The sequence below is a fragment of the Lolium perenne genome, chromosome 2 (assembly GCF_019359855.2).
Source record: "Lolium perenne isolate Kyuss_39 chromosome 2, Kyuss_2.0, whole genome shotgun sequence".
NCBI lineage: Eukaryota > Viridiplantae > Streptophyta > Magnoliopsida > Poales > Poaceae > Lolium > Lolium perenne.
The window spans coordinates 29,777,615-29,837,744 of NC_067245.2; the positions used below are offsets into that span (position 1 = coordinate 29,777,615).

Sequence of the window (60,130 nt, forward strand, 5' to 3'; positions counted from 1 at the left end):
CATAGGCGGAAACATCCAGCTCTGCGGTTTTAGTCGGAAAACATACACGATCTAAAAATGAACAGGTAAAGGAGGTAAAAGACTCAAAGAGTGAACCATAAGCTTTATTTCATTGATCATGTATAACTATTACAGAGTTTGTAACTCGGAAAAAATATGCTAAGTGTAGAAAGGACGTAGCTGTGCGATATTCCAAGGGCGATCTGTTTCATCGTAGATGTCATCCGGATCCTCACGCTTGCGTTTCCGGTGCCAGTTAGCAGGTCTATCCCTTAGCTCGCGGAAATCAACAAGGTAATACGACCCGTTATGAAGCACTTTGCTAACGACGAAGGGTCCTTCCCATGGAGATTGCAGCTTATGGTCTTTCACCTGTCGAAGGCGGAGGACCAGGTCTCCTGCCATGAAGGAGCGCTTCCGAACTCGACGACTGTGATAACGTCGGAGCTTCTGCTGGTAGATGGCGGAGCGCTGGTCAGCTAAATTCCGAGCTTCCTCGATCAGGTCCACAGATAGCTGTCTGGCCTCATCAGCTGTTTCTTCATTGTAGGCGGAAACTCGCGGTGAATCGTGGATGATGTCGGAGGGAAGCATGGCTTCGGATCCGAATACCAGGAAAAATGGGGTAAACCCTGTTGATCTGTTAGGGGTGGTTCGTAAACTCCATAAAACAGCTTCCAACTCATCAGCCCAAGCTCCGGCTGCTCGTCGCAGCGGTTCTTCAAGGCGCGGTTTAATTCCTGATAATATTAGGCCGTTAGCCCTTTCGACCTGACCATTGGATTGTGGGTGAGCCACAGATGCAAGGTCCAGCCGTATCCCCATTGTTTCACAATAATCCCTCAACTCTCCTTGAGCGAAGTTTGTGCCATTATCTGTGATTATGCTGTGTGGGATGCCGAATCTCATCACGAGGTTGCAGACGAATTTTAGTGCTGTAGCACCATCGGCTTTTCTCACTGGCTTAGCCTCGATCCATTTGCTGAACTTGTCAACAGCGACCAGGAGGTATTCAAAACCGCCAGGAGATGATCTTTTTAACCTACCAACCATATCGAGCCCCCAGACCGCAAATGGCCAGGTGATAGGTATGGTCTTCAGCTCTTGGGCTGGAGCGTTTGGTTGAGTAGCGTAGTACTGACAACCTCGGCAGGTCTTGACTATTTTATCAGCATCTTCTTTAGCTGTGAGCCAATAGAACCCTAACCGAAAAGCTTTTGCAACGAGTGACCTGGGAGCGGCATGATGCCCGCAATCCCCTGCGTGGATCTCTCTGAGGATCTCAATGCCATCTTGATTGGAGACGCATTTGAGAAATACCCCTGCTGCACTTCGTTTGTAGAGCTGTCCATCAACTATTGTGTAGGTTCTTGCTCGTCTGACGATCTGTCTTGCGAGGAACTCGTCCTCAGGCAACTTCTGATTGATGAGGTAGTCCAGGAAAGGCTGTGTCCAAGCCGGAATGATAGCCATCACTTCCCTAGCCGGAGACACTGCCACCTCTGGGTTTTCCGGGTTAGCGCCCTTAACTGAGGGTATCCGGAGATGCTCCAGGAAAATGCCAGGCGGAATTTGCCTCCTGCCGGATCCGAGCTTGGATAGCATGTCTGCCGCTGTGTTGTCGTCTCTCCTGACGTACTTGACTTCGTATCCGAGGAAGCACTTGGCGATCTCATCAACTTCATCTCTGTAGGCCGCCATGACGGAGTTTCTGGCGTTCTAGGTTCCGGCTACTTGTTGTGCCACCAGGTCAGAATCTCCACAGCATATGATGTGCTTGATTCCAATTTCCTTAGCGATGCGCAGACCGTGTAGTAGAGCCTCGTATTCCGCCATGTTGTTTGTAGCTTCGAAGTGGATCTGCAGAACGTACTGCAGTTCTTCTCCGGTAGGGGACTTCAGGGTTACTCCGGCTCCTGAGCCTTGATGCTGCTTGGATCCATCGAAGTGCATGACCCATGTCTCTGGTTCCGGCTCCAGACTTGCATCCAGAGCTTCTGTCCAATCTGCAACGAAATCTGCCAAGACTTGGGATTTTACCACAGTCCTAGGCTTGTAAGCGATGTCGAAGGCGGATAGTTCGATGCCCCATTTGGCCGTACGTCCTGTTGCGTCAGCGTTGTTGAGAATTGTTGACAGCGGAGCCTTGCTCACAACTGTTACTGGATGCTCTTGGAAGTAGTGTCTCAGCTTCCGGCTGCCTAGGAACACTCCGTAGGCAAGCTTCTGAAAGTGAGGGTATCTTTGCTTTGACTCCGTCAGCACCTCGCTAATGTAGTAGACAGGTCTTTGGACGTCATATTCATGACCTTCTTCCTTTCGCTCCACCACGATGACGAGGCTGATGACTTTGTTGGTAGCTGCCAGATAAAGGAGCATTGGCTCTGACTCTGCTGGAGCTGCCAAGATAGGTGGGGAGGTGAGTATTTCCTTCAACCCTCGAAGAGCTGCGTCAGCTGCGTCGTCCCAGACAAATTTGTCTGTTTTCTTCAGCAGCTTGTACAGAGGTAGCGCCTTCTCGCCAAGACGGCTAACAAACCTACTGATTGCTGCGACACAACCAGTTAGCCGTTGCACATCTTTGAGACAAGTTGGCCGTTTGATACACAGGATTGCCTTGATTTTTTCCGGGTTAACCTCAATGCCTCTGTGAGAGACTATGAAGCCAAGGAGTTTTCCGGCTGGCACGCCAAAGACGCACTTCAGCAGATTCAACATCATCTTGTACCTGCGGAGGTTGTCGAAGGTTTCTGTGAGGTCGCTGATCAAGTCGGATCCTTTCCGGGTCATGACCGCGATGTCGTCGACGTATGCGTGCACGTTCCGGCCAATTTGGTCCTTCAGGCACCGCTGCATCATACGTTGGTAGGTGGCACCTGCGTTTTTCAAACCAAAAGGCATAGTAACATAGCAGTAGGTACCAAACGGGGTAATGAATGAAGTCGCCTTTTGGTCGGATTCCTTCATCCGGATCTGATGGTACCCGGAATACGCATCAAGAAAACACAGAAGTTCCGCCCCCGCCGTCGAATCAATGACTTGGTCAATGCGCGGCAAGGGGAACGGATCCTTCGGGCAATGCTTGTTCAAGCCAGAGTAATCGATGCACATTCTTAGTATTTCAGTGTTCTTTTTGGGTACAAGGACGGGATTCGCGACCCAATCGGTGTGGATAACTTCTATTACAAAACCTGCTTCTAGTAACTTTGCTAGTTCCATTCCTATGGCGCGGCGCTTCTTATCTCCAAAGCGTCGCATAGCTTGCTTCACCGGTTTAGCCCCCGGATTTATGTTGAGGTAGTGCTCGGCGAGTTCCCTAGGTACTCCGGACATGTCAGAAGGTTGCCATGCGAAGATATCCATGTTAGCGCGGAGGAACTCGACGAGCGCGCTTTCCTATTTGGGGTCCATGTTGGCTCCGACTGAAACCTGTTTGGAAGAGTCGCCTGGGATGATGTCGGGCTTCTTGGTTTCTATCGCGGCCTTGAAGGAGGTTTTCTGCTCGGAGATCTGCTTCTTGGTTGTCTGCATCTCAGTCGGATCCACCGCGGCTCTGTAGCCTTTCAGCTCTTCTCCAGATATCACAGACTCCGCGAAGGCGGCTTCGCCTAACTCGCACTCATGAGCCTTTTTGTAATCTCCGGTCACGGTAATCATACCCTTAGGACCCGGAATCTTGAGCTTGTTGTAGATGTAGCACGCTCTTGCGTGGAACTTGTGGTAGGTGGGCCTGCCGAAGATGACGTGGTAGGAGCTCTTGAAGGGCACAACTTCAAACGTGATCTTCTCTTCGCGGAAATTATGAACATCGCCAAAAGCCACGGGAAGTGTGATGCTGCCGAGGGAATTCGCCTTCTTACCTGGAACCACGCCATGAAACTCAGTGTTGTTGTGTTTGAGCTGTTCCTTGGTGAGGTTCATCCGCTCTAGAGTCTCCAGGTACATGATGTTCAGGCTGGCTCCGCCATCCATGAGGCACTTGGAGAAGTCATACCCGTCTATGCGGGGACTTACAACCAAGGCGTAGCATTCTTTTGGCACAATTGCGGGGTGATCCTTCCTATCAAATGTGCACGGGATTTCCGACCACCTGACGTACTGCGGCACAGCCGGAACTATGGCGTTCAGGATCCGGGTAGCTGACTTCGAGGCGCGTACTGTTGGGGTTCCGAGGAAAGTGTGGTAAGCCCCCACGCTCTTTTTGTCGAATGGGTTGGATTTACCTGCGGATCCTGCCTTGGGATCCGGCGAGTTATCATCCTCATCCATCGCCTCGGAACTATCTTCCTCTTTGTCTTTGTTCTTGCCCTTGCCACCTTTGCCGCGTGGGCGGTGCTTCCGGGCGCGCTTGTATCCTGCCTCCGGGTCGTTCTTTAGATCATTGACCCACTTGCAGTTGCGGTTGGTATGAGTGGACTTCCCTGTAACCGGATCCAGATGGGCCAGGCAGGGCATGTCTCTGTACTCCTCGTAGGTTTGCGGGGCGCGGGATCCGCCAGCCGTGACCTCAGAGGTATGCTGCTGACCCCTGCCGGCTCCGCCTCCACGTCCGCGTCCTCTTCCGCCTCCTGAACCTCCGCGTTGAAACGCCATGGCGACCATCTCGGATCCGCCACTCTTCTGGTCATCAGGGTTCTTGCGCTTGTGGCTGTTGCTGCTACCGTTATCACGGTTCTTCTTTTGTTGATGCAGGGGGATTGCTGTAGCTGCAAGGTCACCGCCTGCGTCATCATCGGCGGCAGTATGATCACTGGCAATGGAGATCATCTCATCCAAAGTCAGCTTGCTTGAGTTAGCCAAACGAGTAAGCGTATGCCTCAGCAATCCTCCCCTCTGCAGTCCACCAATGAAAGCGTACATGGCGGTGGTGTGGTCGACATTTTCGCACTCGTTCCTGCATGCCAACCATCGTGTGAGGTAGTTTCTTGAGGTTTCTCCCTTCTTCTGGATGCAGGCTTGCAGGTCGCTGGCCGTGGCAGGTCTTTTGTAGGTGCCTCTGAAGTGTTTCTCGAAAGCGGTCTTCAGGTCGAACCAGCAAAAGATAGAGTTCTTCTCGAGGTCACTGAGCCAGATCCGGGCTGGACCTACAAGGTACAACTGGGAGCATGCGGCAGGCGATGTTAGGGGTTCCTCCGGCAAAGGTTACTGCATTATAGTAATCCTCAATCCAGGTATCCGGCCTTTCGGTGCCATCATAATGCTTCAGATTTCCGGGTAGCTTGAGGTTCATCCTTGGCTTTGGTTCCTCTCGAATCATCCTGCCAAAGCACTTCGGACCAATGTAGTCGGTTCTGTATTCGTTAAGGCGATCCCGTGCGTCGCGCGGGCCGTGGCGAGGGGATTGTGAGCGAGAGCGAGATCTCCGGCCGTCGCCTCCGCCTCCACCTCCGCCGCCACCGCTGGGTGGTGGTGAGGGAGACCTGCGAGGTGGGTGGTCCGATTTCTTGCTTCCGCCAACTGATTCTCCTCGGCCTTCCTAGTGCTGGCTCCGGCTCCTGTGGCTGCCTTCGCCCTGGCGCTGGCTGCCCTGGTCGTTCCGGCGGGGTTCCGGGTCACGGCTCCGGCGAGGCTCTGGATCGCGGCTCCGGCGAGGCTCTGGGCCGCGCTCCTCATTCCGACTCCTCCTGGGCTCGGGCTCACGAACATTGTTCTGGTTCCGGCGTGGTTCCGGCGAGCGCTCCCTGTTTCTGTTTCTTGGCAGCACGTTGTCGCGGATAACAATTCCACCATGCCCTGGGGGCCTGGTGTTTCCGGCTGGACTACGGCGGCGAGGGGGTCGCGGGTAGCCATTAGGCGGAGGAGAGGGGTTGCGGTGCTTGTCCCGTCCAGAGTACATTGCATCCTTTCCCTTTCTTGGATCTGACGGTGGCGTCTTTGATGGTACGGGGATCGGATTTGGGTGTTCCCTGGCTTTCCTTCTGCGCTCCGAAGATCCGGTGTGTGATTCATCATCGGGTCGCCGATCAGCGCGGGCGTCCTTTTGCGCGGTAGATACACAGTTATCCGGATTGGATTCCAACCTGCGCGAAGTATCTGCCTTGCTCTGCTGCTGCATTGCTGAAGCGATAAGTGTGCGGAGGTAGTTGATATCAACTTCTTCGTCCTTCTTCTTCAACAGTTCCGCAGCTTTTTGCATGTTGTCCTTTGGGGTTTCCAGCGGCTGGTGCTCTGCGGGCGTGTTGAAGGGTATCCTGCGAGGCGGAATTGCTTCTCTAACAATTCGATCGGCCTCCGCCTGCGCATAGATCATCTTTACTTCCCACTCAGCCCTCATGCTCTTGACCTGCTCGAGTGTGGCAGCAATCTCGCGATCCTGTCTGTCGAAATTTTCCGCCAATCCTGCAGCTTCTGCCCTCTCTTCCCTTAACGCAGCTTCAGTATCGGCGAGCTTCTTGGCTGTGGCCAGCATTTCCTTTCTAGTGGCCTCTAGAGCCTCCAGATCTGCGGCGTCGCCCGGGGTTATAGGTGTGTTAAGAACTGCTCGCGCGGCCATCTCTTCAGCTGACAGGAGCTCCTCCGAGGAAGAATCTCTGCGGGGTCGCTCCTGAGACCTTGGAGATCCTTGGTGGGATGGCTGAGGGTCAGATTGGTTGGTTGCCTCTTCTGATCCAGTTTGTCCCTGCGCTGCTACCGTTGCAAGAACCTGCTTAGGCTGGGCGGAGTCGACTTCAGGCTGATCACCGAAACCGTACTCCCCTAGCTTGCTGTTAAACTCGTCAGTGTCCATGGAAGGGGTGTCTCCGGAAATTGGGCTCAGATTGCCCAAAATCGACTCTTCAACCGGAGTTCCACTTTCTCCGACAAGCTCAGCCTGATCCGGATCCGCGTCGTTTTCCGGTGCCTCTACCTGCTCAGGACCAGCTCCGTCTTCTGGAGGGGCGGTTCCGGCGGTATGGGCCAAGAAGTGTACGAAGTGGCACCTCTGCTTTTCTAACACCTGGGAGACCCAGGCGGATCTGCATTGGTCTTCCACCGTTGTTTCCTGCTCGGGCGGATTGGGTGGGCTTTGAAATTTCCAGATCCGAGGCGGATTCTTCCTGGGGAAGCTCCTGCATCTCAGATCGGATCCTCGCGACAGCGTCCAGCTCTGCGGCGGTCGCGTCTGCGTTACTTACCAGTGGGTTTTCGTCGGAATCGACGGTTTCCCCGATGAAGATGTGTATGCCGCCTATTGGGACGATGGAGAGCTTGACGGGGTTTGTCCTAGCCGGAATCCAGCACTCATCCGGAGGGACGATCGGCAGGTTTCCGGCGTAGAGGACGCGTCCCACAGCGATGGTGTCATCGCAGCTTCCCATGGCGGAACCCTCCCGGTTCCGGCCTCCAGACGCCACAGGCCCCACGGTGGGCGCCAACTGTCGTTGCCTAATCGACGGTACCTCGGAGGAGGGATCCTCACGAGGGGGAGAAGAAGTAGGGGCCATAGGGCGGAGTGCACACGGGACGGTGGTACGCGAGTTACCCAGCTTCGGAACACCTGCACGATGACAGGGCCTGCTGCTGCTTGTCTGGAATTATCTGGGTGCTTTCGCGTTGTTACAATGAGTTGTGGTTGTGCCTCTAGGGCTCCCGGGATCCGGCTTATAAAGGCGCACGGATCTAGGGTTTACATGGAGAGTCCTAGCCGGATTACAGACAGCCTAGCTACGGTACAATATCTTGCCGTGCACGTCACGGATCCGCCTTCCATATACATCGTACCGGATCCGGGTTCCTCATGGGCCTCCGTGGATCCGGGATACTCCTACCGTCAGTATGGATCCGGCTTACTGATCCTGGGCCAGACTTCTTCCTTCATGATCAACAGCAACTGGGCCGCCCGATGGGCCACATGCCTCATCACCGTCTGTGGGCCACCCGGGCTTGCCGGATCTAGGCACTGTCGATGGTACACCCATGAAGTATACCCACAACACTAAGTGTTATTTAAAAGGTAGCACAATGCTAGATTTAGAAGAGTTCTAAATATTGTGACGGATTCTACAAGCGAAGGCACAGTATATCATTGTTTTGACAATGACTGAGGATGTTAAGTCGAGGAGTTCTTTGAGAACTTGGTGTAGTTCCGGTAGTGTCAGAACTTTGAAGCTATATTGTGTGTGACAATAATAGTGACATATTTCAGACCGCGGAATTAAGGTTCCACCAGAAGACTAAACATATATGATTAATGCCGACTCATTTGGAAAATGAGTGATGCGTTGAGACGCAAATGAATTGCAAAATAGATACGTTTCTGAGCATGTCAGATCCGTTGACTAAAACCTCTCCCGTGAGCAAAACATGATAAAACATCAGAAGGCCAAGGTGTTATATCTTTACAAATGTAAACTAGATTATTGACTCTAGTGCAAGTGGGAGACTGTTGGAGATATGTCCAAGAGGAAATAATAAAAGGATTATTATAATATATCTTTGTGTTTATGATAAATGTTTGCATACCATGCTATAATTGTATTAACCGAAACATTGATACATGTGTGTTATGTAAACAACAAGGAGCCCCTAGTAAGCCTTTTGTATAACTAGCTTGTTGATTAATAGATGATCATGGTTTCGTGATCATGAACATTGGATGTTATTAATAACAAGGTTATGTCATTAGGTGAATGATATAATGGACACACACCCAAATAAGCGTAGCATAAGATCACGTCATTAAGTTCAGTTTGCTATAAGCTTTCGATACATAGTTACCTAGTCCTTCGACCATGAGATCATGTAAATCACTTATACCGGAAGGCTACTTTGATTACATCAAACGCCACTGCGTAAATGGGTGGTTATAAAGGTGGGATTAAGTATTCAGAAAGTATGAGTTGAGGCATATGGATCAAGAGTGGGATTTGTCCATCCCGATGACGGATAGATATACTCTGGGCCCTCTCGGTGGACTGTCGTCTGATTAGCTTGCAAGCATGTGAATGGTTCACAAGAGATGATATGCCACGGTACGAGTAAAGAGTACTTGTCGGAGACGAGGTTGAACGAGGTATAGAGATACCGATGATGAAACCTCGGACAAGTAAAATATCGCGAGACAAAGGGAATCGGTATCATATGTAAATGGTTCAATCGATCACTAAGTTATCGTTGAATATGTGGGAGCCATTATGGATCTCCAGATCCCGCTATTGGTTATTGGTCGGAGAAGAGTCTCAACCATGTCTGCATAGTTCACGAACCGTAGGGTGACACACTTAAGGTTTGATGTCGTTTTAAGTAGATATGGAATATGGAATGGAGTTCGAAGTTTTGTTCGGAGTCTCGGATGGGATCCAGGACATCACGAGGAGGTCCAGAATGGTCCGGAGAATAAGATTCATATATAGGAAGTCACTTTCCAAGTTTGGAAATGATCCGGTGTATTTATGGAAGGCGCTAGAATGTTCTAGAACCTTCCGGAAGAAATCACTATGGAAGGTGGAGTCCCGGTTGGACTCCACCAACCCTAACCAGCCAACCAAGTGGGAGGGTAGAGTCCATGGTGGACTCCACCTCCTTGGCCGGCCAACAAGGGGGGAAGGGGAGAGTCCCTGTCCCTCTAGGTTTCGTCCATATGGCTGTTTTTGAATTGGGGTCTTATTCGAAAACTTTGGGCAAACCCTAGGGATTCCACCTATATAATGAGGATGAGAGGGAGGGGGTCAGCCACTCTAACCACAAGTTGGCCGCACCACCCAAGGGGCATTGGGGCCGGCGCCCTAGAGCCCCCCCTCTCCCAAACCCTAGCTTCTCCCTCCTCCTTCTTCTCCCGCAGCGCTTACGGCGAAGCTCTGCCGGAGATCTCCACCACCACCGTCACCACGCCGTCGTGCTGGCGGGATTCCGAGGAGGATCTACTACATCCGCTGCCCGCTGGAACGGGGAGAAGGACGTCATCATCAACACCGAACGTGTGACCGAGTACGGAGGTGCTGCCCGACTGTGGCACCGTCAAGATCTTCTACGCGCTTTCGAAAGCGGCAAGTGATCGACTACAGCAACAATGAGATCTAATCTCGTAGGCTTTGGAAATCTTCGAGGGTTAGTCTCACGATCTTCTCGTTGCTACCATCTTCTAGATTGGATCTTGGCTTGTTATTCGTTCTTGCGGTAGGAAATTTTTTATTTTCTATGCTACGAATCCCATCACTTATCTGAATCTTTAGACAAATTTACATCCCCACACACACCTCACATTCTTAGTAATTGTTCTTTTCTTTGTCCTACCATAGCCCTTCTGAATCTGAGATTTTTAACCCCGGTAGAAAATGTTTTACTAGCAGTGATATCTTGGTTTAGAGAATCTGAGTAAAGTCTAGAAAAGTCACAGAGAGAGGGCAATCTTGGATCCAATGATACTCCCATAACCATATATTTTTTCCATTGCGAATCACAATTCTACACCAAGGCCATTGTTTTTTTGACTTCCATCAAACCTTGCCAAAAAGGGGAATCGCCGGGTTTAACTTCCACTTGGCCAAGAGTTTTTGAAGAAAGATATTTTTCCTTCAAATCTGTTGTCATATCCCATCCTGGTTGAAAAGTTTCCACAACCATTTAGCCAACAGAGATATATTCATTAAATCCAAACTTACAATGCATAGCACACCTTGGTCTTTTGGAAGACAAGCAATGTCCCAATTTACAAGGTGATACATTTTCTTATTTTTTAACCTCCTCTCACAAAAACCGTGATATGTGCATATCCATTCTTACTTTCGGGTCTTTGGTTACTCTGTATAAAGATAGCATATATAGCCGTATGCTTGAGAGTGATGAATTAATCAAAGAAACTATCCCACACATAGAGCTGTTTTCCTTGCCAATATCCTAATTTACTTTCCATTTTGTTTTGAGCAGGTTTCCAATCACTATTTCTTATTCTTTTTTTTCATCAATGGGTACTCTCAGACACTGTTCAAAAACTAGGCCGATTCAACGATTACTAGGCCGATTAATCGCTACTAGGGGCTTGACCGTGTCGATTACCATTAATCTCTTCTGTTAATCCTTTAGCCCGATTAATTAGTCCGTAAGTCCGATTACTAGGTATTTTCCCGATTAACTACCACACTTGGTCAAAAAAGTTACAATATTTTCAATGCATATCGCTAATACAGGCGCTACCCCTCCCCAATAAAGTAGATTTTGTGAAGCTCCCGCTTGATTGCAGCCTCCAGTAGCTTCATTTCCACTGTTGCCAAATAGTTTCTTGCCCTCCCAGACCAGTTACTCATAGTTTCCCAGACCTCAGATTACAGGAGCTCGATCACCATGAGGAGCTCGTCCAGGAACTGGAGGACGCCTTCAATAGGTTAGGTGGTTGAGGTGTAAGAGGGGTCATACCCTAGGTAGGTGGTGGGAGAATATAAACTTCAGAGGTGAGAGGAGAAGAAGTGGAAGGAAGGAACGCGGCTTCGGCTAGTGGATCCTGATTCGCTCCTGACCTTAAAGATTAGGTCATGCAGGAGAAGCGTACAAGTTTTTCTAGGATTTTAGGCTTTAGAGAAGTAGGGAGAAACATATAGAGGCTCATATACTATTATTTTTCTTATATAAATTGTTTTAAGTGCTAATTTGTGTAGGTTGCACCGATTAATAGCTGACCGATTAAATCAGTTAATCGTCCGAATTCCGATTAATCGCTACTCCCAAACTGGCCGAGCAGTTAACGATTACCGATTTCCTTAACATTGCTCTCAGATATTTCATGGGGAGTGAACCACTTTTGCAAGTAAATATTTCCTCAAAAAATTGTTTCTATCCACAGTCTCCCCAACAAAAATATTTCGTTTTTGTGAAATAAATTTTTACTCCAGTCATTTGTTCAAATAAAAAAATAAAAAATTCAAGTTTCTAACTTGATGTAAATCATCTTGCAATAGTAATATAGTATCATTCGTATATTGTAGGATTTCTATACCATTATTAGCAAAGTTTTGTGCATAAGCCAATCAATAAACCTTCATTATGTGCCCTCTGAATAAGGATAGATAAAACATCTACTATTGTGTCAAAGAGTAAAGGCGATAGCGGATCCCCTTGTCTCAGTCCTTGATGGAAACTGAAATAGGGTCCAACATCATCATTCACTACTCGAATTCCTAGTTTTCCTGTGGTAAACGGTTTTCATGACCCAATGATTGAACAAATGTGGAAAACCTTTCACTTCTAATACTTTAAGGAGGAAGGACCATTTGACTTCATCAAAAGTCTTCTCAAAATCTATTTGGAAAAGAATTCCAGAATATTTAATTTTGTGAACCTTGTTAAAAACCTCATGAAGCAATGCAACCCCTTCCATTATATGTCTCCCTTTAATAAAAAAAAAAGTTTGAGAAATACTCACGGACAACCCCACTACTTAAATAAATCTATTGACCAGAATTTTCGTGAAAGTTTGAACAACACATTTAATAGACATATGGGCCTATACGTTTAAGTTCTGCCCGCGTCCTTCCCTTTCAGGAGGAGCATAATCTCTCCATAGTATTCTCGAAACATCTAGCTTGTTCTCATGCAAATCTTCTACCATTTGGAATAAATCTTTTTTGAATAAATCCCAATTTTTTGGACCTGCGGATTTGTTTTTTTTTTGCCATCCCATCAATTGCTTCTTCAGTTCCTCCATGGTAAAACGTTTGGTCAGAAAAATTTGATGTTCCTCAGTTAGCTTCACTAATCCCTTTGGATTCATACTCACATCATAGTGACGGGATTTCCAAAAAAGGTTTTTTCGGAAAACTGAGTTATGTAATTTGTAAAACCCTCTGGATTTTAGTCCCGCCCTGCGAGCACAACTATTTGCATTGCCCTTTTTCCTTACTGCCTGGATGCCAAGAAACTTTCCCGAAGTTCACTACACCTCATCCATTTGCAGACCGGCTCTCGGATTTCGAAGGCCCCCGAGCGAGCTCTATCATTTGGCCCAACGTAGATTTTTTTTATTCCATACATTAACTGATAAAATTATTGTAAGCACAAAAACATGAATAATATTTCAGCAGAATTAAACATCTTATAAATTTTCTAGCCCTTGTTTCAAGCCAAGCAGTGTCATAGAATCTACAAACACATAAAGAAGAAGAAATAGCATACGAACAAAGAAGAGAGCAGTTTTTCAGAGCACGTGCGCAGTGCGCACCTCATGCACAGTAGAGAAATTTTGGAGAGAGAAGAGTGTCTTTTTCTAAGAGAATTTTGTCTTTTCTGGGAGAGATTACTCAAAGTTTTGAACTATGTGCATGTAGGGGAGATAGTGCCAAACAAGAAAAGTCAAACATCTAGATTTGGATGAAAATGAATGGTGAGGATAGCCATGCGCGCTGCGCACCTGCACCATTGAAGATTTCCCTACGAACAAATCTCCAAACCTGCAGTAATCATGAGGATTTCATGCATTTTTTTGGTAGCACTAGAAAATTAGCAAAACTCAAAATTAACAAATTTGGTCGCTGTAGCAAACCATGCAATCTGAATGGATGAGTGACTGTCTCCTCGGCAAACAAACTTAAAGCCTGGAACTGATAGGGAACGAACAGAAATCTAAACGCACTGTACAAACTGCCACAGGGAACGGAAGAACTGCAACTGCAAGTTATGTAAAACGAAAGAAACATCAGAGTAAGCCAGAAGGTCTCGTGCTCTCCCCTCTCGTCGAGTTTTTATCTAAAAAATACCTGTTTGATCTTGATCTCTCCCAAATTCTTTTGTTCGAACTTGCCTAGCCTAGCTATGCGATCAGTAGAGTTTTTTGTTTTGAGAGAAAGCTATGCCATCAGTAGATGGGCCATTCTTTTTTTCCTTCTGTTCTGCCCTATACGTACAAGGTACCTGATATGGGCCCCTATTAAGGCCGGCCCCGGGCCGTCGGCCCTTTTGCCATGCGCCCCTGTGTGCAGTGATGCCTTCTTCGCTTGATCGGTTTGACTTTTTGTCTTTTGTTTTGAGTTAAATTCGTGACATCTCCTGGAGTAGAGGATGTCTGAGTTTTTTTTTTGAACGTCGTGCAAGTTTGTATTCTTTTCCAACCGGTTAAGCATGCTCAACGCTTGACGTCGCATCCGTCGCGAGCAACCGAGCGTTTTTTTTTTACATGAGCGTTCGTTTTTTCTAAAAAACAAATAACCGATCGATCGTTAATTCCACGTGTATCGCAGGAGGAATTAGGGCTAAACCCATTAGCTAGGGTTAAAAACATCGCTCGCCGTCGCTCCTCATCGGATCATCGATGTCGTGCGACGCGTGCGGCTACGCGTGCAGCGCCGGCGCCAGTGGTGAGACACCCAGAGAGGAGATGGAGTCACCGCTGCTATTGGACGTCGAGACTGGTCCTGGCCACATCACGGCGGCGCCGGAGGCCAACGAAGGGAGGATGGCCACCTTCATCTTCCGGGTACGTGCTAATTAATCAACCGCAACCACTGTAGACATACATATTCAATTGGTACGAGGACGGCAAGCTTGAAAGAGCCGAAGGCAAACGAATCAATGAACCCTAGACCAGAAGATCGTTTACTTTCTTCGTTGGAGAGATGATCTTCTTATGCCAAGTACGTCTTGGTATATATGGAGAATCAGATGTCAATTTCTTATCTAGTCCCTTAAACCCGATTTACCTTTTTTTCTACTATTCTTATGTCATGTACTTATTCCGAGTGAAATTAAAGTTCCCTTCGACTGTATAAATATGTTAATCAAGTACTCTAAATAAGTATTCCGGAAGGTCATCCATATATGATGTTAAGACAGACAAGAAATAATGCCATTATCAAGAATGTCAATTGTACATAAATTTAGTTATTTATTTATGCAGTGCAGTGCATATATCGAGTTCCTCAAGACAATACTTTCAGAAGGCTTTTTCATTTATTTTTGTCTTCAAAGAAACTGAGGAAACGACTAAAGTGAAATTTGATACCACTTTCCTCGAAAGAAAAATATATACTCCTGCCAAGCAAATTTTGTTCTATTGTTTTGAAAAAATTTCATATTTGGTGGTGGTTCTAATTTATCATGGATTGGCACTAGTACGAGATGCTCTATTTTGTAACATACAACTTTATATACTCCCTCCGATCCATATTACTTGATGATCGGAGGGAGTAATAAAAAGGAGGAAGATACAAACATATGCCTTAACGTGTGCACTTGTGCTTTACTCTCACTACCTGGTTTGAATCAAGCATGTAGAGATGTACTTCAGAGTTCGGACGACTTCAGTTATTATAGAATGTTTCCTAGAAGGAATTTTTTAGACCAAAAGAAGAACATAAACTCCCTAGTTTTCTTTAAAAAGAACGACCTGTTTTTATCCCTGATTTTGCGAGAGAAGAAAGTGTTGGATATAGTACCAATTATCTATATGATTTAATCCTGAAATACGGGAGGTAGAACATGATAGTCATAACATCCATGATAGATGGATTGAACAAAATACTCATGAGACTATGGGTGTGATCCGGTAAATAGGTGGAAAACAACATCTCCAGATTGATCTGTATAGAGGATGGGGAAGTCGTGGGATGGACGCAAATCTCTGTAACCGGTATACAGTCTCATATGTGTTTGTCAGGTTAGGACTTAGGAGCGGCCTCTTACCCAAGACAAGTGAAAATTGGTCCACTAGGAATATGAAAAGGCAGTTCATAACCGTTTGGATTCATCTTTTGCTAGTACTGGAAAACTTTCAGCTTTCCACATGGACAATAAAATAAATGCAATATGTGGCATAGATCCTAGCCCGGCTCAGACCATTCAAGAAACACAAGCAACAGCATATGCAGAAACATTTTATGAGGGGGAAGGGGGGGGGGACCAAACAAGATGACTCTGGTGCTAAAAATTTGCATCAATTTTGAAAAGGTGGTGGTACCAAAAATAGTTTTTACCTATGTTTCTGTCAAAAATTGGCATCTGCTGGTCCCCCTACCTCCACCAGTGAACAGAAGTGCGCGCTAACCCTGAGGCCGAAGCAGGAGCACACATGAACCACTCTACTTTTCATGCTCTTACTAGGGATAAAAGAACCAACCTTATATATTGGTCTGTCTCTCAAAACTAGTAATGTTAGACTAAAGTTCAACCCGTCTCTCTGAATTATTGGTAGATGAATAATGGGATCGAACAGAAAGTAGACCACCATCTTGTTGTTCTTGTAATTCTGTGCCACTTACCATAAACCGTTCTTCCTTTTTTTCTACTGAACTATCCAACTGATAGGTTTGAACAATTCTTGTATATATATTCTAAAACTGACTATACTCGTGTGTTTCGCTACAAATCTGTTCCTTCTTGTTTATCGGTTTCATAGTAGTAGTTTACCTGTTCTTTTGCGCTGTAGTCATTTCCTGTAGTCATATATTAACGTACACCTTGATTACTTGCAGGGAATATTGGTCTTACTCTGGGTGTATTTATTCTACTCCATGAGAAAATATGCGATCAAATACACGGAGGGAGATACATGGTTTAGCCTGTTTGCTGCGATTGTTATGGCCTTGCCAATGACTGAACTTTTTTTAATTATTGGCAGCTGATTTACTTGCCAAGATAGGTTTGCAAATGACAGACTTCGCTCTTTGTAAATTTTTGCACCTGAGTTAATCTCAGTGATAATTCTGTAGTGGGACATCTCTTCTATTCTCTATTTTACCTTGCATTAAAAAGCGGTGACTTGCCCCTGTGGACTACAAAAGTACGTGCCCATCTGTTTCAATAAACTATTGAGGTTTCTATGATCATAATTTCTTATGTGTGGTAGTAAATTTATTTTCTTCTACTGTGCTAGAATTCAAATGGCACGATAATGTTGGATTCAATCAGAGATAGGCCAAATGAACCCTCTACAACTCCTCGAGTTGAAATTGATCGAATCAACTCCCACGCACGAGAATAAACCCAAACTAACAAAGTAAAACATGACTCGGCTAAAATACAATTAGGACCCAAAGCTAAACCCTTTGGGGCCAAACCGAAGTAGCATTGAAGGTATTATGAAATTAGGCTTCGCCTAATAATCTTTAGGAGGCACTTCAACGCAAAATGATTCAAACTTCAGAATATATGGAAGTGGTGCAATAACAGGAGTATTAGATATCCTCCCCTCATCACTACTTCTCTCAGCACCAAATGCCACGAGAATATTTGATCTGATCGTCTGGTCTCTTCCAAGCAAACAACAGGGCACCATTTTGATCCTCCTATGGAATTGGTGACCACTCGTAATATAATATGAATGTGGAAGGAAAGGATAGCATGACGGAGGAAGTTTGCCACATTGTCCAGCGACGGACTTTCAGCAGTTTGTGTCTCACCTTTGCAAGTTGTTCCCACGAATGCAAGGACTCTGGCTCGTTCTGACTTCTGACACAAGATATTTTTTTCAATAGCTCACTCGCACCGATGTCACTTGTAGTGGCAATGATCTGGTGAAAGTGAACTTGGACGCAGCGTTCCTGAAGGAGTCTGGCTGTGGTGCGCACGGGGATTCATTGCTCGTTCTGACACAAGATATTTTGTGGCGGCTGCATTGGGCAGACTGCAGAACTTACGCCATGGCCTCCAAGCGGAGGCGGAAGCGTGTGTAGCGCCCGTCAGAAGGAGAAGCTGTGCTTGGTTTGAACGAACTGGGTTACTTTTTAGTCTGATTCTTAGACTTCGGTAATAGCTTTGAAGACATGCTAGGAGGAACTATGATCCATTGGTGTAATCCTGAAGGAAATCCGAAGCAACTGTATCGCTTCCTTTCAATCCTATGATTTCTGCTTTGCTCCTCGAACGATGCAATATGGTTAATGGAATTTCATTTCAACGTTAAAAAAAGGCTAGCCAACCTGTGTGGGAAAAATATTTCCTTGTTCAAAATCTTGTATCTATTTGAAGAGCCATTTTTGCTATTAAATCTTGTAAAGTTCATAGAAATTTCATCTTAAGTAAAAATATGTATATATCAAAATGTCCATAAAAGACCCTGTACATTTCCGGTATTTAAGAATTAACAGAGTGTAGCTTTAAGAATTAGACCTAATGTTTGGATCTTAAATATATTACCTTGATTTAACAAGACCACCTAAAATGTCAGTAGATGAAACTATAGCACATGTATCCACTTAATTCCTAGTGAGGCAACAAAAGAAAAGTAAAAATCTGAAGTAGATCTTGAATTTTGTGTCACTATTCAATCACTACCCCATGTTACTCCATCTAACACACATGTTCCACACAAATCTTCTTTCATACAAGTTGGATCAAGTTGGATACAAGTCTGATCCTTCAGATTGCCGCTTAATTTCTCCTTACTATGTGGTAATTGGTGGTTCACTTATTGCTTGGAAGACAAACAAATAGATAGCAGTTTCCCCGTTCGAGTTCGAGTTTGGGTCAAATGTCCCACAAATATTGCTAGTGGCCCCGTCGTCCATGTGAAAGGCCTTTACCTACCTCTGAGTTCCACGTGTTGACTTTCTCTTCTCTTCTCTTCCCACGTCACACGTGAGGAGGGGTGGTGTTAATATGTATAAGTGGATGCCAATCCCTTTCCATCAATTCAGACTTTTGGTTGTAGTGCATGAAGCTTGGCAAGTATTTCCAGAACTTACATTTGTTTTCAACGGTTAAAATGTATTTAATTCAACTAATATTTTTTTGGTAGTTAGCTTTAAGCTATCCTTCGCATCGCCTGGCTTGTAATGCCACCGATCCTGGCATGACTAGGAGTTGCATGCTCGCTCCATCGCTTAGTCGACTCTATCTTATGATACTCCCTGCCTCATGAAACGTATTTAAAATTTGACAAAATTTTGATGTATCTACATGCTAGATTTTTTTCGAAATGGGGTATACCCCGGCTTCTGCATCATGGAGATGCACACAGCCTTTTATTATAAATAAAGGTTCAACATAAAGTAATGTTTACAAAGCACTCATCACCGATGATCGATCCAACAATCAATCATCATCTGAAACTAGGACACGCATACTATGAGTACCGCTCAACAAAGCCTCCTAGTATGCCGCCAACCAGCCTGGCACAAGATATCCTGAGCGACCATCAGGAGCCGTGTGCAGCCAGTAGCCATAGCATCCCGCTGCCCCTCCGGAGAGAGGAGTCCCCAAAGCTGCACCCAGTGGGAGACCATATGAATAACCTGCAAAAAATGAAAAGAAACTTTTTTGTTAAAAATAATATCATTTCTGACCCTCCAAATAGACCAACATAAGGCAGAAACCCCAATCCGGATGAAAGCCTTGGATTGTCTATCTACTCCATTTAACCAATTACCAAACATATTAGTAATACTGGTTGGAGGTGGAAGATCATATGCGAAATTAACAGTACGCCATAATAACTTAGCTAAGGGGCAATCAATAAAAAGGTGTTGAATAGTCTCCTGTTCCCCACAGAAAACACATTTTGTGCACCCATTCCAATTCCGCTTAGCTAGATTATCTTTAGTTAATAAAACTTTGTTACTCAAAAACCACATGAAAATCTTGATTTTAAGTGGAACTTTAACTTTCCAGAGATATTTCCTCAAAAAAGGAGTATGATCACACATAATATCTTCATACATTGACTTCACTGTAAACAAACCGTTTGGAGTCAATTTCCAAACAAAACGATCGTCTTCTTCACTCAAATTTATCATCATAAGTTTTCGACATAATTTTAACCATAAAGTCCATTTGTTACCAGATAAAACCCTCCTAAATGTAATATTCAACGGTGTTTGGTTTAACACCTGCGCAACTGTAACATTTTTGTGATGTACAATATTATACAAAGACGGAAACTGCTGAGCCAACGAAGTATTTCCTAACCAGGTATCTTCCCAAAAGCGAGTACACGTTCCATTACCCACTTCGAAAAAACCCCTAGCAAAAAACTCCTGTTTAACCTCCATCAATCCTTTCCAAAAAGGAGAATCAGTAGGCCTAGCTTGCACTTCCGACAATGTCTTATGTCTTAAATACTTATTAAGAAGTAATTCTTGCCACACCCCTTTCTCATTAAGCAGTTTGAAAAGCCATTTACTTAATAAACATCTATTTTTGATTTCGAGAACCTCAATACCTAAGCCCCCTTGATCTTTGGGTCTACACACCATGTTCCATTTTGTAAGCCGGTATTTTCTCTTGTTTTCGTCTGACTGCCAAAAGAACCTCGATCTATAGAAGTCAAGACGTTTCCTTACCCCAACAGGTATCTCCAGGAAATATAACATAAACATCGGTAAACTGGTTAAAACTGAATTGATAAGAACTAACCTATCTCCATAGGATAACAACTTACTTTTCCAGCTACCCAATTTACCTTCAAAACGTGTTTCTACCGGATACCAATCTGAATTCTTGAGTTTTTTGTAATGGATCGGGATACCTAAATATCTAAAGGGAAGTTGACCAGCATCACATCCAAAGATCTTCTTATACTGGTCCTCCTCCTCTTTCGCCTTTCCGAAACAAAAAATCTCACTTTTGTGGAAATTAATCTTGAGTCCCGATAACTCCTCAAAGAGACACAAAATTAATTTCATATTAACAGCTTTATTGAGGTCATTTTCCAAAAAAAGGATAGTATCATCAGCGTACTGTAGAATAGAGAGACCTCCCTCCACTAAATGTGGGATTAACCCTCCTACTTGACCATCCTCCTTTGCTCGTTCAATTAAGATGGCAAGCATGTCCGCTACGATATTAAAAAGCAAAGGAGATAAAGGATCTCCTTGCCTTAGACCTTTTTTTGTCTGGAAATAATGACCAATATCATCATTCACCTTGACCCCAACACTCCCCCTTTGAATAAACTGTTGTACTATGTTCCCCCATTCAGGAGCAAAGCCCTTCATTCTCAATGTTTGTTGCAAGAAAGGCCATTTCACCTTATCGTAAGCTTTCTCAAAATCAATTTTAAATAACACCCCATCCAGTTTCTTAGAATGTAATTCATGAATAGTTTCGTGAAGTATGACTACCCCTTCCAAAATATTTCTTCCTGGCATAAAGGCAGATTGAGTTGGCTTTATAACTCTTGGGGCAATCCCCGATATGCGATTTGTACCAACTTTAGTGAAAATCTTAAAACATACATTTAGCAAACAAATAGGTCTATATTGCTGAATTTGGACCGCATCCTCTTTCTTAGGTAACAGCGTGATAATACCAAAATTTAGTTTATAAAGAGGCAAATCCCCTCTAGTAAACTGTGTAAACAAAGCCATCAGATCATCTTTAATTACTTCCCAAAATTTTTGATAAAACTCAGCCGGAAAGCCATCTGGTCCAGGAGCTTTATTTAGCTCCATCTGAGAAATCGCCTCAAACACCTCCTCCTCCGTAAAAGGGGCAGTTAAGATGTCATTCTCAATTGGTGAAATTTGCGTAATATCGTGGATCTCCTCTTCAACTAAAGAAATATTGGTTGGAGCCGGCTCCCCAAACAATTTCTTGTAGAATTCAGTAATATAAACCCTCAAGTTTTCTTCGCCTACAATAGTCCCTTCTTGTTGTTCTAATTGAAAAATTTTCTTTTTTCGGTGTTTACCATTTGCTATTAAGTGGAAATATCTCGTATTATTACCTCCCTCCTGAATATGCTTAACTTTCGCTCTTTGGGCCCATTTGGATTCCTCTTCTCTTCTTAGTAAGTTCAAACTACTATTAGCCTTTTTAAGTTCCTCCCTTTCATTAGACGTCAAAATATTAGTCTCCGCTTTCGTATCAAGATGATCAATGATATTTAACAATCTCTCCTTTTCCTTCTTATATTTTCCACTTTGATTTTTTGCCCATCCCTTAAGGAATCTTCTAATATGTCTTAATTTATTCAACCAAACATCCATTGGGTTAGCTCCAGCTACAACTGATTTCCACTCCTTTAATATCATATCAAAAAATCCTTCTTGGCGCAGCCAAAGCAGCTCAAAGGAGAATTTTGCTTGATTACCTACATGTGCTTTCACACCTGAATCAATTAGTATGGGAGTGTGATCCGAATCAGCTCTAGTTAAAGCTCTTACAGTTACCAACGGAAATTTTTGTTCCCACGAAATGGATGCTAGAACTCTATCTAGCTTCTCATATGTAGGTTCCTCTCTCCTACTTGCCCATGTAAATTGTCTCCCAGTTAGAGCAATTTCTCTCAAATTCAGATGCTCAATTATTGCATTAAAAACAAAGGGCCAACGCGCTTTGAAATTATCATTATTTTTCTCCTCTCTATTGCGAATAATATTGAAATCACCTCCTACCAACATAGGTAATGATTCTGATTCGCAAGTTCTCACTAATTCAGCTAAAAATTCTGCTTTGTGCACATCTTGGGCAGCCCCATAGACCGGCACCAGAATCCACTCAAAACCATCTCTTTTACATTTGATATGAAGCTTAACACAAAAATCTCCCGTGTTTACCTTTAACACTTGTAGCGTATCGGAATTTATTCCCACTAGAATACCCCCTGAGCGACCATGTGGCGGTAAACAAAACCAAGAGAAGTTAAAACCCGCAGCTAATTGGTTCAAAAAAGGAATCGAGAAATTAGATCTCCCAGTCTCCAATAAGGCTATGAAGTCTAATTTATGTTCCCGAATTGCCTCTTTAACAAACAAATGCTTAGCGGTATCACCAAAACCCCCTGGATTCCAATTAATTCCTCTTATATTTTGCATTAAGAATATTGTTTTTTAACTCTTTTCCTTGTGCTTTTGCGAATATTAGAGGTATCGTAAACTTTTCTCTGCCTATTTTTTTTAACCTTGACCACTGGTTTAAGATGTTCCAATTGATCATCGAAATCCAATGTTATGTCATCATCATCAATTAGATCCTCACAAAGAGTGGATACTTTTGATAAAACAAGAGTCTCCAGTCCTTCCTCCTTATTTTCAATTTCTGATTCATTTTTCTTTAAAATCGTTAAAATTCTTTCCTCCTCTAGCATTTTAATTCCCTTAACAGATTTGCCTATCTCTCTCTCAGACTGACCTAGAGATATCCCTAATCGATCCGCTCTTCTAACTATCTCCGAATCTGAAATATTAACAATAGAATGTTTTGGTAGCGAAAACTGACCTGAACCAAAAGGATCATGACGCATCTGCGCATTCTGCATGGCCCTCTCCAACTGAGGCACGTCGGCATTAGGTTGGCCACCCAACCGAGTGCTCGACCTAACCTGCTGTGTGGGTTTTGGAATCCCGCCAAACGCAATAACCTCCTCTGTTGTTGGACAGAAACCTTTATCATTCGATGACAACTCACATAACGACAAAGAGCATGAAGGCAGATCGTTAAGCAGCATACCTTTGTTTGACAAGGATAAATCAAACTCCATCGTCCCATTACATCCAGAATTCGTTTGAGCTACTTTTGACTTGTCCGAAAAAAAACCTTTAGATTGCTCCAACGAGCCAGTAACCAAAGGCTTCAGCGTATTACCTACAAAAGATGTGCTCTCCTCAGTAACACAGCAATAGTGATTAAGACCAGATTCGGAATTCGCCTCAGAAAATAATTTAGAACGAAGAGAATTACCAGAATTATGGGCCACACCCGGTACTGCAGTACCAGCATGCACAAAAAATCCAGAGTCAACCTCTGATGATTGCTTCCCATCTACTTTTGTCACAGCCATGGCAGAAACGTGTTGACGACACGGATTGGTGCTCTCCACACCAGGCGACAGGATTTTCTGTGGCAGATCTTGGACATTGTGAGAAGTCTGCCCACCTCTGAGCACAGAAGATCCGGCCACCTGAGCACCTAGGCCGACATGCGTGCAGGCGCCAGCATCCTGGCAGCGAGCTGCAACATCGGCATGCACCACTTCCCGCCTCTCTGACTGGTTGCTGCTGCCCTGCTCCCCCATTCGCAAGCCTCCACCTGTCCCCTGTTCTGCTGCTCCAGAGTGCTGCCCAATAGCAGCCAGCTGACCCGCAGCAGTATTACCGACAGAATAAGATCCCAAAGCTGATTCGCTGAGCAGAGAATCTGCTCCGAAATTAGATGAAAATTTGTCATTTTGTGTACTATTTTCAGCATGCAATAGAGGCTTGAAAAAAGAACATTTTTTACTCAAATTTGATTCAGAATTTGGTGTACCTGTAGGAGATAGTGATACCTCTAAAGACCCGATTTTGATTGCAGCAAAATGTTCTAGTTGCTCTTGCATAATATCCCCACCATTAATCCCATTTGACTCCCCAAAGCCATTATTATTTGATGCGTCATCATCACCACCTGTCATATGATCCATGTCCCTGGCTTGACTATTCCCATTGTTTCCTCCACCGTTCTGAGCATCCCCATTACCATCGTTGCCCTTGTGTGCATCAACCATATTCACTTCTGTAGGCCCCTCCATTCCTTCCACCTCAAACCTCAATTTATAAAAACCTCTTCTAATAAACATATCACTATCGGCAGGGATGAGCCTATGATCCAGACACCCAATTTTGATTCGAAGCACTTTGTTCTTACGGGTATATGCCATATCCACCTCCAAAGTTTTCCCAAACAGAGTTCCCACCCCCCATAGGGATAGATAATCTGCTCTCATATCAGAAGGCAGCCCTGATACCCGAACCCAAACCTCTGGCAACATATATAAAGGTTCCTCCACCGAAGACCAAAGATCAAAAGAGAGAACAGCTTCCCTATCATTACAAAGATAAGTACGAAAATTCTTCAACCTCTGAACCTCTTGTTTACTAGGTAACTTAACTCTGTAGATGTTATCCTTAAAATGAAAAACCTCCCAATTAAATTTCTCATGTGGCACTATTTTCTTCATTTGTTCAATGATTTCAGGGATGGTCAGAGCAGACCCTTCAACAGTGACTTTGGCTAGTTTAGGATTTTCTACTTTAGCCTTAAATGCTCCACAAGTGAGTTCAAAAAACATAAGAGCTTCATTGGCATAACCGTGTAAAATTGCATTAGGCTTAGGAGCATGCAAAAGGTGACAAGCAGAAGAAATATGATTGACAGACTCACACAAGTCGCAGAAAGGCGTGGGACAATCATCTATATGATGTCCTGGCTTTTTGCACCTGAAGCAACCCATCTTATCATCTTTTTTCTTCTTGGATGGACCCGGTGCTTCATCTTCTTTCCCAACAGCGGCTGCCACCAAAGTAGTATCCTCTTGTTGTTGGACAACAGTGGACTTCGCAACCGACGCCCCTGCTTCACGGTTTGGAACAGCAACATCTGCCACTGTTTCAGCTGTAACTTGTGCCGATCCAGCAAGAACAGGCACCTTCTGAGCCGCTGTAACAGCCGCCACCACTGCTTGTACGGTTTGCTGTAGTAACTCCGAGTCTATGCCACCTCGTGTCACCCCTCCATTTGGATTAGCCCTAGCCCGGTATTGGATACCTCCCCTGCTGCCATAGTTCCCATCAGACCACCTCTGCTGATTTGTGCCATAACCAAAACGATTCCCATTGTGAGGGACTCCCCTTTGATAGTTTGAGTGACCACCACCCCAACTATCATCGCGAAAACCCTGATTGTTGTTTCCACCAGAGGCACTACTTTCACCTTGAACAAAGTTTCGGCCATAAGAATTGCCGATGTTTCCTTGACCACCTCTTCCTCCCCCGAAGTTCTGCCCGCCACCGAAACCTTGCCCAACGCGGCCTCCTCTCTGACCTTGGCGGCCACGCCCAGCAAAAGCTCCGCTGCCGTACCCTCCGCGCGGCTGGAATCCGCCTCTCCCATGATTGAAGCCTCCGCGACCTGGGTTGAAGCCCTGACCGCCATCACCATTCATCTTGGGGGAGTTTTGCCGCGGGTGCAGAAGCGGCGCCCCAGCCTCGATACGGCGCCACGTGAACCCTAGCAGCTTTCGGAACGCACGCCCAGCGACGGCGCCCCCCACCTTAACTTGCTGAATTTTAGCAATACCGTTCGATCGGGGCTGATCCATGATCACAGCATTACGATGAAAAACAGTTGGGCCCATTGGATCGGAAGCTCCGTGCTCAACAGCCCGTGAGCTTCTCAGGCCCAGTCCAATAGAATTTGAAACGTGCGGATTTACCGGATCGGTGGTGATCGTGCCGAGCGCCGGCGACCAACGTCGCCGGTGAACGACCGTCCACCCATGCAACGTCTCGTCGAGAAAAACAGACGGCTCCAACACCGGCCTTTTCAAGCTCTTACTCACAGAGCGCCTCGAAAGCCTCAGAGATGACGGCAACGTACCTTCGTCGTCGAGTTCGATCGCCGCCATTGCCGCCCTTTTCTGCGCCTGCTGCCGCCTCATCCTCTTCAGAGCACGCCGAGCCAGGTCCGGTGATGATTCCGCCAGATCTTTCCCACTCACCGACTCGGGAGTTTGACAGATGTAGCGGAAGAGATCACCATCGCTGACTTGCGTCCCCTCTTCTTCATCATCAGACTCCTGGAGAATCCAGAACCGCCCTCCGGAAGGACGTCCCGGAGACCAGGCATCTTCAAACCTCGACCTGTCAGCCGCCGGCGAAGGGCAAGAGAGATCGCCTCTTGTGTCGCCAGGCTCCTCCGTAACGGTCATCTCCTCCGTTTTTGACGATAACATCTGTCCACATTCTACATGCTAGATAGTGTCTAGATACATCTAAGTTTTGAGAAATCAAAGACAATTCTCGTGGAACGGTGGGAGTATTATGCTTGGCTATGCCCATGCTCATAGGTAATAGATAATCAAAGTTGGTGTTTGAACACGAAACTTGAATGATGTAAGATTACTATGAGATTCAAATTAAACATGATATAAAGGCATAGATGAGAGGCCATCTTTGACAACATTTTCGAACAAGGTTGAGCGAAATTTATATGGTTCTTGGTGTAAATTTCAGTTTGCTGGAGGAAGATGAAAGAATTGTTCAACTTGAAATTCTTCCAGCAGCGACTACTTCAGACGGGGGGCGGATGTTGACGCAGATCTGACAGAAGAACATACCCAGGAATGCCGCCGAAACACCAAGAAAAAATACAGTAATCATATGGTAGTCGCCATCGTCGGTGGGGAGGTTTCTTCTCATCAAATCGACCAGATACAGCCAGAGTAAGGCCAGCAACCCCTGCAAACCGCACAACAGACAAAGAATTTTAAGGAGCAATTATGTGTATATTGAACAGGCCGGGATGTATGGCACGCTCACTATATCCAATCTCGATGAAGTACAAACACCAAAAGGCATGGCGTGCTTCCTTCCTGTAAGTTCACCGGCCGGCCCTACGTATAACTTACTGCATGATGAATACGCACCCGGACAATGCAGCAGAAGATCATGTCAGACTTAGCTAGTTGTTCGAAGGACGATCGATCGGCTGCGGGCTTTGATGACTAGACGTACGCGCAGGAAATACGTACTCCCTCCGTACCGTAAAAAGGGCAAGCTGCGCGCTGGCGTTTTTGCGAAAACTCCCTCGCGCTTTTTCACCTGAGAACTTGTGTCCGCGACCAGCCACCGTTCCCCAATCCCCATTCCGCCCCGTCGCTGGTGCCGGCTGATTCCGCCGCGCTCCCGACCAGCGCTCCGGAAACCCCTCTTCCTCCTCTGTAGATCCCATAGCGTGGAAGCTTTATCCGGCAGCCCGACCACAAACGCTAGCACATGCTCTGGCAAGGACCGATTTTTGGATCCAAAATCGATTCTTGTGGTCAGCGGCGAGGTGATGAGAACCCGTCTTCCTTCCGCTGCTGCCCGGCCGCCGCGACGGTCTGCCCACGCTGCGCCGCCGCCGCGAATCACATGATCTCGCAGATCGCAACTCTTCCCGCAGCCTGACACCGTTCAGGGTGGCGCAGCTGCTTCGATTGGCTAGAGCGCGGCAGGCCGGACCTGGAGATGGCGGATCTGGGGTGGCGCAGCCGCGTCCGTCGGCTCGAGCGTGGCTGCACCAAAAGCCAGATTCTTCTCGTCTCCCTCAAAAGCCACGGTTTTTACTCGACCTGTTGATGCCATCGAACGTCGAAAGGCATGTCGAGAAGAGGGCGCTCCCGCCTTTCCGGCTGACGGGTCGCTTGAGTCGCCGGAAGTTGGTGTTGGGGCCAGTGCCCACGGCGGTGTGCCGCACGCCCTTGTTCAATTCCCGGATCGGTCTCGCTTCCCAGGTTCGTACGCCCGGTTCCTGACTGGGAGTAGTATGTTTGCCGTTTTTCTGCTTCTTCTGGGCATTTCATCAAACTGTTAGATAATACCCTAAAGTAGAACTGGAAATTCGTTTATTGCATTTGTACTGTTAGTTCGTCGTGGCTTAGGTGAATTGATTATGCATTTGATTTATCAAATTGTTCCTTGCAGAACTGTCACAAAAGGGACTTGTCCTAACTCTTGGTTGGTCCGGTGCTGGGCGACACCGACCAGAGATCGAAGCTAGTGCCGAATAAGTACCCTGTGCGCTATGATGTGTCATCGAAGACCTGCAGGTGCCGGAGAAAAGTTGCTGCCATGCTTGGCTGTATGCTGGCATTGCTGAACCAGGGCAGGACAGGGGTGCACGATTGATAGGATATCGCAACTTCCCTTCTTCCACGTATATATGAAGCAGTGCTGTGAGATCAAATGAAGTCCCGGCTACTTTGTACCAAATGAAGTCTGGGGGTTGGATATATGGAGGCGGCTAAAGAGGTTGAAGAATGCCTGTTATGATGCGGGTTTCCTGACACTGTTTGCAAATTGGTTTCGTGTGTACTTTTCAACTGTGCCAGATGATTCCGTGACGGATGAATTGGAGGTTGCATTTTAGAGTGGGGGACAAGCCAGTGAGGAGGGTCTGGCATGGTTATTGGCTACTGGATTCAGAACTGATCACAGAAAGATGTTCAAGATGATTTGTAACTTTCAGCAGTTAGGCTAGAGGTGGTGTATATGCTGGTCGGGATCAGGACTACACCCTCCGCTGAACAGATTTAGCAGTTCACAGCGCTAGTGTCAGATGGTGCAAAGAAGACCATTATCTTCATAGCAAGGGAGGGATTAGCAGGACCCAGGCGATGTTCTCCAGATGGAAGCAGTATGCCACTCCTGCTGAGAGACTGGCTACCGCTGAGAATCAATCATTAAATGTGAATGGTACGGCCCTAAAGAATGGCCGGACAGAAGAACACACAAGCTGATAATCGGCTCAATTTCATACTCAAATGGTAGTAATATGATACCCTATTGGGATCTGAGAATCTTGAATGCTGGGGAAATATGTGACATTGGCATAGAAACAACATGTGATAGTCTGGAAGTGAGCAGAATGGCACCAGGACGGAATGCCTGCCAGACTCTAAACTGGAGAGTAACCCCCTTAAAGCACAGTTTTCTTCTTGCAATGTTTTTTTTAGAAAGGATATGACAAAATTGTTCAGAAGTGAAAGATTTTATACAAAATATGCTCTGAACTCTTGGAAACGATCGACTAGCTTGCTGGTATTGAGGAGAAAACAAAATCTTGGAGCTGAACAAATGAAGCCATTGGCTATGAAGTCACATACGGCATGGGTCTGAAAAGTTCAAGAGGCACATTGTTTGACAAGGATTATCTTCTATCAATTTCTTTTGGCATCACTAACTGGAAACCATCGGACAAGGGGACCTCCACTTTTGTTGATGAACCGGAAAGATCAAGTTCAGTGCTAACCGTTGATCCTGGTATAGAGAATTCCAGCAATTCAAATGATAAGCGGACAAAACAACACACAAGCTGATAAGCAGCTCAATTAGAGAATCAGCTGAAAGAATGGTGCCCCTTATCTTGAGAGATGCTCATCAAATCCTGTTGATGGAAATATGTGTGCCTCTGCAACAGATGCTTGTGTGGGATTCATCTCCGAAGGCTTTACTGTTGAAAAGGCTAGGCGATGAGCTCCTAGAAGAGGCTAAAAAGGTGCATATTGAATTCCCTATTTTGTGTATATATTGCTTTTCATTCATTTTTCAGCATCTCATGTATTTGTTTCTTGTATCTGGTGGCAAAGATGCACTTCAGTTAGTCATCTTAAAAAAGACTATTTCCTGCTTGTGCATGCATTATTTGTCATTCATCTGCTAACATTTGCCCCTTTTGTTTCTTGTATCTGGTACCAAAAATGTACTTCAGTCATTGTAAGGAAGACTATTTCTTGCATGTGGAAGGGAATATTTTGTCATTTGATGATGGAATAGACCAAACTGCTGTTACAAACTAACCATAGCATATTAGTGTTCATACAGTTGAGTGAATATGCCTGCTAAGCGTGATCTCACTCCTGGACATACTAATATTATCGCGTGCTAGTACTCCCTCCGTCCAAAAATAAATGTCTTAACTTTTTCTAGATACGATGTATCTATAACTAAAATATGTCTACATACATCCATATCTAGACAAAATTAAGACACTTATTTTTGGACGGAGGTAGTATTTGTTTTAAATTCAAGATTATTATTAAGGCTCTTTATCCACTACCTCTTCATTTGATCTGGGAAGTATATCTAGGTCCAAGGAGATGGAGTAATAGTAGCAGCACCAACTGGTGCACGGCATACTCTACTGCAGATGGGGGTTCAGTGGTGGGTTAATTCTTACAAGTTATATATATATATATATATATATATCTGGATGAAATGAGCTTTATCGCAAGCTATCGTAAAGAAGACTAGTTCCTGCTTGTGCATATGTTGCTTGTCATTCATCTGTTAACATGTGCTATATTCATTTATTAAGTCATCTTATTAAAGAATACTATTTCCTGCTTACGCATATATTGCTTGTCATTCATCTGTCAACATGTGCTGTATTCATTTCTTACTTTAGTCATCTTATTAAAGAGTACTATTTCCTGCTTGTGCATATATTGCTCAGGCCTGGGCATTCAGTTTAACCGAACCAATTGGTTCAGTTTCTCAGCTTTCTAATACTTTCGGTCTCCTATGATTGATGACCGATCGGTGCTCTAAATAAATAGGAACCCAGACATTGGAATTTCGGTTCGGCTTCGGTTTTGACCGAACATACCGAGCAGAATTGAAAAAGCGCAAGAAAAATGTTAAACACAAGCACATCGGACAAACAGATCGATGAACAATATCATCAGAAAAGGGATTAGTCAACACAAGAAAAGGGGAGAGATGAGATGTGGATGGATGATGGAGACGATTAGGCGCGGAAGAGATGTCGCTGGCTTTGGGCTGCTGCTGCTGCTTGCCGCACGAGAGAGAGAGAGAGAGAGAGAGAGAATCAGAGAGGAGGGGTCAGCGGAGGTGCACGGGTAGAGTGCGAAGGTGGGTTCGAGATTTGAGGAGCCAAGCGAGAGAAAGAAGATGCGGTCGCTAACTGCGGAAGAGATGAGATCGTGGATTTTGTTTAGGAACTGGGGACTCTTATGGGAGGGCCAGGAGCTTCATGGGCCTTACGGAGTGAGCTTTTAGTCTGGGCCAATTAATAACGTATGTGTTTATTCGCTGTATTCGGTCAGTTCGGTCAACCGAGGCATGAAACCGAACACACAGATAATTTCGGTTTTTAAAAACTGAGAACTGCATTACCAACCGTATTTCTCGGTTTCGGTTAATTCGGCTTCGGTGCTGGTTAATTTGGCTCCGGTTTTCGGTCCTCGGTTTATATGCCCATTGCTTGTCATTCATCTGTTAACATGTGCTGTATCTTTTTCTTGTATCTGGTAGCACAAGTGTATTCAGTCATTGTAAAGAAGACTGTTTCCTGCATGTGAATGATGTATCATTCAACACATTATGAGTATAGTGCTAGAGAATCTTTTATTTGCAACCATATGTTCCTTACTGATTCTATGGCTGATGTAGATCCAATCTTAACTTTCCAACCAACACAATCTTATAGGGGTAGCCCCCGAAACCAAGCAACCATCATTTCTCAGCAACGCATCTAAGCCGCCAAAACATCCACAAATGATGAAAAGGTAACAGGAAACATGTAGGAGGGTACGTTTTCGTGAAGCACAACACGCACAACACATTGTTGAGATAGAGGGAGTAACATGGGAGGCCTAGACCATAAGTAACAGCAATCAGCTTGTCATCCTTTTTATCACCCAAAATCATCATACACCAGTCATGGAGTCCATGACACCCACCCTCTTTGCGCTTGGTAAACATCAGCCGCGGGCTCGTGGCCCTTCCCAGTAGCTTTGTGCCCAATTACAGCTCCAGTTTTGTGGATTCCCTCGCCTGCAGCTCACGCCCAAAGCTCATCCAATACACAGCTCTGTTAAGCACCTGAACAGGTTCACTAGGCCATCTATGTTCAAACAAGCAAATTTCTGACCTTCCAGATGGCCCAAAGCACAGCAGCTACACCAACAGTTAAAAATTTCATATTCTGAGACCCAAAACCCTTCAGCCAGACATTGAAACAAGCATTGGCATCAAGAAATTGCACTACAATCTTGTAGCACAGCTCACTATAAATGTGAAATATACCTTTGTACCTTGATATGCAGGCGAACTAAAGATAAAGCTTATCTCTAAGCTGATTCTGTGGACCCTTACAGGGCCTACATGTAATGCTGGACTCATATGACACAACAGTGGAGGTTAATTATGATACCGAGAAAATTATATATTTTTATGTAACAAGTGCTAACCATTTCGTACTAGAAAGATCGTCAGCTTCATGTATCAAGCTTTCAAGTTTTTAACATAGTTCCTTCCAATCTGTGCAGATTGTTGAACTTGCTGATATTGCACAATGTATTGCAAATACTCCTCTGGATGAAGAAAGGGCATTATCCCAATTGGTTACGTGCATAGAAGATCTACAAGAAATTGTCAATCGTAGGAAGCATGAAGCCCTCACAGTGCAGACATTTGGCACTCTTATAGAAAAACTCCATCGGTGAGTGCTTTTAAGCTTTTTACAATCCACATTATCGCTGAATAGCACCATTTGAGTATAATTAGTTCAGCCACATCACTGTTGCTTTTTTAAACAGTATTGTTATTTTCCTTTTTTCACTCTTTATTTGATTTCCCTTCCTATTTTTATAAATCCTTCAGGGAAAAGTACCGCATTGTGACTCAGTTGATATGGACAAGGTTGACTCATCGAGTACCATAATGGACAAAGATGATGTTGTCTGTAGCTTAAGAGCAAGTTCTGTTCATCCAATCAAGGACTGTACTTCAGTCTACGACTTTGAAATCATAAAACCTATCAGCAGTGGAGCATTTGGACGTGTTTTCTTGGCCAAGAAAAGAACTACAGGATACGTCTTTGCTATAAAGGTATTTTTTTGTAGATACTCATGTCATGGGCCAGTATAATTTTTTAATGAATATGCCAAAATGGTATAGTCACTAACTGGATTGAAAAACATTAGCGAGCCTACAAGAATGTCCTAAAAGAACGAAGTTCTTGGGGGGACAGTTTTAAGGAAGGGAAATCAGAGAGTAGGGACTACTCATTTGTCGTTATTTGCTCTAAGTCAAGAAAAAGAAAAGGTGGAGTATAGCTAGTGTTACTTCTCGCTTGCCAGTCTATTTTTAGTTCTTACGTTTCAAGCTGGACTACCATCTTTCTATCTGTTCATGTTTGGCATCTTCGATTTGTTAGCAGGTAAAGTAGGTTTCTAAAGGGATTATATTAATTATGTTACATGATCACATTCCATAAGACTGCGTCTATTGTGATTTTTGATAGGGCATGGTTGCACGACACAGCATAAACGGCAGTACCATGGGGTTGATTTTACCACTAAACGTTTACCTAGCACTAGCAGGCATATGGAACTAGAAAAGGTCATAATCACTGTTTAGATATAAGAAGATTTGGGTGGACTTCTGTTTCCAATTCTCCCCAAAGTGAATTTTCCTGCATTATAATTTATAGAAAAAGTAGGAAGACCAAATAAATCTGATATAACTTTTAATTGATCTAATGATACTAGTTTGGTGTTGCATATGTTAGTCCTTTCCTCTATAAATTCTCTCAAAGCTGAGAGAGTTTACCTTAGGACAGAGCCAAATGAAGTAAACATTGTGACAGAGGGTCATTTGATATGGAATAGACCAAACGGTTGTTACAAACCAACCACAACATATTGGTGTTCATACACTTGAGTAAATATGTCTGCTCAGCTCGAGCTTACTCCTGGATAGAATACTACTGTCTTGTTGTACTCCCTCCATCCCATAATATAAGATGTTATTACAACCATTTATGAAATGGTTGTAATAACATCTTACATTATGGGATGTTAACATTTATTTAGAAGTTCGGGACTGTTGTAGACTCTCTATCAACTCTAGCACAAACCTCTGCTTTTGATCTGGGAAGTATAACTAGGTTCAAGAAGACGGAGTAATAGTAGCAACACCAACTGGCAGCACAGCATACTGTACTGCAGCTGGTGGTTCAACGGTGGGTTTCTTACAAATTATATATATCTGGACGAAATGAGCTTTTATTGCAAGTTATGATAGAAAAGATTAACTTGAATTATATGCATGACATACATACCAAAGCATTCCCCAGTGTTACATAGTAGTTTCTTGTGCACATTTCACTTGTGCATGAATACTTTCTATCGATGAATCATATAGATATCAGTTTTAGTGAAAGACAATATCTTGCTATATAAAATTGAACTTCTATCTTGGCATGCATCCTGTACATGTTGCAATGAAGCAAAGACTGGAGAACATTTGGAAGGCTCGCTATCATTGCTTTCCTGTCCTACTTGTTAGGTGTCCCTTGAACCTTTTGAACAACCTTTTTAAACAAACTTCAGTAGAACTATTGATCTCCATTCAGTTGAACAGTCAGTCTACATTCAGCTATTCGCTGACCTTTTTCAAAGCTTCAGTGGTCCAATCAGTTCGTACAGATGGCATTTACATTAAAAATATGCAAACTGTCAGTCTGCATTGACTATGAGAGCAATTAAAAAAAATCTGGTTGCTGCTGTTAAGTGATAATTTTACTACTGCGCATTGGTGTGATATTTTGGGGTAGTATGCACTGGTGATTTCAGTGTACAATTTCAATGCTGAATGATGTTAGGCCTTGTTTGTTCTTGGTTTTGCGGTGTAGTGTATATTCTTAGCACTGCGCAATCGCATTATTTTTGGTTGGTAACCTTTCATTTATGAGTCAACTACATGTATCAACCAAACATAACAAACTATTTGCTGTGGTCACTGATCACCGTTGTTTCTTGTTGTCCAGGTTCATTTAATCGTCACATGTATGTTATTTACCCCAATCTGCCCACATTTTCTGTCATCTAGACCTGTCATCCTTGCTAATTCCACATGGCTTGAACTAAAGGTATGGGACAACTGGTCTCCTGTAGTTTTCACGTATTCCTTTCAATTCGATCTGAGATGAATGATTTGGTATACTGATGTATCGTGAACTTCTGTAGTTCTGTAGCTTTATCTAGTCAGTTTATAACCCACGACAGTCATTATTCTGTTCACTAATTAATTATTGCACCTGTTTTAATTGTCATGGTACCAGATTACTTAAGATGCAAGAAGTAATGTGTATCATTCGATGGCAAAAGGCGGCATCAACTGTATTGAGGAGATTCTTTTCATATATACATGAGGGAGAGCCCACTCCCAACTGTTAATAAATCTGGTCAAACTGGCGACTGGTTCCGGAGCTTGATCAGGTGCGTAAACTGGAAAGAGATATTGAACCAGAATGTGCTGTAGGACAGTAGAAAACCTAGTTTGTACCTGCACATACATAAGTGTATACATAAAATGATCCTTTTGTGTTAAATTTCAACATCTGCAACACCACAGCATTATCAATTTATTCACTTGACAGAAGATGATGATATGATTGTCAACAGCCTCTTGTATTTAGTTGCCACCCTGTAAACCAACAGCACATATAATCTGATGCTCACAGTTGTACATGCAATCAGAATATATCCTTTTTTTGGGGGAAAATCATAGAATATATCTTGTAGTCTAGTTTGAGACATTCTTCACAGTACCAGAAAACACCATGCCCTGCTACTTCTCTGATGGACATCCAGTACACAGTAGGCAACTTATTACAGAACAAACGGGCTGACTTCGCTGTGGACACCCAACAGCGCATATTACAATACCAGGAAATTTTTTGGAACTGGCAAAAACTATCAGTTAACTCGCCAAGTGTTGCTTTTGAATCTATCTGAAGACTATCACAGCCAGTATTCTGTTAGTTTGCCTGTGTAGGTGATTCTTAGGGTCGTTTCACATCTGGAGGCAGTAACTTTGGTTAGTTTAGCTGTAGAGACAACGAGCCTTGGTTCACATAAGAAGGCTGAGTTTGCTAACGTTGGTTAGTTTTGCTCTAGATCAAAGGAGCCGCTGTTTCTTTCAGTAGGCAGACTGTTGTCAGTTCTTTGTAGCCAACAGGACCTGTGCACTGCTATTTGTTTCGTCCAAGCAGTGCCGCTGATAGAGGGTCTTCTTTCTTTCCCTTCCACTTCCACCTGCCAAAGGAATCTACCATCTTCTTGATTAGGGTGTGCCTCCTTTCTCCATCCCCTTAGTGCACGTCCAGCAAATCAAAGCCCAGAGAGCAGTATTCAACCTTGCCAACAGGTGAATAACCTGCATGAGTTACAAGCTAGCATTAGCATTCCATTTATGCAGACTAATAACGTTAAAAAGCTAGGTTGTTCTACGAACCCATGGGTCTTGAACTGCATAGGCCCAATATATAGTAAAAGTTGCTGATATCAATGCCATTGAGATCCAGCAACCACGAGCAGAAGAAAAGTAGGCTAGGAGATCCAGATGATATGAGGCAAACATGGTGATAATGGCCATTAGAGCTCCCATGCCAGCCATAAAACATGGGAAGGGTGCTGTTTCGGGGAACATAGCAGCGACAGTCCCCATTGTCATCAGTAGCAAACAGATGGTAAAAGTCACAATATTGTAGTGAAGATTTGGATCCTGTCTGTCCTTCATTTCTTTGAACACAAGCGTGGTTCCCTTCCAGAACAGGTTCGCTATACCTAGCTGGCACAAGTTGCTGCACCTGTCCATCCTCTTCTCCAAAATTGTGTCTCGATCTGCCTTCCCTTCCAGGTCTTCACCATACTTTGTCTTGAACAGAGAGGGCCAGAAGGCATGCAAGTTTATCTGCCAAGTAGCATTTGAAAAGCAAACAACAACATCAGTCAATACTAGTGCAATCGCCGGTACAAACATACTTGTGTCGATGCTACTATTACAACTATACAGAAAAGAACTCACTCCTATGAACAGGAAAAAATACTTCTGGGTGTTCTCTTAGAAGATAACTATGGGTGTTCTCTTAGACGATAACTAGAATGAACATATAGATGTACTTTGTTTGCGCATTGCATGAAAGACTAATAAAGCAACAATGTTCTAACATAGCTATAAATTTTTGTGAGTATGAAAAGAATGAAGCTCATTTGTTACCATCATCTTGATCAAGGTTTCTCCCTTCCTCCCCGACTTAATCCACATCCAGCAAATCAAAGACCACAGCGCATTAGTCATCCTTGCCAGCAGGTGAATAATCTGCACATGAGTTACAAACTAGCATCAGCATTCATTCATTTATGCAGACTAATAATGGTAAAAAAGCTAGGTTGACCTACGAACCCATGGTTCTTGAACTGCATAGGCCCAGTATAGAGTAAAAGTAGCTGATGTTAAAGCCATTGATATGCAGCAGTCGTGAGCAGAAGGAAAGTATGCCAGTAGGTCAAGATGATAGGCGCCAAACATGCTGATAATTGCCATCAGAGCTCCCATTCCAGTCATGAAGCATGGGAATGGCGCTGTTTGAGGAAACATGGACGCCACGGTCCCCATAGTCATCCATAGCAAGCAGAAGGTAAAAAACGCAATGTTGTAGGGAAGCTTAGGATCCTGTTTGTCTTTCATGTCTTTGAAGACTAGAGTAGTTCCTTTCCAGAACAGGTTCGCTATCCCCAGCTCGCACAGGTTGCCACACTTGTCCAACCTCCTCTCTAAAATGGTGTCTTGATCTGGCTTCCCTTCCAGTTCTTCCTCATACCCTGTCTTGACCAAAAATTGGCAGAAGGCTTTCAACCTCATCTGCTAAGTAGCATTTGAAAGCAAGCAACAACATCAGTTAATGCTAGTACAATCATTGGTACAACCATAGTTGTGTCGATGTTACTAATACGACTATATAGAAAAAATGATCACACCTAAGAACAGAAAAAAATACTTCATAGGAGTAACTGATAGACATCGACTCTAAGAACAGAACAAAATAACAAGGGTTGCCCTAGAAGGAGCCCTACAAACTTTCCAGGGATATTCTGAAAGAAGATGATACAACACTATGCAAGGTGGTGCAATTTTTCCTCTTCCTGAGTTGTTCTAAGATCCCTTTCCTTTTTATTTTATATTTTTCTCCTCGCAGTTTCGAGATTCCAGTTGCACCACAATAGCTTGGGAGGATTGGACATTATGATGCAATTTTGTGACCATCGAAGTTAGTTTGGTCAGGATGTAAAAGAGGTTAGTCAACTCTTGAGTGCCATTATAGATTCATGAGGTCAATTTCAATGGTAAAATGCAGGAAAAAGCACTTGCAGTAATTGGATTGTAAATCCAGTTAATGAAGTATTTACTGATTGGACCTGTAAAACAATTAGTCTAGTGATACATATAAAAACATAGAGATAATATCCTTTGTTTTATCATCGCTCAAAATGGTGTGCCATAATACTAACCGATTTCTTAAGATGGCATGAAAACCTTTGCAGAGCCATAGGAAGTGGCACTCCCAGGAAACTCTTACAGGACAAGCCAAAAATCCTCAACTGGTCCTACTGATTCACTAGAGAAAACCAATCATCTGATGTGGTTGCCACCACACGACTGAAATGCAAGAAGGCAAGAAGTCTTTGGCAGTAGCTCATTTTGCTATCTACACATTGTGCATCAATGGAGCGCTTGGTCTTATTGATACAGCCAGTACAGTGTATCTACTCCTTTACAGCAGAAAGGCTAAGTAAAGCATTTGTGACAGTAGAGATGATTCTTAACTTATGCTCATGTATCCCGTGCATGTACCGTGTGTTTTTTGACAGTGCATATACCTTGTGTTTTTCGACAGTGTATCTATGTCCAGCATAAGTGAGTGTGTGTTCACGTACGATTCTATAGTGGCATGGTACCGATCTCAAATGCAAACCCAGACAAATGACATTAGTTGCGCAATTTCAAGTCAAATTTACACAGGTGAGATTTAGTTGACCGAATGGCAACAAACGCTAGCAAATCTCCTCGATCTGTGGTAACGAAGGCAATTTCAAGGCAAATTTACACAGGCGAAATTCAGTTGACAGAATGGCAACAAACGCTGGCAAATCTCCTCAATCTGTGGTAACAAACGCAATTCCAAGGAAAAATTACACTGGCGAAATTCAATTGACCGAATGGCAACAAACGCAGGCGAAATTTAGTTGACCGAATGGCAACAAAAGCTAGCAAAAATCTCCTGAAATCGCCGGCTCCACATCCCATGCGCGCGCCCTCCGCTTCCGCACGTTCGTTCCGAGCACTAGGCACAAACCGCTTGGGCCAGCCACAACGGTGGAGCGAGCGAGCGAGGCGAGCACCACCGGCCGCAACCGCCGCCTCCCTCCCTCGTCGTCGTTCTCCGGCCAGTTGGGCGGAATCCCCCCCATCCCTCGACTAGGCCGCGATTCCTGCACGCGCTCTCTCCCCACCCCTGCCTGGTCTCTCGTCGGAACCCGCGACCAGGCCGCAATCCCTGCGCGCTCGCTCGCTCTCCGCCTCGCCGGTCTATCGTCGGAAACCCCCGACTAGCCCGCAACCCCGTCCAGCCCTCTCGGACTCGTCGGAAACCCTTGAGTAGGCCGCCATTCCCCCCTAACTGCTGCTCGCGCTCGGTGCGGGTGGTAGCAGCGGAGGAGCGTACCTTGGGGCGGATGGGGACGGGGACGCGCGCGAGGCTGGGGGCGGCGCGAGCTGGGGGCGGCCCGATTCCGGCTCCCGGAGCCGGAGGCGATCGGAGACGAACTGGGGAGAGAGGAGATGAACTGGCGCGCGCCTTGCCGCTGCAGCATTTGGATTTCGTTTTATGGGCGGGCGGCCAGGTAAGCAAGCACCCTCCCCGGCGCGGCGCCGGACGCGATCGAGCGATGGAGCTTCTCGCGCTGACAAGTGGGCCCGGACACATCGCCCGCAATGGGGTTTTACTTTCTGTTTGGGTTTTTGGCGTCGATGGATGCCTGGAGAATTACATCTGCAATTCCATGTTCATGTGTTCTTCCAAGCTGTTGTGTATTTGGAGTGACAGATAAGTTTGATTCAGGTAATGGTATACCAACTACTGATCGAGTTGCATCAGGTTTGAATTGAATCAGTGGGGTTTATGCTTTTTGATTACGCGTCATGGTACCTGCATTGCTCAACGCTGTTCTAATCAAGTGTGTCTCTGTTATTTATCTTCAGAGACTGCCAAGCAAGCGTATAAACTCTATGTTGATCTTGAATGGCAGAATGTGAGTTGCAGTACTCAGCTGCCTGAATCGCTTTGCGACATGGATTAATGGATATCAGACAGGGCTTGGGATATGGATATTACCATGCCTGAACAAGGTGGAAATGTTCCTCTGGAGAGTTGCCCAGAACTCTCTCGCCTTATGCACAACCTGGTTCAATCTTGATGACACCGGCTGCTGCTTATCTGTCATCAGCTAGATGGGGATGGAGGGCCATGGGGGCAAACGACATCGCCCATAGGACCGGACCTCTGTTCTGGAGTTCTTGCAGGTCTTGAAGAAGCATGGGAAACCCAAGGCAAGCACCGACGGCAAATGGAGGTCACCGGTGCCGGGAACCCTGAAATTTGACGTAGATGCGGCATTTCTTCCCACAACAGAATCATGCCAGCTGGGGTGTCTGTCTTCTGCGACTCGACGGGAGAAGATGTCGCTGTGCGGGTTGGACGTGTGGAGTGCATTCGCAATGCATTTGCGGTCGAGCTAGGTACGGTGGAGGAGGAAGCTGCTATCACATGTCTGCCAATCATGAGTTAGCTGAACTAGGAATTATCAGCTGAGGACCATGTTCCTTGTGTGTGGGAGTCTGATGTACCAGGGCATGTCTCTCAAGTGTGTTTGGGAGAGATGCATTGCCACATCTTTCTACTCCTTGTACCTTCCATTTTGCATCACCCAGATGCTGCTAAATATTTGAAGAAAGGCGCTAATTTCAAGCCAATTTGTGTTCTGATGTCAGGTGCAAATTCGTTAGCAGTACACCAGCTAGGCCCTGCTTAGGAGTACGGAGTTGCACGAACCGTTTTGCAACATGGAGATCACTGTCGAACTTCAGTACAATAACAAACTCAGAATCGAATGCAAAGAAAGAAAAGCAGCAGAATCCACATTGGAGCATTTTCTCACACGCTACACCCATAATGAAGAAAGGAAGAAGAGAGGAGTAAAGAGAATTTACCGTAGCTGATCTGTGACGGTGCAGTGGGTGAAATCTACAATGCGAGCTCGACGGAAGAACATGACGACAAAAAATATGCAGACTCTCCTACCCGGAAGTTCTGAACTGAAGAAACAACACCTGAGATCATTTGAAATAACTAACGGCCAGATTTCTAGATACCGCTTCACGATTAAGATGATGGGACAGCTCAGGCTGAAGTGAAAAAGCCTGTCAACATCTCTGTTTGCTTTTTTTTCTTTTACATTTCTGTCTAATTTCCATTTGCTTGAGCCACATATAAGGCCAAGGCTTGTAAAAGAGATGCATGCTCGACATTTGGGGCGTAATATAAACCCTAGCCGCCTACGGCACTCATATATACATTCTCTGTTTCCTCTTCTAAAAGTCTGTTTCTCACCCAAACTTGTGAGGATTCGTGGTTTTGTTCTGACATGTTGGTATCAGAGCTTTGCTCTTGGCCTTTTTTCTACAAACTCTCATTCTACAAGCATTATAGACTTTTAATCACTCAAACATAAGCTCAGACAGAAACAACCAAAAAGATCCTGACTACAGTTTCTCATAAGCTTGTTTCCACCATTGTTCCTCTGGGTAGTCTAGCTTTTTTTCGATAAAGGATGCTTTATTACTTTAAGAAGCAATTACATCCAGCTGCATAACCAGGATGCACACAGCCGTTTTGTTGTCTCAAGTCACAAAGGATAAATATAAAAACTAGGCGAGATACATATCGGAACGATGAATCATATGACGCCTAAGGTGTAGGTGGAGCTTCTATCCGTAGACTATGCTGCCACCCATGTAGGGAAAAATTATCCCTCGCCGTAGCCTCCAACCGTGTACAGACCTCCGTAAATAGGTCTCGGTTCTCCACTCGCTGAAGAGGTAACCACGAACGGAGAATACATGTACATTTGTAGATGACACTAGTCGGAGGATACATGGTAGACGCTACTTGGATGACTGATCATATAGATCTCGCGAACTGGCACTGGAAGAATAAGTGTTTGATGGTTTCGTCCTGATGACAAAAAACGCACCGTTTACTTCCATGCCAATTACCGTTAACAAGATTGTCTTTGGTGAGGATAACCCCACGACGAAGATACCATCCAAAAATTTTGATTTTTAATGGTATCTTCATCTTCCAAATCTTCTTATTGTTATCGACTGGTAAATCGGAAAGAAGGATCGCATTGTAAAAAGATTTTACAGAAAAAGTACCATCTACATGAAGATTCCATCTAAATTCGTCTGGTTCAGACGATAAATGAATATCTGTGAGCCGGTGAATTAGGGTATTCCATGCCACAAGTCTTTGTTCAAGTAAAACCCGTCTGAACGTCACATTCGGAGGTGAGGTAGCCATTACAGTGGCAATGGTATCACCTTGGCGACAAGCAATCCTATACAGAGCAGGATACTATTCACTTAAGGGTGCATTGTCTAGCCAAGCATCTTCTCAGAACTGTATCTGTGCTCCATTCTTGATTGAGAAAGTACCATGGCGAAAAAAGATATTTTTTGTCGCCATAAGACCAGCCCAGAAGTGTGAATCCCCAGGTTTCCAAACCACTTGGGATAATGTGTTCGAGCCGACATACTTTCTCCGAAGAATAGTTTGCAAATCTCATCCTCAGTAAGTAGCTTAAACAACCATTTACCCAGTAGAGCTGAATTCTTGACCTCCAGGTCATAAACTCCAAGCCCTCCTTGATCTTTGGGACTACAAACTTTACTCCATTTAACCAGTCGATATTTCTTTTTCTCGTTGCCCCTTGCCAAAAGAATCTGGATCTATAATAATCGAGTTTATGCAGAATTTCTTTCGGTAGAATGAAGAATGATAACATATACAGTACCATATTCGTTAGTACCGAATTAATGAGTACCAACAATTTACCTTTCCAACTACTAAGGCGTTTTTGTAGTCTTTCTTCCACTAATTTCCATTCCGCGATTGTAAGTCTCCGATAATAAATCGGAATACCCAAATAACGGATAGGAAATTGGCCTTGCCCACAACCAAACAACTATGTATACAGAGCCGTATCATTTTGGGCATCACCGAAACAGAACAATTCACTTTTATGGAAATTGATTTTCAATCCCGACAATTGCTCAAAAGCCGCTAAAATTAATTTCAGATTTTGAGCTTTTTCAAGATCATGATCCATAAACAGAATTGTATCGTCGGCATATTGAAGGATAGATAAACCACCATCAACCAGATGTGGAATCACACCTTCAATCTGGCCATCAGACTTGGCTCACTCTATGAGTATAGCCAGCATATCCGCTACAATGGTAAACAACATCGGTGATAACGGATCCCCTTGGCGTAACCCTTTTCGTGTTTGGAAATAGTGACCGGTGTCATCATTAACCCGGATTGCTACACTACCTCCATACACAAAATCATTTATTAGAGCGCGCCACTCTGGAGAAAAACCTTTCATCCTGAGTGTCTGCTGTAGGAAAGATCACTTGACTTTATCATACGCTTTTTCAAAATCTAGTTTTAAAATTACCCCATTTAATTTCTTAGAATGCATCTTATGTACCGTCTCATGCAAAACCGCCACTCCATCAAGGATATTCCTTCCTTGCATAAAGGCTCTCTGTGATGGCTGGACAACATGATCCGCAACCGTATTAAGTCTAATGGTGACCACTTTCGTGAAACCGTATTAAGTCTAATGGTAGTCTAGCTGAAACCGTTGCTGCACAAGCCCGGTCGGAAAAGAACTAGGCCTTTTAGAAGATTCTCTCGTTCTCCAATATGAAGACGCTATGAAAAAACTATCATTACGGCCAAAGGACTAAAAAGAGTTTGGCCACCTATGGAGAATGTAATACCACCTATTTCATTATGTTGTTAAAAACTTAAAATTAAAATAGAAGAAACAAGTGTATCTTCTCCATTGAAGATTTTTGGATTCGTACCCTTGTGAAATTCAGGTACTCTACCAAATATCAACCAAGGGTAATGTGGAGGCGTGCGATAGATAAACATGAAAAATGACGTATTTTACTAGATTTTGAATAATCATTTGCAATAAATAACATATACTGTATTTTGGTTTTACACCAAATAATAGAGAATACGAAATGATCCAGTGTAGATGTAGATTCGTGTGACTTCTCCTGGAGTAGATGTCTGAGTGTTTTTATAACGTCGACCAAGTTTGTACTCTTTCCCAGCCCGTTAAGTCTGTTCACGCGTGATGCCACATCCGTCGGGAGCAGCAACCGAGCGTTCGTTTTTCTGAAAACAAAACAGATCGAGCGTTAATCCCACGTGCATCGCGGGAGGAATTAGGGTTAAACCCAGTAGCTACGTACGGTTAAAATAACCCTTGCTCGCCGTCGCTCCTCATCGTATCATCGATGCCGTGCGACGCGTGCGGCTGCGCGTGCAGCGCCGGCGCCGGCGCCGGCGTTGAGACATTCAGCGAGGAGATGGAGCCACCGCTGCTATTGGACGTCGAGACGGGTCCTGGCACAATCACGGCGGCGCCGGCGGCCGACGAAGGAAGGATGGCCACCTTCATCTTCCGGGTACGTGATAATTAGTCAACCCCAACCACTGTAGACATACATATTAACTGGTACGAGGACGGAAAAACTTGAAAAAGACGAAGGCAGACGAATCAGCGAATCCATACCAGATGATCGTTTTATTTCTGCATTGGAGATGATCATCTTCTTATGCTAAGTCTTGGCAGGGAGAATCAGATGTCAATTTCTTATCTAGTCCCTAGCTTCAAGCCGATTTACCTTTTTTTGTACTATTCTTCTGTTGCCCTAGTATTTTCTTCGGTTTAATGTCATATATGCTTTATTCCGAATGAAATTAAAGTTCAATTCGACTATATACATATGTTAATCAAGTACTCGGGAAGGTCATCTATATATGATGTTAAGACAGACAAGCAATAATGCCATTATCGAGAATGTCAGTCGTACATAGGTTTATTTATTTATTTATGCAGTGCATATATCAAGTTCCTGAAGATAATACTTTCAGAAGGATTTTTTATTTATTTTTGTCTTCAAAGAAACCGAGGAAATGACTAAAGGGAAATTTGATACCACTTTGCTCGAAAGAAATATATCTACTCTCCTGCCAAGAAAATTTTGTTCTATTTTTTTTTGAAGATGAACCATAATATATTACGCAAACAAGCCGCCTCATTAAAAACCTTCCATTGTTCTATTGTTCTGAAACTTTTTCATATTTGATGGTGGTTCTAATTTATCATGGATTGGCACTAGTACGAGATGCTCTATTTTTGTTACATACAGCCTTATATAGTGAAAAAAGAGGAAGATGCAAACATATACCTTAACGTGTGTAATTGTGCTTTACTCTCACTATCTGGTTTGAATAAAACATGTAGATATGTACTTCATAGTTTGGACGACTTCAGTTATTATAGAATATCTCCTAGAAGGAATTTTTTAGACCAAAAGAAGAACATAAACTACCCAGTTTTCTGTAAAAAGAACGACCTGTTTTTATCCATAATTTTGCTAGAGGAGAAAGTGTTGGAAATATGGGAGGTAGAACATGATAATCATAACATCCATGATAAATAGATTGAACAAAATACTCATGAGACATATAGAAAGCTTTCAGCTTTCAACAGGCACAACTAAAAGAGAAATGCAATATGTGCCATATAGATCCTAACCCGGCTCAGACCATTCAGGGAACACAAGCAACGGCGTAGCCAGAAATATTTTATAAGCGAGGCCAACCAAACAAGACGAGTCTCGTGCTAAAATGTTGCATAAATTTTGAAAAGGTGGTGGTACGAAAATATAGGTTTTCACTGAATATACCTATGTTTCTGTCAAAAATTGGCATATGCTGCCCCCCCTGCCTCCACCAGTGAACACCCACCAGTGAACACCAGTGCACGCCCGAGGACGGTGTTGGAGCAGGAGCACACATGAACCACTACACTTTCCATGCTCTTACTAGGGATAAAAGAACCAACCTTATATATTGATCTATCTCTCTGAACTAGTAGTGTTAGACTAAAGTTCGACCAGTCTCTCTGAATTATTTTTAGATGAATAATGGGATCGAACAGAAAGTAGACAACCATATTTTTGTTATTGTAATTCTGTGCCACACTTACCATAAACCGTTCTGTCTTTTTTCTACTGAATTATCCAACTGATAGCTTTGAACAATTCTTTGTATATATATTATAAAACTGACTAGATTCGTGTGTTTCTCTACAAATCTGTTCCTTCTTGTTTATCGGTTTCATAGTAGTGCTTTACCTGTTCTTTTGATGTAGTCTTTTCCGTTTGTAGTCATATATTAACGTACACCTTGATTACTTGCAGGGAATATTGGTCTTACTCTGGGTGTATTTATTCTACTCCATGAGAAAATATGCGATCAAATACACGGATGGAGATACATGGTTTAGCCTGTTTGCTGCGATCGTTATGGCCTTGCCAATGACTGAATTCTTTTTAATTATTGGAAGCTGATTTACTTGCCAAGATAGGTGTGCAAATGACAGACTGAGCTCTTTGCAAATGCTGGCACCTGGGTTAATCTCAGAGATAATTCTGTAGTTGGACATCTCTTCTATTCTCTATTTTACAATGTTTAAAATAGCCGGCTACAAGATATAGCCGCGGCCTCCCAAAATAGCTATAGCCCGGCTATAGCCGGCTATTTAAGGACTTTGACACCTTTTAGCGGGCTAATGCAGTTAGCCGCACCATGCGGGGAAGGTTATAGCGAGCTATAGCCGAGCTATAGCCGGTTATTTTAAACTATGCTATTTTACCTTGCATTAAAAAGCTGTGAGTTGCCCCTGGGACTAAAAAAGTGCGTGCCCATCTGATTCAATAAACTATTGAGGTTTCTATGATCATATGTGTGCTAGTAAATTTATTTTCTTCTACTGTGCTAGAATTCAAATGGCACGATAATGTTGGATTCAATCAGAGATAGACCAAATGAACCCTCTACAACTCCTCGCGTTAAAATTGATCAGAATCAAGTCCCACACACGAGAATAAACCCAAACTACAAAATAAAACATGACTCGACTAAAATACAAATAGGACCCAAAGCTAAACCTTAATCATGCCTTTGGGGCCAAACCGAAATAGCATTGAAGGTGTTATGAAATTACAAATTAGGCTTCACCTCATCTTTAGGAGCCACTTCAACGCAAAATGATTCAAACTTCAGAATATATGGAAGTGGTGCAATAACAGGAGTATTAGATATCCTCCCCTCATCACTACTTCTTTCAGCACCAAATGCCACGAGAATATTTGATCTGATCGTCTGGTCTCTTCCAAGCAAACAACAGGCCACCATTTTGATCCTGCTATGGAATTGATGACCACTCGTAATATAATTTGAATGTGGAAGGAAAGGGTCGCATGACGAAGGAAGTTTGCTACATTATCCAGCGACGGCAATTGGACTTTCAGCAGTTTGTGTCTCACCTTTGCAAGTTGTTCCCACGAATGCAGCTGGCACGAGCAGGTGTGTGTGTGCTCGTTCTGACACAAGAGATTTTTTCAATAGCTCACTCGCACCAATGTCACTTGTAGTGGAATGATCAGGTCAAAGTGAACTTCGACGTAGCGTTCCTGAAGGAGTCTGGCTGTGGTGTGCACGGGGATTCATTGCTCGTTCTAACACAAGCGATTTTGTGGCGGCTGCAGTGGGCAGACTGCAGAACTTACGCCATGGCCTCCAAGCGGAGGCGGAAGCATGTGTAGGCGTGTAGCACCATCGGAAGGAGCAGCTGCGCTTGGTTTGAACCAGATTAGTTTTTAGTCTGATTCTTAGACTTTGAAAATAGCTCTGAAAACATTCAAGGAGGAACTATCGTCCATTGGTGTAATCCTGAAGGAAATCCGAAGCAAGAGTATATCGCTTCCTTTCAATCCTATGATTTCTGCTTTGCTCCTCGAACGTGCAATATGATTAATGGAATTTCATTTCAACGTAAAAAAAGGCTAGACAACCTCTGTGGGAAAAGTAAAATCTTCTATCTATTTGAAGAGCCATTTCAGCCATTAAATCTTGCAAAGTTCATAGAAAATTCATCGTAAGTAAAAATATGTATATATCAAAATGTCCATTAAAAACCCTCTACATTTCCATATCATTTTCATTCATTAAATGTAAGATTCAGTGTGTCGATAATAAATATTTAAACCAAGGTTTTCCCTCTCGTTAGTTGTCATAGAAATATTCGAAATATATGGTATGCTTTACACATCAGAGGTCCGATTAATTAAGTTGATTACACTTGCACTAGTCTTATTTTGTAGTGTAGAATGACATGCAATGCATGTAATGCCATGATCATGAGTTTATCTTGGTCATCATCGTGATGCATATCTTTGCCCTTTTTCCGATGTTCCTATTTCTTGTCAACTCTATCTTATAGTATTATGCTCGGCTATGTCCATACTCATTGGTATTATAGAATCAAAGTTAGTGTTTGAACACGAAACTCTAATGTGGTAAGATTACTAGAAGAATCAAGTTAAACAGGCATAGATGAGTGGGCCATCTTCGACAACAATTAAAATTTATTATAAAAAATGGTAATTAAGGAAAAAATAGTACTCCAACATAGACAGAATTAGTGTGTTACTCATAATGATCAAATACTTTGACATGACTCACAAAGGTTAAAAAAAAGTCGTAGCCAGCATAACATTGCACAATATTTTCGAACAAGGTTGACCGAAATACATATGGTTCTTGGTGTAAATTTCAGTTTGCTTCAAGAAGATGAAAGAATAGTTCAACTTGAAACTCTTCCACGAGCGACATCAGATGGGGGGCGGATGTTGATGCAGATCTCACACAAGACCATACCCACTAGTGCCGCCGGGGCAACGACACAAAATACATTATGATATTACTCGCCGTCGGCGGGGAGGTTTCTTCTCAACAAATCGACGAAATACAGCCACAGTAAGGCCAGCCAATTTTAAGAAGTAATCATGTGTATACTGAACAAAGGAATGTATGGCACACTCAATATGAGATTGGCTTTTCAGAACCTGGGTGCATGTGAACCCTTTTTTCAAAAGTGCGTTTGTGATGTAAAAACATATTTTAAAAATTGAAACACAAAATGAATGCAAAGGTGATCTCAAACATGTGCCCTGGACATGAGTTTCGTGACAAAAAAAAACCTTTTATTTTGCCTCGGCAAAAAAGTGAAATTTTGCAGGGCTATATAGCAGTATATATGTGACGTATTTTGTCTTTTTTAGATTCTGAAATAAAAAAGTGGTTTCTCAGCGAAAACTTTCTAGGCACACATGGAACATGCATACGTATCCCGTTATTTTTATTTTGGAATTTTTTAACATTTAGAAAATGCATTTTCCATCTGGGTTCACGTGCACCCAGGTTCAACTGGGACTTTTCCCACTCAATATATCCAATGTAAGTTGACCGGCCGGCCCTAGCTTACATAAATACGCACCCGGACAATGCAGCAGAAGATCATGTCAGACTTATCCATCTCGGCATCCGTCGGCTCGTCGACCTCGGCATCCGTGCCGTCGCCGTGATGTGGCCGGGTCCCGTCTCGACGTCGGTCAGCGGCTGCGCCTCCACCTCCTCCCTGTGCGCCTCGCTGCACGCGCAGCCGCACGCGCCGCACGGCATCGATGATCCGGTGAAGTGACGAGCGGGGAGAATTTTTTGGTTGAACCCTAGTTCTTTTTTTTTTTTTGAAAGTAGAACTTGTATTAATCAGACAGTAGTAAGGATACAACAAACATACGCGAAGAAATACAAGAACACTAGGAACGGATACATGAGGAGAGAACCCTGAGGATCATCTTCATCTTCAACCTCACGCCGATGACCTGGAACTCCACCAGCGCGCACGCCCGCAAAGAAAACGTCGACGATGACGAACCCTGGAAGCGGAGGAACTCCTCGCCAAAAGGCTTTTACGAGCCGCAGTAACCACCAATTCCGAAGAAGAGGATCTGCTACGCACTGAAAGATCATCGGCCGGCGACACACGCCGAGCTCGAACCGCTTCCGATCTGGCCCAGAACAGCCAGATCCCACCACCTCAAACCGCAACACAACCTCAGCAGCAACTCCCACAGCACCATCCCTGGAAGACCGACCAAGAAAACCCAGCACGCAGGCACCATAGCTTCCCCCCTCGCCACCACGGCCGGCCGGGGAAGACGGAGACACGCACCAGCATCTCCAACTCCAAAACCACCCCCAGCAACTCCACAGTGAGGCCGGAGGCCACCTCACTGCCGCGAAGACGGAGACGGGGGACAAAAGACCCATGGGCATATCATCACCTCCGCCACGACAACCATGCCCAGGCCACTCCGACTCGCCGGATCCGCCGATCCGCGAGCACGACCCAACAGCTGCTCGACAGCCCCGCCCAGGAGGACGTTGCCGAGGTGGAAGAAGAGCAGCCACACCTTTATTCCGCCGACGCGACACCGGCACCACCCCACCGCCATCGCCGGTAAGACTTAGACTACTGGGACTATATACATGCACGGTCGAATCCGGAGCTCCCCTCGTCCTCACGGCGCCGGAGCGGCCACCGGAGGAAAAGGGGAGCGGCGAATCCGCCGGCAAGACCTCGAACCTTCGAGTCGCCCTGTTTTCTCCTCTCCCGATCTACTGTAGCAGGGGAGGGGAAAAGAGAGTCGGCCGACTAAGTGAGTGTTCAGGACTTCGCAAGCTGTAGGATTTTTTGAACCCTAGTTCTTGCTGCAATGTTCGTAGGACGATCGATCGGCTGCGGGCTTTGGTGAATAGGCGTACGGTTGGGATGCTTGCCGGCAAAAAAGAACGCGCGAATCTCAAAGTATCTGTCATCATCATCATTACGTAAGGCACGATAACGTCGGTGTGCAGTTGGGTAATAACCCAGAGTCCGACCATATCCCCTGCCGGCTGCTGACGCTTCCATCAACATAACGGAGAGCTCCTTTCCTAACTCCGGTGAACCATCCCCGATATCGTCCTTCGCCGTCGGCGAGCATCCGCACAAGCTGGCGACACCTTAATGTTCCACTGAATCTCCTACTTCAGTTTTTGCAAAGACGGTGCAACGTACCTTCCGCACTAACTCAAGCGAGTCGTGCTTCCTATGGCAACCCTCTCTGCTGGTTGCCTGGTTCTCGAACCAGCGTGTTCAGACTGATGCTTTCTCTTGCAGATCAGCAGCACAAGATAAACATCACGTCGTCTAGATCTGGCTCCGGCACGGCGGCACTATAAACATGAAACAAAGAACAGTCTTCATTTCTGGCTCAACGGGTGAGCCGTGAGCGGGACTAATGGAACTGGTAAACCGGTCGCCTTGCAGCCGCATTTTCTTGCCATTTACATGTCTTGATATGTTCAATTATGAAAAGAATGCCCCTCAGGTTTCCGTTTTCAGAAAGATAGAAACAACAGTCAACAACAACCTCACTTGCAAGAAAATAATCACAGCTCATAGAACTCTATTATTGGAAATGGGATTACCCAATGTTACAAGTACAGTATAGCATGGAGCATCGAAACAGAAGCAGTTGCTACCAATCGAGAACTCTGGTCTGCAAAATTATCCATCTTTTCTTTTTGAAATCTACAACTATATCCATTAGAACCATGAGTCGATCCGCCCATGGCCAGGTGCCTGCCTGGCCAGTACTTTCATTTTGTACCTCTTCCCTGGGTGCCCAGTGTCTAAGGAAACCCATCTGCAAGTGGGTTCTGCACGACCTGCAGAGATGGCACAGTGGTGCACCGGAGGAACCTGACGCTCACAATATTCCCATCAAAACTTGCCAATGTTTCCGCTGTGGAGGATTATTGCTTTATCTAACTGAACTTAGGCCATCTGACAGCATCGTCGTCTCTTGAGTTCGTCGTCTTCGACGCGGCCCTTTTGGGCTCTTCGTTCCAAAACACTTCCATCTGCAGAAAAAACAGACCTTATTACATCTGATAAATATATTTATGTTATCTCAATTTCAGTAACTGATTGTGTCTTGCTTAAGACACACGCGCACATACCTCACCGACAACTACCCTGTCACCCTCTTTGACTCCAAGTTTGACAAGAGTTTTGTTGACACCACATGCCTCTAAAACCTGCTGAAATCTTTTCAAGGATTCCGTATAGCTGCATCAGGAGGAGAGGTTAGTTATAAGTTGTGATCATCAACAAAATAATATTCAGTGTTAAAATGAGGTCTTATCAATATGGGAGACTACTGTCCAACCTGGATCAGCAAACTGCAATGTTTCCGTAGTGTAACAAGTTTATTTGCATGGATAAACAGTTTAGAACGAGCTTGAAATAACAGAGGTTGGGAAGATAAGAGACAAAAGCTTGCATAGATTATTCTTAAACTAGCATATCCAGTCACAATATGTTTTTAAAAGGTTAAAGGTTTACATTATCAATAAAATAATCATCTTATTTGTATATTGCTCTTAACAGCCTTTTCTTCAAATATTAGCATATGAACATATATAGCCATATCTCATGTGAAAATGCAAAGAGCTGATTAATCTCTTCAAACTTCAGAGTGGAAATCCAAACTTGTGTTACAGTAACTGAATAATTTATTATGCTAAGGAGAGACCAATGCAGATACCTAAGAATCTGAAAAAAAGAACTAATTTCCATGAGAATAACACTTAACATAGGTGGACTGCATAATAAACAACTTACTCCCAATTAGTCATCTGGACAAATCGTTCAATTCCAGCTCCAACAACATTCCATGTATTTGTGCTCTTGTCATGAATAATCTCAAAATCATTCATCGCAGAACTCCTTTCCCTTTTTATTGCATCAGCCACGTGATTCAGATTTTGAGTGTCATTCCAGTCTGCAGAAACATGCAGTATCAAGAAATATATAAAATTGGGAAACTAATTATGTGTAAACCATGACAATGTAAATTAACACATATGCAATCAATTGATTATTGCAAATCACTAGGGACATTTAAAATGCATTTCCCGACTTGGCTAAGAGCTCTTGGCGACTACTATAATTTGTCAAACAGAAAATATAGGGTATATAAGCACCTTCTGTTTCTTTCACCCTTTGCCTCTCTTTCTGTAGAACCTTGTAGACAGCATAAACAACATCTTGCGTTCCTTGCCTGTTTATTGCACTAATGCAATACGGCTCAGTACCTTGAGCTTGTAGTTTTTCCCGGAACGTGTTCCATCTCTCGGAAGCCTCTGGAAGATCCATCTTATTGTACACCACTATATAAGGCTTGTCAACCAAAGTTGGGCTAAATAATTCCAGTTCCAAACGAACAGCCTCATACTCGTATTCTGGTTGTTGCCCTGAACCATCAACAACATGCACCTAAGATCACAAACACAGAAACAATACTCAGTAAGCCATACATAGATTTCCAATCTCAAATATTCCCGAATAAAAAAACCTTACCTTAAGAAATATTTTATAACAATAACATAAGTGAAAAAATGGACACAAATATGTAACAGTCAGTGAGAAGCCAAGGAAAAAAAGAAACATACCAAGACCGAACATCTCTCACTATGCCTTAAAAACTCATGGCCCAAACCATATCCACGATGAGCACCTTCTAGCAAGCCAGGAAGGTCTGCAACTACCATTGTAGCATCAAAATCTAATGAGACTACTCCAAGATTAGGTAGCAATGTTGTGAAAGGGTAGTTCGCTATAGTTGGCTTGGCAGCACTAATAACGCTCAACAGAGTGCTCTTTCCAGCATTTGGAGCTCCTACAATTCCCACATCAGCAACCAACTTTAGCTCCAAATCCAGCCACCTGCCAGCCATAAGACGCAATGTTAGCAAAAGTAAAGGTAGATTAGATCCCTATAAATTATCACAAAATCCAATTATAGGATTTTGATTTTTAAAAAAGCAGCACAGGAATATCAAATTTTGACATAATCAAAATAAGTGAACTCAAGATTCAGGTTTTAATCATGAGTATAACTAAGATTGAAGTTATTCATTCACTGCAATGACCTGCAATCTTCAATGCGGATTTTGTACACTAGACGAAATTTGTATAATGGAAGAAAATTTCCTTTTTCCCATCAAACATCATATGCAAAACACGCGATAATTCAACTGTGATGCCATCAGATATAAGTTCCCCCACGAAACATCTGTCCAATTTCTGAGTGTTTCGGATAATACCATATTTAAGCCCATGGTTATCATGCGAGTGGATTCTTTAACAACAACAAAAGTATCATATAAATGTAGTTGATTGACATCAGATTGTTTGTTCTTTTAAGTGCCATTGCTAGAAGCCAGGTACCCCAAGCTTTGGGTACACCTTAGTGACCAGGTCATCAGCTCATTATTAGCAAAGGACAGTCAAATGAAACTATGAGTAGCCTGGGTGCCTGGATTGGCAATTGAAACTGTACATAAAATGCCCGGGTGCCAGCACCAGACATTGGGATTTGGGGGAACTATGGACTGAACACTGATATAGCCTCATTATATATGTGGCCGTTTAATAATTGGCAATTGGTTAGGCTATTTCTAAAAGCAACTGAAACCACGTTTTGACTAACACTGGATTCATCAATGGTATGGTTTGGCTAACAGCAATATTTTCTTCCTAATCTAGCCTCTCTGCTCTAATGCCTGGATTGGCAATGGCAGAATTTATTTCATCATTTGTCAGAAATTGCAAAGGTAATCAAATAAACAATGAAGCATAAATATTTTTTGAAAGTAGACATAACATACATTTCAGGACCTTTCTCCCCCTTCTCTGCAATCCTGGGCACCTTGTTTGTCCCCGTCTTGAATGCCGCATTGCCGCGGCCGCCACGGCCACCAGGGAGCAGCAATGCTCGTTGCCCAGGCTTCATCAGCTCGAGGAGCTCTATATCGCCAGCGGCCGACCGAACCATCGTTCCCGGCGGCACCTTGACCACGACATCCTCGCCCTTGGCCCCGGCCATCTGTGACCCCTGGCCGTGCGCGCCACGCCCGGCACGGTAGTGCAGCGACTTGCGGAATGGCAGCAGTGAATTCATGTCCCCATCCACCTCCACATAGACGTTGCCCCCGCGGCCACCGTCGCCGCCTGATGGCCCACCGTGTGGCACATACTTCTCTCGCCGGAAGGCCACCACGCCGTTGCCGCCGTCGCCAGCCTTGGCGTATATCCTGGCCGTGTCGAAGCACCGCATCACGGCTGGCACCCCCTTCTCCTTCACCTCCCCTTCCCCGTCAGCTTCCTCCCCGTCATTGTCCTGGAAGCTGCCCTCAAACACGCCGACCTCCTCCTCCTCCTGTTCATCCTCATCATCTGGGTGATACACCAAGACTTCTGCTTCATCGTCGTCCTCCCCGTCGTACTCCAGCCCATCGAATTCTGCAGTGCCGATTGCAGCGGTGCCAAATTCCTCCTCCTCGTCGTCGCTGTCGACGCCATAGTCTGGGTCGAACACCACGGCGCCATCTTCCTCGCCGGTCTCCTCGGGCGGAACTGCCCGGGCTTTCCTTCCCTTACCGCCCTTGAAGATGTCCAAGCGGGTGACGACGAACTCCTCTTCCTCCTCTTCGTTGTCGTCCTCAAGGTGTTCGACCATTTGACGCGAAATGGCGCGACCATTAAGGCTCTTCCTGGCCGCGCGCGCATCGAATTGTCCAATGGAGGCGCCGATTGGCGCGTCTCGAAGAGGGAGACGATGCACAGTGGTAGCCGCGCGGCTGCCGAAGTCCACCTCTTCATCCTCCTCCTCGTCCTCCTCCACGCCCAACAGCCGGGCACTCCCGCGCGGCAATGCGGGAGCTCTGCGGCCGGGGTCCCCTGGTGCGGTGGGAAACCGCTCGAGGGTGACCTCCGCGGATTCGGGGGCGGCCTCCCGGAGAGGGAGGCGGGTGAAGGTGGTCGCTCCGCGGCCGATGACAGCGGCGGACGACGGGGCGGGAGGAAGGGGAGGGGACTTGACGGGCCTGGCGGAGCTCCGCTTCCCGCGGGCGCCCTTCGTGCTCCGACGAGCGGCCTCGGCGCTGAAGAGGCGGAAGGGGAAGGCCGCGGCGACGGCGGCCGGCGCCATTTTCTGCAGCCGTTCGAGCTGAGATTTTTGGTTTTTTTCTTCTTCTTCTTCAGTGGAGCGGATAAGGAGTGCAGTTTTGGATTGGACACGACTGATGTGTTTGGCCCTTAGTGTGATCTGAGCCGTCGGTCCCGAAATCGTACGGCTGATTATGTAAATTACTATTTTTGGAAGTGCCTCTTTGCCCGTGCAAAAGAAAAGAGAGTCGTAGAGATTTGTTAAGGAGTGCGTTTGCTACAATATACACACGTGATGGAACAAAAGCTGTTCGAATTGAGGACGCGCGGTCAGCGCAGTGGCTTGGCTTGGCAGTGGTCAGCCAGCCCGCCTGGGATCGATCCCCGCAGGGGACGATTTTCAGGTGTCTCACCGGGGCTTTGCTCCAGAATAAAATCCCCTCCACACATATGTGCCACAACTACTAGCTTCTAGGGACACTCAAATTATGTGTGCTATGTGTATAGTTCTAGGGTCTAACTTGTGCACTAGTGGTGTGCGTGTGTGTGGTGTGAGTGTGGTGTTGAGTTAGTGCATAAGTTCAGATACTACAACTGTAACACAGATCGAGGGGTCTCAAAAAAAAAAGCTGTTCGAATCGGAATGCATGTACTCCCTTCGTCCATAAATAAGTGTGCATGTGGATTTTTCAAAATAAATTATGAAGTGGAGTAAAAAATACATTGGAGATATGCATCTCTCCTCTTTAATTCTTTCACCTCCAATAAGATAAGTGTATGTAGAAAACAAGAAGAATATGCGTTAAATATTATTGGGTTTGATTTTCGTGCGATGAGAGAAGCAATGAAAGTGCATTGAGAAGATATGAGTACACTCTTTTGTGGACAAAGTTTAGAGCTAGATGTCCACTTATTTGATGATGAAGAGAGTACAGTAGATGACAGTAGAGATTTGTTTTGACCCAACTTCTCCATTTGCTCATCCTTCTTATTTATTTTACAAATTTTTATTTTTAGTTAAATCTTAAACTATAGTTAGATAACAGTAACCAACGTTATTTCACATGTTACAAAAACACCAAGGTGTGCTCGAAGAATAGTAGTGAAGCAACTCAATAGGAATAGAATTTAGTTTTCTAATGAAACATTCAAATCTTATCTCTTCTTTTTGATTTCCTATGTTTCTTAGCAATCTCAGCAGCACTCAAGTACATAAACAAAGTGTCATTTATATTCATACTTGTTCTCATAACAAGAGTATTTTTGGTATTTTTTTATTTTTTATTTTCCAATTTTTGAGTTTTAGTTTTATATGCAAGATACTGAAAGTAAACAAGCAATGCAAACAAGAATAGAATCTTAGCCCTACGCTCCTCGGCAACGACGCTAGAAAAGTGCTTGATCATCCCCAAGAGTAGGGAATCATTGTAGCACAACTCGATAAATATTTGAGTGTCGAACCGACGAGGAGCTGGAGATAAATAATCTATTCTCTAAAACCTCTATAACCCACTTATAAGGCCCTTCGTGCAATGCAATGAGCTATAAAGTTTAAAGTGTGTTTTACTTCTAACTAGGAAACAATAAATTGTTATAACTAAATACTACAAGTAAAATATTGCAAGCAAGTAAAACAAGGGAAATAAAAGCGAGTAAAGTAGGAGCAGCTATCTCAAGGAAGCAAGTGTTTAGGAAAATTGTTATTTTATTCAGTTGGTTGTCATAATTAGTGAGCACACATGGATAGTGTTTTTGTTATTTCTTCTTCGGAGGAGCCATAGATAGGTGCAACCATATACAAGTGAAATTACAACCCTTAGTGATTGATCCCAATGTTGTTTCCGTGTAAACAATAGAATTGTTAAGACATAAAGTCCAACCACCGCCTTCAGATTTAAGATCCCCATAGTTATACGCCCGTTATTTGACCATCAATTAATATAGTATGCATATTTAAGACTTGGGACACCGTTTCTGTCAATCTCCGTCCATCCCTCCTCCTATCAACATGCAACGGTGACAACATTATGTATTCCCCCAACATATGTGTGCAATCATATGTTAGTACATAAAATTATCATAGAAGATAACATATAAGCACTTGTATGCAACAAACGGCGAACAATTTCACAATTTCCATAAACAAGTCACTACTCAAACATAGACAAGAAGATACAATAAATCATGGAAAAAACAATAGATTTCAGCACACATCATATTTGCCAAAAGATTACAGTGGGGATATGAGAGGGATGTTGTTGTAGATGTTGATGATGACCAAACTCCTTGCGACGGCAACCTTCAGGCTCTCTGTTTCTTATTTTCGATCTTCGCCTCTGTATGCTCTGAGATCACATCGGGGAACCTTTTTACCGAAGGTTTTAGGTCACGGCAAAGAGGGTGGCGGTGGAATCGAAGGCATTCGAGTTTTGTCGCTCCAGATGGACCGGGTGGCACGGTCCCACCAAGTGGCCGCGCCACCTAGGCCTCCGTTCGTGAAGTTCCAGTGCTTCAGGTGCTTCACTTGATGAAATATTTATCTTTGAAAAATCCCGGGTTTGTTTGACTTCATTAAGGTATTTGCAAGATAAAAAATACACAAACATGATTTTTATGTTCTGCAGAGTTATAACGCAAATAATGAGAATCATTGGTAAATCCCAAAAAATGAATATAAAATATGGATATAACATTAGATAACATAGCAATATGATGAAATATGTGACAATAAGTGTATGTATGTAATTTACATGCATCAGTGCTTTTTTTTTTTTTTGAGAAACACAGTACAAACGCAGACGCTCACATACACGCGCATACACTCACCCCTATGAACGCACACACGCACACCCTACCCCTATGAGCACCTCCGGAAGACTGAGCCGGCGGATTGAATCTTGAAATTGACGAAGTCACCACAGGCGCCTCGCTGTCGACGGGAACGTCGCCTCCCACTGAATGAATATTCCGCCTTTATGAGACACACAGATGTCAAATCTGGGATTTGAACTCTGGTGGGCTGGGGGTACAACCACCCTCCTAACCACCCAACCTCAGGTTGGTTCTCCATGCATCAGTGCTTTCTAAGTCTCTTAGTGCTATAAGCATTATTAATTGTCCGTGATTTTACTTGTATTAATGCTTGCTGAATGTGGTTCTTGTCTTACAAATCGAGCATGCCTAACCTACAAAAACATCGACTAGGTAAAGCTGATCTAACAATTCAGTTCCTATACTTGTCCAGTTCATTATAATGTTGTTTTTATAGATCTTCTTAATACCATTCTATACTCTACGACTGATTCACCTATTCATATTCTCAAAACAAACACTTATAGAGAACCATGTCCGTAGATGCCTATTCCTACAATAATAGAGAAGACCAATGAACTCGTGAGGTGTACTATCAGCCTTACTATTGAATCCAGTATATAAATGTTGTTGTCCTAAAAAGCTATTTTACGCTAATTCACCTATATTTAGTTTGCATCTACAGTCTATAGATATCCAATAAAATCATATGTTTCAGTGCATTATAATCATGCTTTGCTCATTTGGGTGATCGATTTGTCTCACTCACCCTTCTTGTGCCGTGAGAAATTTGGAATGACAGAAACGCTC

The 60,130-nt window shown here is 44.1% G+C and overlaps 2 protein-coding genes and 1 long non-coding RNA gene across 4 annotated transcripts; 1 reads left to right on the forward strand and 2 right to left on the reverse strand.

Moving 5' to 3' along the window:
• Positions 1–26,682: 26,682 nt before the first annotated feature.
• On the reverse strand, positions 26,683–50,140 carry LOC139835138 (uncharacterized). 2 transcript variants are annotated; one of them, XR_011750851.1, is made up of 2 exons: positions 49,946–50,140; positions 26,683–27,056 (listed from the first exon to the last, which is right to left on the reverse strand). It is a non-coding gene; the product is annotated as an uncharacterized lncRNA (long non-coding RNA). The 2 variants fall into 2 exon arrangements; XR_011750850.1 differs by lacking the exon at positions 49,946–50,140 and adding an exon at positions 27,245–27,278.
• LOC127331649 (uncharacterized) lies at positions 27,385–39,065 on the forward strand. Its single transcript, XM_071825931.1, has 8 exons — positions 27,385–28,093; positions 28,284–29,856; positions 32,651–32,823; positions 32,985–33,212; positions 34,273–34,347; positions 35,155–35,256; positions 35,449–35,605; positions 38,368–39,065. The coding sequence occupies exons 4-7, from the start codon at positions 33,015–33,017 to the stop codon at positions 35,455–35,457; spliced, it is 384 nt and encodes a 127-aa protein (XP_071682032.1). The 5' UTR covers positions 27,385–28,093; positions 28,284–29,856; positions 32,651–32,823; positions 32,985–33,014; the 3' UTR covers positions 35,458–35,605; positions 38,368–39,065.
• A 1,791-nt stretch (positions 50,141–51,931) lies between the features above and the next one.
• LOC127331651 (probable GTP-binding protein OBGC1, chloroplastic) lies at positions 51,932–56,606 on the reverse strand. Its single transcript, XM_051357825.2, has 6 exons — positions 55,231–56,606; positions 54,013–54,286; positions 53,545–53,836; positions 53,183–53,342; positions 52,519–52,627; positions 51,932–52,419 (listed from the first exon to the last, which is right to left on the reverse strand). Exons 1-6 carry the CDS (start codon positions 56,550–56,552, stop codon positions 52,324–52,326), a joined length of 2,253 nt encoding a protein of 750 aa, XP_051213785.1. The 5' UTR covers positions 56,553–56,606; the 3' UTR covers positions 51,932–52,323.
• Between the last annotated feature and the right edge of the window lie 3,524 nt (positions 56,607–60,130).

What these genes read in the sequence shown, in the direction of transcription:
- LOC127331651 (XM_051357825.2), bottom strand. Translation starts at nt 56,552, where the DNA reads ATGGCGCCGGCCGCCGTCGCCGCGGCCTTCCCCTTCCGCCTCTTCAGC. An exon ending in GTCCAGATGACTAATTGGGA is followed by an intron (nt 52,628 to 53,182) that starts GTAAGTTGTTTA and finishes CTCCTGATGCAG; the next exon opens with CTATACGGAATCCTTGAAAA. An exon ending in ACAGGGTAGTTGTCGGTGAG is followed by an intron (nt 52,420 to 52,518) that starts GTATGTGCGCGT and finishes TTTTTTCTGCAG; the next exon opens with ATGGAAGTGTTTTGGAACGA.
- LOC127331649 (XM_071825931.1), top strand. Translation starts at nt 33,015, where the DNA reads ATGGACAAGGTTGACTCATCGAGTACCATAATGGACAAAGATGATGTT. An exon ending in GATACGTCTTTGCTATAAAG is followed by an intron (nt 33,213 to 34,272) that starts GTATTTTTTTGT and finishes AAGTATAACTAG; the next exon opens with GTTCAAGAAGACGGAGTAAT. An exon ending in CTGCAGCTGGTGGTTCAACG is followed by an intron (nt 34,348 to 35,154) that starts GTGGGTTTCTTA and finishes CTTGTTGTCCAG; the next exon opens with GTTCATTTAATCGTCACATG.